Source organism: Pseudophryne corroboree, chromosome 5 (genome assembly GCF_028390025.1).
Source record: "Pseudophryne corroboree isolate aPseCor3 chromosome 5, aPseCor3.hap2, whole genome shotgun sequence".
Lineage (NCBI taxonomy): Eukaryota > Metazoa > Chordata > Amphibia > Anura > Myobatrachidae > Pseudophryne > Pseudophryne corroboree.
In genome coordinates this window covers 130,608,398-130,680,486 of record NC_086448.1, presented here as the reverse complement: position 1 = coordinate 130,680,486, position 72,089 = coordinate 130,608,398, and the positions used below count along the sequence as shown (strand labels likewise).

Sequence of the window (72,089 nt, the reverse complement as noted above, 5' to 3'; positions counted from 1 at the left end):
ATCTCTTGAAGTTCCGGGTACCAAGTCCTTCTTGGCCAATCTGGAGCCATGAGTATAGTTATTACTCCTCTACGTCTTATAATTCTCAGTACCTTAGGTATGAGAAGCAGAGGAGGGAACACATACACCGACTGGTACACCCACGGTGTTACCAGAACGTCCACAGCTATTGCCTGAGGGTCTCTTGACCTGGCGCAATACCTGTCCCGTTTTTTGTTCAGACGGGACGCCATCATGTCCACCTTTGGTATTTCCCAACGGTTCACAATCATGTGGAAAAACTTCCCGATGAAGTTTCCACTCTCCCGGGTGGAGGTCGTGCCTGCTGAGGAAGTCTGCTTCCCAGTTTCCACTCCCGGAATGAAACACTGCTGACAGTGCTATCACATGATTTTCCGCCCAGCGAAAAGTCCTTGCAGTTTTTGCCATTGCCCTCCTGCTTCTTGTGCCGCCCTGTCTGTTTACGTGGGCGACTGCCGTGATGTTTTTCCCACTGGATCAATACCGGCTGACCTTGAAGCAGAGGTCTTGCTAAGCTTAGAGCATTATAAATTTACCCTTAGCTCCAGTATATTTATGTGGAGAAAAGTCTCCAGACTTGATCACACTCCCTGGAAATTTTTTCCTTGTGTGACTGCTCCCCAGCCTCTCGGGCTGGCCTCCGTGGTCACCAGCATCCAATCCTGAATGCCGAATCTGCGGCCCTCTAGAAGATGAGCACTCTGTAACCACCACAGGAGAGACACCCTTGTCCTTGGATATAGGGTTATCCGCTGATGCATCTGAAGATGCGATCCGGACCATTTGTCCAGCAGATCCCACTGAAAAGTTCTTGCGTGAAATCTGCCGAATGGAATTGCTTCGTAGGAAGCCACCATTTTTACCAGGACCCTTGTGCAATGATGCACTGACACTTTTCCTGGTTTTAGGAGGTTCTTGACTAGCTCGGATAACTCCCTGGCTTTCTCTTCCGGGAGAAACACCTTTTTCTGGACTGTGTCCAGAATCATCCCTAGGCACAGCAGACGTGTCGTCAGGATCAGCTGCGATTTTGGAATATTTAGAATCCATCCGTGCTGTTGTAGCAGTATCCGAGATAGTGCTACTCCGACCTCCAACTGTTCCCTGGACTTTGCCCTTATCAGGAGATCGTCCAAGTAAGGGGTAATTAAGACGCCTTTTCTTCGAAGAAGAATCATCATTTCGGCCATTACCTTGGTAAAGACCCGGGGTGCCGTGGACAATCCAAACGGCAGCGTCTGAAACTGACAGTGACAGTTCTATACCACGAACCTGAGGTACCCTTAGTGAGAAGGGCAAATTTGGGACATGGAGGTAAGCATCCCTGATGTCCCGGGACACTATATAGTCCCCTTCTTCCTGGTTCGTTATCACTGCTCTGAGTGACTCCATCTTGATTTGAACCTTTGTAAGTGTTCAAATTTTTTTTTTTTTTTTTTTAGATTTAGAATAGGTCTCACCTAGCCTTCTGGCTTCAGTACCACAATATAGTGTGGAATAATACCCCTTTCCTTGTTGTAGGAGGGGTAATTTGATTATCACCTGCTGGGAATACAGCTTGTGAATTTTTTCCCATACTGCCTCCTTGTCGGAAGGATATAAAGCAGACTTCAGGAGCCTGCGAGGGGGAAACGTTTCGACATTCCAATCTGTACCCCTGGGATACTACTTGTAGGATCCAGGGGTCCTGTACGGTCCCAGCGTCATGCTGAGAGCTTGGCAGAAGCGGTGGAAGGCTTCTGTTCCTGGGAATGGGCTGCCTGCTGCAGTCTTCTTCCCTTTCCTCTATCCCTGGGCAAATATGACTCTTATAGGGACGAAAGGACTGAGGCTGAAAAGACGGTGTCTTTTTCTGCAGAGATGTGACTTAGGGTAAAAACGGTGGATTTTCCAGCAGTTGCCGTGGCCACCAGGTCCGATGGACCGACCCCAAATAACTCCTCTTCCTTTATACGGAAATACACCTTTGTGCCGTTTGGAATCTGCATCACCTGACCACTGTCGTGTCCATAAACATCTTCTGGCAGATATGGACATCGCACTTACTCTTGATGCCAGAGTGCAAATATCCCTCTGTGCATCTCGCATATATAGAAATGCATCCTTTAAATGCTCTATAGTCAATAAAATACTGTCCCTGTCAAGGGTATCAATATTTTTAGTCAGGGAATCCGACCAAGCCACCCCAGCTCTGCACATCCAGGCTGAGGCGATCGCTGGTCGCAGTATAACACCAGTATGTGTGTATATACTTTTATATGATATTTTCCAGCCTTCAGCTGGCTCCTTGAGGACGGCCCTATCTATAGACGGTACCGCCACTTGTTTTGATAAGCGTGTGAGCGCCTTATCCACCCTAAGGGGTGTTTCCCAACGCGCCCTAACTTCTGGCGGGAAAGGGTATACCGCCAATAATTTTCTATCGGGGGGAACCCACGCATCATCACACACTTCATTTAATTTATCTGATTCAGGAAAAACTACAGGTAGTTTTTTCACATCCCACATAATACCCTCTTTTGTGGTACTTGTAGTATCAGAAATATGTAACACCTCCTTCATTGCCCTTAACGTGTGGCCCTAATAAGGAATACGTTTGTTTATTCACCGTCGACACTGGATTCAGTGTCCGTGTCTGTGTCTGTGTCGACCGACTAAGGTAAACGGGCGTTTTAAAACCCCTGACGGTGTTTTTGAGACGTCTGGACCGGTACTAATTGTTTGTCGGCCGTCTCATGTCGTCAACCGACCTTGCAGCGTGTTGACATTATCACGTAATTCCCTAAATAAGCCATCCATTCCGGTGTCGACTCCCTAGAGAGTGACATCACCATTACAGGCAATTGCTCCGCCTCCTCACCAACATCGTCCTCATACATGTCGACACACACGTACCGACACACAGCACACACACAGGGAATGCTCTGATAGAGGACAGGACCCACTAGCCCTTTGGAGAGACAGAGGGAGAGTTTGCCAGCACACACCAAAAAACGCTATAATTATATAGGGACAACCTTATATAAGTGTTTTCCCTTATAGCATCTTTTTATATATTTCTAACGCCAAATTAGTGCCCCCCCCTCTCTGTTTTAACCCTGTTTCTGTAGTGCAGTGCAGGGGAGAGCCTGGGAGCCTTCCCTCCAGCCTTTCTGTGAGGGAAAATGGCGCTGTGTGCTGAGGAGATAGGCCCCGCCCCTTTTTCGGCGGGCTCGTCTCCCGCTCTTCAACGGATTCTGGCAGGGGTTAAATATCTCCATATAGCCCCCGGAGGCTATATGTGAGGTATTTTTTGCCAAAAAATAGGTTTACATTGCCTCCCAAGGCGCCCCCCTCCCAGCGCCCTGCACCCTCAGTGACTGCCGTGTGAAGTGTGCTGAGAGCAATGGCGCACAGCTGCAGTGCTGTGCGCTACCTTAAGAAGACTGAGGAGTCTTCTGCCGCCGATTCTGGACCTTCTTCTCTTTTCAGCATCTGCAAGGGGGCCGGCGGCGAGGCTCCGGTGACCATCCAGGCTGTACCTGTGATCGTCCCTCTGGAGCTAATGTCCAGTAGCCAAAGAAGCCAATCCATCCTGCACGCAGGTGAGTTCACTTCTTCTCCCCTAAGTCCCTCGTTGCAGTGATCCTGTTGCCAGCAGGACTCACTGTAAAATAAAAAACCTAAGCTAAACTTTTCTAAGCAGCTCTTTAGGAGAGCCACCTAGATTGCACCCTTCTCGGCCGGGCACAAAAATCTAACTGAGGCTTGGAGGAGGGTCATAGGGGGAGGAGCCAGTGCACACCACCTGATCCTAAAGCTTTACTTTTTGTGCCCTGTCTCCTGCGGAGCCGCTATTCCCCATGGTCCTTTCAGGAACCCCAGCATCCACTAGGACGATAGAGAAAAGTGGATTTTCCGGCAGTTGCCGTAGCCACCAGATCCGATAGACCGACGCCAAATAATTCCTCCCCTTTATACGGCAATACTTCCATATGTCGTTTGGAATCCGCATCACCTGACCACTGTCGCGTCCATAAACTCCTTCTGGCAGATATGGACATCGCATTTACTCTCGATGCCAGAGTGCAAATATCTCTCTGCGCATCTCGCATATAAAGGAAAGCATCCTTTAATTGCTCTATAGTCAATAAAATACTGTCCCTATCCAGGGTATCAATATTTTCAGTCAGGGAATCCAACCAGACGACCCCAGCACTGCACATCCAGGCTGAGGCGATGGCTGGTCGCAGTATAATACCAGTATGTGTGTATATACTTTTTAAGGTAGTTTCCAGCCTCCTATCTGCTGGATCCTTGAGGGCGGCCGTATCAGGAGACGGTAACGCCACTTGTTTTGATAAGCGTGTGAGCGCCTTATCCACCCTAGGGGGTGTTTCCCAGCGCGCCCTAACCTCTGGCGGGAAAGGGTATAATGCTAATAACTTTTTTGAAATTAGCATTTTTCTATCTGGGTTAACCCACGCTTCATCACATACATCATTTAATTCCTCTGATTCAGGAAAAACTACAGGTAGTTTTTTCACCCCCCACATAATACCCCTTTTTGTGGTACTTGTAGTATCAGAGATATGCAAAGCCTCCTTCATTGCCGTGATCATATAACGTGTGGCCCTACTTGAAAATACGTTTGTTTCATCACCGTCGACACTAGATTCAGTGTCTGTGTCTGGGTCTGTGTCGACCGACTGAGGTAAAGGGCGCTTTACAGCCCCTGACGGTGTCTGAGACGCCTGGGCAGGTACTAGCTGGTTTGCCGGCCATCTCATGTCGTCAACTGATTTTTGTAATGTGCTGACATTATCACGTAATTCCATAAACAAAGCCATCCATTCCGGTGTCGACTCCCTGGGGGGTGACATCACCATTATCGGCAATTGCTCTGCCTCCACGCCAACATCGTCCTCATACATGTCGACACACACGTACCGACACACAGCAGACACACAGGGAATGCTCTTATCGAAGACAGGACCCCACTAGCCCTTTGGGGAGACAGAGGGAGAGTTTGCCAGCACACACCCAAGCGCTATAATATATATGGGAACAACCCTATATAAGTGTTGTTCCTTATAGCCGCTTAAATATTTAAAAATATCGCCAAAATATGCCCCCCCCTCTCTGTTTTACCCTGTTTCTGTAGTGCAGTGCAGGGGAGAGTCCTGGGAGCCTTCCTCACAGCGGAGCTGAGCAGGAAAATGGCGCTGTGTGCTGAGGAGAATAAGCCCCGCCCCCTATTCCGGCGGGCTTTTCTCCCGGAGTTTTATACATTTGGCATGGGTTAAATACATACATATAGCCTCAATGGCTATATGTGATGTATTCTTTTGCCATAAAAGGTATTATATATTGCTGCCCAGGGCGCCCCCAGCAGCGCCCTGCACCCTCCGTGACCGTCTGGTGTGAAGTGTGTGACAACAATGGCGCACAGCTGCAGTGCTGTGCGCTACCTTCATGAAGACTGAAGAGCCTTCTGCCGCCTGTTTCCGGACCTTCAATCTTCAGCATCTGTAAGGGGGGTCGGCGGCGCGGCTCCGGGACGAACCCCAGGGTGAGACCTGTGTTCCGACTCCCTCTGGAGCTAATGGTGTCCAGTAGCCTAAGAATCCAATCCATCCTGCACGCAGGTGAGTTGAAATTCTCTCCCCTAAGTCCCTCGATGCAGTGAGCCTGTTGCCAGCAGGACTCACTGAAAATAAAAAACCTAAAAAACTTTTTCTAAGCAGCTCTTTAGGAGAGCCACCTAGATTGCACCCTGCTCGGACGGGCACAAAAACCTAACTGAGGCTTGGAGGAGGGTCATAGGGGGAGGAGCCAGTACACACCACCTGATCCTAAAGCTTTATTTTTGTGCCCTGTCTCCTGCGGAGCCGCTATTCCCCATGGTCCTGACGGAGTCCCCAGCATCCACTTAGGACGTTAGAGAAATATGTTTAGACCTGTCCAGTGCTATATGTCTTATCACCTCTATCGGGGTCTGTAGATCCACTGGGCTATCTCTTCTTGTTGGTTCCTCAATGGAAGTTGGAAACAGGGAAAGCAGGTCCTTCTGTTGATCTTTTGGAAGAGCTAATACTAATTGTCCATGTTTCTTATAATCCTCAGCTATTTGCTTTAGCACAGTTTCTAATCTCTGTATACCTACATCTATCTTCACTTCCCCTGGAACTCTCTCTTTCAGTGGTAGAACATTCTTATCTCCTTTCATTCCATAATCCATGTTAGCGACCAAAGTATGAGCAAGGTTGTCACTAACACCTCCCTCACTATCCTTTAGGTGGGGATCAAGTCTGACTTTCTTGTCCTTTGATTTTTTCTTTCTCTTCTCCAACTCTACAGGGACATCTAATATTTTTTCATTTTTCACACCTAGGTTATTTACAAAAGTTCCCACAAACTTGCATGTCACCTCTTCCTTTAAGCCTGGTCCCTTATGGTACTCTTGTTTGTCCATACTTTTACATTCTCTATTGGCTTCAACTCTCCCAACTGATACAGCAATGGCTTTATGTCCAATCTTCTCCCTGTTCCTTTGCTTCTTTCCCATATTTGTATTTTATTTTTAGGGATGTGAGGACTTTATCAATAATAATTAATGGCAGCTGACACCTGTGGTGTAACAGGGCCTGAGTGTAACTTCTATCTCACGCGGTGCCTCCAAATGTAACCCTACCCTCAATACCTTGAACGAGAGCTGTCTATGTATTCTATTAAGGGATGGTTACCTAATAGCTGTGCCTCCACTCAAGCTATGTGTAGTATTTAACTACCGTTAAGGCTTGCTTGAGTAAGCCTGATCTCTATCCTTAGGGGATGATTCCCTTATATCATAGATATATTATCTAATATACCTGTCTCTTTCTTCCAGGATCTTCAGATCAACTTCCAGACGGACCAGACACACATGGCAAGTATAACACTTTAATGACCAGTACCAAATGGATTAAGTATACATTAACATTTCATCAATTACACATTCCCCTTTAAGTCATTAATCCATGCTAACCCCCGGTCAATTAGGCCTATACACAGTACCTGCATGCAATACAACAAATCCTTTTTCTTTTCAACACACCCTTAGGTGTTAGAGTGACCCGGGTACTCTTAATATGATAGTGCACTATAAGGGCCCATAAACTTCCTAAAAATAACAGCAGTTAATACAGAATGTCTGACACTATGTTTTAGTATCAACTATCAGTTCTCCCTTCAGTTAAAGAGAAAGATGTTTGGCTCAGTCTACTTATGGTAGCGATTACTTTCTCCTATAAGGTTACTTATAGTTCCTCCTTGGCAGATAACAGAAAGTATCTATTTAGCTCATAGATAGTAACATCAACAGTTGATTACCAAGGAATCTGTATCCTTTCCTCAGTAAAAATGTTACTGTAGTTGTTCAGTATTAAATTAAACTCCTAAGAAGCTGGTATGATAAACATTTGTTATGCTGCGTCCTTGTGTCCATTTGAAGTAGCTGATGCTTTCTATATTTCAGAGCATATATAGCTTTTCGATTCCTGTATGCCTCAAATTATTGTTGTCTCTTAGGATGAGTCTATATTAAATATATCTGCAAGAGATGGTTTCTCTTATCATAGTCACAGCGAGCTCAAATCCTTTAACTTTAAAACTAATAGTCTCTTACGTGTCAGTCCTTCTTACGGGTTCACGAATATACATATAATACAGTTGTATTAAAGTGCCACAAGCTAGTCCTTGAATCGGGATGATAGTCTAATCCTTTGTGGCTAAGAGGCTTTAACATCCATCCAATGTCACTGTAGTATGGCTACCTTTAATGTCCTTGACACTAATTCTGCTAATTCAGGGGCATAAATACACACATTAGGTGGCAGCTTTAGGGTGTTACTTTCTATTTAGTGCTGCGGAACAATGTCTCTGGCTCTCCTTTGACTGATGTGATGCTGATATATGGGGGAGTTTTAAAACTATTTATGAAGCGTTAAACAGTTCAAGTTTCACTCCACTCCTCCTGTTACATATATATACCCAGTGCTTTCTACCTTCTCCTTAGCACTATGATTAAGCCATACATGGAACTGTAATTATAGGTCACTCTGACTACTGTGACCCATTACTATCCTCCTGCTTAATAGCCATTATTGCGGCCTAGCCCTGGAGTCCTTAGTCCCAATATGAAATTGACTATGTACAATAGTCACCTATGGCTTGCTGTGCTTAGTGTAGGTGTAATATAAATGGCTGGATTATACACTCACACTTCTACGATCTAGTGATGCTGCAGCAGGATGCTCCCCCGACTCCTCCCTTACACTTACAGCCACACAGAATGGAGCCTCTGCTGCTGGTCCTGGCTTCTTTGTTGTGGCTGTCAGAGTCTGTGCCGGTAATAGGAGGAACCCTCTCTGTCTCCCTGTCATAGGTGCGCCCTTCCAATACTGCTGGGTGAGTTGACTAGCCCTGATGCTGGGTTCTATGAACAGTGCTGAGTCTCAATGCTGCTGTCACCACCTTTACAGTAAGGAAGCCCTGTTCTGGCTACACACACTAAGCCCCCTCCGGCCGCCGCAATGTATACCGCTCAGCTCTAATGCGGGCGACGGCCGGAGCAGCAAAAAACTATGTCGTCTCACCAAGGGATATGCAGTCTCTCCCTCAGCTACACTCACAGCACCTCTCCACCCCTCTCTAGTAGTCACATGACCCACTCTGAGGTGATGCCCCGCCCACTGGCAATCACCCCACTAGGTGATTGACAGTTAGGAGCACAAGGACATTAACCCTTTAGATACACTGTGAAACCATAAAATAAGCCTTCATTGTATTCACCACTACATTTACATCAATGTACATACAATTACATATATGTGAACTGTATTATTTACCTCAAAACATGCATACAGTATTACAACATCCATTAACTTTTATATGAATAATATATATGCTTATACTCCATTTTAGTCACCATATTATAACTACCTCAGTATAAGTGTTGTTTAAACCCTAAATCAGGGTTACAATATTGAAAAGCTCTTGTGCATTAGAGGAATCTGAAGGCCCTGCCTATTCAAGTGGTCGTGCTAACAGGGCCAGATTAACAATGGGGCGGATGGAGCTACAGCCTCCACATAAAAATAGGCCCATCATCATGGCAGCATGATGAGGACAGCCACCAGCTGGCCACTCAGTCAGCCATAAATCATAAGTATTATAATTGCATTTCTATTTTCCACACAAAATTATGCATTTTTTGTACTTTTATATATTAAGGGAGACATTGGGGCTTATAGTTTACTGGGTTTACATGCCCACATGGCACTGGCCTCACCTGCTCCACTTCTCATAATAGGCCCTTAAACATTTTCAGCCCCAGGTCCATGAGGCTCTTAATCTGGCCCTGGTGCTAAGCAACCCTGTAGGTCATGAAGTTAATACGTGTGAGCTATAGATAAGTGAGGGACTATACAGATTTCCAACACAATGCCTATCTCAAGAAAGGTAACCCTTAGTTAAAAGAGGCGCTAAAGGTTTGACAGTAAAGCTTGGAGACACTGGCTAGATATTAGCCAGATCTGTCATTTCTAGCTGAAACAGAATGACAAATCTGTTATATCACGCAGCATGTACTGTATGCCCAATTTGTGGGTGCCCAGTCGCTAGCACCATTGCCAGGTTTGACTTGCTGCTCATCAAACCTGGCATTAACCCTAGTAACCACAGCATATGCAATGAAGCAGTGGTAGGTCACTCCGACCTTCGTTATATCCCTCAATGTGTGCCCAAGATCCAATACGTCAGCCCACCATATAGGCTGGATCCACATTGTCCCAGTGTGTACCCAGCTTTAGAAAGTCACTGCAAAGCCAAACTGCTAAAAACAATTGGGAGAGCCATTTGAAGACCGGTGGAGAAGTTGTCCATAGCAACCAGATTCAGTCTATCATTTTATAGTGCAAGAGTAGGCAACCTGTGGCACTATACATCCCAGCAGGCCCGGTCAGTTCTGCTGCTAGTGAAACTGTGGAAGGGGATGTGGGAAAGTGTCGTTCCACAGTAGCTGGCATGAACAGGTTGTCTACCCCTGCACTAGGTTGCCTAGTATCTGGTGCTATGGGTAACTTAATCAGCCTCAAGAAAGTTTGATACATCTCCCTCCTAAGTTGCCTTATGGGAGGATAGGGACTCTTGCAACAAACCTTGCTAGATATAAATGCAGGCTTAGGAACATTGTGCTCCAACCCAATTTTAATAAATAGCTGCAAAACAGATAGAGGTGAACATTCAGAGTTGATCGCTCGCTAGCAGTTTTTAGCAGCCCTGCAAACGTATTGCCGCCGCCCACTGGGAAGTGTATTTTCGCTTTGCAGAAGTGCGAACACTTGTGCAGCGGAGCACCTGCAAAATCTTTTTGTGCAAAACAAGACCAGCCCTGTAGTTACTCTTCGTGTGCGTTGATTCTAACGACGGAGGGACGGGTTTTGACATCACACACCCTCCCAGCGAACGCTCAGCCACGCCTGCGTTTTTCAAAACACTCCTTGAAAACGGCCAGTTGTCACCCAGAAATCCCCACTTCATGTCAATCTTCCTGGGTTCGGCCGTGCGACAGGAATGTTCGTTAGATTCTGTGCAAACCCACGATGCTCATTGTACCTGTACAACGCGCCTGCGCATTGCGGTGCATGCGCAGAAATGCCAATTTTTAGCCTGATCGCTGCGATGAGAACAATGGCAAATAGCGGTCAACTCGGAATGACCCCCAGAGCCTCTAAAGTTGGGTGCACACTAAACGAAGTGTCTCAAGCCAATAGAGCAATGTAATTTAGCAACGGATGACCGCTGGGCAAGTGTGACAGTGTGTACACACCGATGTTCAAGATTTGTTAAGATATGGGTCGGAATGATATCTTAGTGTACCCAGCTTTAAGGCAGGGGTTCAAACCTAAAAAGAACAAGGAAGAAGTTGTCCATAGCAACCAGCTTCTAGCATCTGTTAGATAGAATTTACTTGATAAGTGATAACTAAATGTTGATTGATTGGTTGCTACAGGCAACCTCTCCTTGGTCTCTTTAGGTTTGATGCATATGCCCCCTATATAATGCTCCACTGACAGCTTTGTCAAATTGGGGAGGGGTGGAAAAACCTACACTGTCCATCCAATAAGTCTCTTTACAGATCACAGCAATTATATTTGTGCAATAGTGTTCAGGATCACAGCTGCATTTGCACTTATTGTATGTAATACATGACCTGCCGTGTCAGACGCTGGAGGAAATTTGCACATATTATGCAGCCCGCTGGTATCATGGATGCAGAATATCCTTAAATGCACCCAATTTTTAATACAGTGAATTGGTAGAGTTGGAAACTGGGCATGGTTTTTTGTTTGTGATTATGTAATACCCTGCTGCAGGTTTGGACTGGCCCACAGGGGTACAGGGGAAACCACCGGTGGGCCCCCCTGTCTGGGGCCCCACCTCCTGCTCAAAGGATCAGGTTCCAAAAGGTGCACTTGGATTATACATATGTTTCCTTATACTGGACTGTGGTGTATTTTCTACAGTGCATTGCTGTTATTAATCTGGTACATTATCATGCATGAGATGAATTTACTGTATATATTTATGAAGCGGCCTAGACGTTGCACTCTCTAATGGTTAGTCAAACCAATGAGGTGGCAGGCTACACCCCTAAACATGGGCCCCTACCACTGCATTCCCCCCGGTGGGCCCTACATGCCCCAGTCCGACACTGCCCTGCTGCAGGAACCCGTGCAGGACTTCTACGGGGCCGCCACAACCCTTGTTTCGAAATTCTTCATTGCTTTGTGGTTCATTCTGCGAGGCAGCTTGTCGTGCGAACCCAGTCACTCCGGGAAACAGACATCACACGCAGGTACCCAAGCCACCCGTAGCTCTTATCTGCCCCAGTGTGGCTGGTAAATGCTTAGGATGGAAAACCAGCCCGGGACATTTATGGAAGCAGCCCTAATTGGGCTGCGGATTGATAAGGGGGTGGAGACTGTTAAGGGGGATGGGATCCCTCCTCCTATGGCCCGATTGTATGCAATTCCAGCCTTTCTTGCTGCAGACAAGGGGAGGAATGGGAGCACAGGCAGCACAAGAGGTATAACACCTTGTAGCCATGGCAGCATCACTGGATGGCTGAGTTGCTGTACTACAGAGATGGAATAACAGAATGAATGGGGACAATGCAGTGTACTGATTGCAGTGGACTGCCTGTCATGTGGCGAGTGGGGCCACATGACACAAAACAGGCCCCGCAGACACGTTGGCTTACCAGGAATATTCCTGCTGAGCCCTATGCAGTGGCGGATCTTGCCACGGGCAAACAGGACTTTTGCCCGGGGTGCCGCCTTCCGGAGGGCGCTGGCGCCATCCGGAGGGCGCCGCACTGTGGCAAGATCCGCCACTGCTGCCCGCTGTGTCCCTGTCCGCCTCCGCTGCCGTCCCCGTCCGCCTCCTGAAGGGAACTAGACGCTATGCGTCTAGTTTCCCTTCCTGGAGAGTAACTTTGCTGAGCGGTGCGCGATGACTTCATCGCGCACCGCACAGCAAAGGTCCTCTCTACGAAGGGAACTAGACTCATAGCGTCTAGTTTCCCTTCGTGGAGAGGACCTTTTGCTGTGCGGTGCGCGATGACGTCATCGCGCACCGCTCAGCATTCAAGCGGCGCTTTTAATATACAGGGGGCTTAATTGACCACGCCCCCTGTATTAGGCCACGCCCCATTTCCTGCCCGGGGCGCAGAGCGCCCTTGAACCGGCCCTGGCCCTATGTCCAACCCACCCCTGGGCGGATGTCTTAAGCCTGGAGAAGTGATAAGTGCAAGATGATAAAAGCACCAGCCAATCAGCTCCAATATGTAAATTAACAGTTATGAGCTGATTGGCTGGTGCGTTATCACCTCACACTTATCATTTCTCCTTGCTTAATACATCTGCCTGTGAGATTTGAGCTAGGGAGTCACACAGTAACTGACTCTTGCTGTATAAAACAGAGCCCCGCACAGTACCAGGGAGACCTTAAACCATCGGTGGCCAACTCGCGTCTCTCAAGCCGCATGCGGCTCGGCCGGCTCCTGGCCACCGCTGCTTGGCACAATACAGTTGTCTCCGGCGGCAGTGTCACTCTTCAATTCAGCGCCGGTCTGTGAGGCAATCAGAGCTCAAGGCTGCCGGACCGCGAGCTTTGATTGACTCACGGACCGGCGTCTAACTGAAGAGACACCGCCGGAGAGGCGCACGCCGTGCTCTCTTCCCTCACAGACAGCAGCAGCGTGGTGAGCAACACGGGGGAAGGGGGGGGGGGGGGTCATGTATATCTGGCACTGGGGGCATTGCTGGCACTGTGGGGAGATATATATCTGGCACTGGGGGGACAAGTATATCTGACACTAGGGGCAGAGCTGGCACTGTGTGAGGACATGTATATCTGGCACTGGGGGCATCTGTGTACTTGGCACTGTGTGGGGACATGTGTACCTGGCACTGTGGGGACACCCATTTATTGGCATTTTTATATTATGTGGCACTGTACTGGGGCATTATATGTATGTGGCACTGTACATGACTAAAAACGTAGTTATGACACAAGGTCATACTCCTACAAACGTCATACCGAAAGGTGTGTGCACAAAATGGGGTGTGGCTTTGTGAAAACTAGGCCACGTCCCATTTTTGCGCATGATACTGGCTCTTGCCCTTGACTACAGATCTTTTCTGTCTCTTCGCCTCTGAGTGGTTGGCCATCCCTGCCTTAAACCATGGTAGTGGTCTCATTTGCAGTGTCCCTGGAGTCTTGGAAGAAATCTAATTTGTTCAGAACTACTCATAGAACCAAGTGACAGAGAAAGTTGCCTAGAACACGGAGCCACAGAGAAGCCTTAAATCTATAGAAATCCCTCCAGCAGCCAGTCGTAGGAGAAGACTTAAGGCGGTTACACACTGATAGATATATCTGCAGATCAATTGATAACACACTGCCCGATCCATCGGGGACTGATGTCATGAACTGGGCAGGTGTGTACACACACCCACCCAGTTCAGCTGTCAATCACTGCCGGCCACCGCAGCACGTGTATGGGCGGCTGGCTGGTCGCCCGTACACACACAGCAATGCGCCAATATATCGGTAGATATATACTGGCCGTCGGCTGTGCTGCGGGCCGACGCGATATGTCTAAACTACGGAGATCACAGACATACACTGGCCGACGGACCCGTTATATATCGGCCGTTCAATAGAACGGCTGATATATCGGCCAGTGTGTACCCACCTTTAGCCAACTAGAGCTTGTTGCTTTATTGACTGTAGTGAGGCGCTTTTAAAATGCATTTAACAGGGACTGTCCTACTGTCAGCCTGCTTTCACAGCAGAAACTGAAAACTGAGAGGGCTTCTGCTATGTTAACACACTTGCATGATTGTGACCACTAACTAATCAAATAGCATCTTATCCTACTTGCTCTTGAGTTGCTTGCATGCTGCACCACTGAGAGTGAACTGTGCTATTATAATTTACTGCTTGAACTTCTTCCTTTTTCCTCTGCTGATACCAAAAGGAACTTCTTCATGCTTATTTAATGAACTGAGACTGCTAACCCTGCTTGCTACCCCTACCCTGCAGTTGTACTGTGAATGCTAGACAGGATATATAAAAGGGAGTAGGACTTCTCCTTTGAGCAGCAGACACTAAATTTAAGGGTTTACACATTTCTAGGTTGAAACTTAAGGACTGAGCTCTAGACTGTTACGCCGCCATCTGATGGACAGTTTATGCAGCACATTACTGTTTAGAAAGATTTGTGGCAGACTTGCCATGGTTAAATCTTGCTGCGAGGTACATTGGTTTCCACAGGGAAATAACGGGGTGTCGAGATGGATCTTGATCCAGGCACCAACAGGCAAATGCTTTAGACTGTCCCAGGATGCATTGGGGCCTCCTCTATAACCCCACCTCCAGGCACTGTAAGCTCAGTTTTGTTAACCAGTCTAATGCAGGAGCAGGTAAAAGAAGGTAGATGTCACATAGAACCACGTTCTAACGACAGGAGAAGGGACTAGCGGCTAATGCCGTACAAAAAAACCCATAGAAGCTACGTGCGTCAGGGTGGGCGCCCTGTGGAACCAATGTACCTTGCAGAAAGATTTAACCATGGTAAGTCTACCATAAATCTCCTTTTCTGCAGCGGGGTACATTGGTTTCCACTAGAGATGAGCGGGTTCGGTTCCTCTGAATCCGAACCCGCCCGAACTTCAGGTTTTTTACACGGGTCCGAGCAGGCTCGGATCTTCCCGCCTTGCTCGGCTAACCCGAGCGCGCCCGAACGTCATCATCACGCTGTCGGATTCTCGCGAGGCTCGGATTCTATCGCGAGACTCGGATTCTATATAAGGAGCCGCGCGTCGCCGCCATTTTCACACGTGCATTGAGAGTCATAGGGAGAGGACGTGGCTGGCGTCCTCTCCGTTTAGAGAAGAGAGAGACACAGTATTTTCGGGGAGCATTATTAGGAGGAGTACTACTGTATACTACTATACTACTTGCTGAAGTGATATTTATAGATTAGATAGTGTGACTGTAAGTGTATTATCTGACTTGTGGGGGAGACACTGACAGTGGGGAGCAGTTAGAGTCTGAGAGCAGGACTCAGGAGTACATATAACGTACAGTGCACACTTTTGCTGCCAGAATCAGTGCCACACTGCCATTGTTGTGACCACACTGACCACCAGTATAATAATATATTTTGTGATTGTCTGCTTAGGCCTCGGAGTACTAGTTGCTAGTTGCAACGTGACCTGTCCTGAAGTGACCACCAGTTTAATAATCAATCACCACCAGTTTAATATATATATATATATATATATATATATATATATATAATTGTATATAATATATATATATATATATATATATATAATATTGTATACCACCTACCCGTGGTTTTTTTTTTTTCATTCTTCTTTATACATACTACTATAGTAGCTTACTGTAGCAGTCTGCGGTGCTGTGCTGACCTGACAGTGTCCAGCAGGTCCGTCATCAGTCATTACATAATAAATATATATAGTACCTGTCCGGCTGCAGTACTAGTGATATTATATTGATTTCATCTCATTATCAATAATTTATCATCCAGTCTAGACTCTATATTAGCAGCAGACACAGTACGTTAGTCCACGGCTGTAGCTACCTCTGTGTCGGCACTCGGCAGTCCATCCATAATTGTATACCACCTACCCGTGGTTTTTTTTTTTCTTTCTTCTTTGTACATACTACTATAGAGTATAGTAGCTTACTGTAGCAGTCTGCGGTGCTGCTGAGCTGACAGTGTCCAGCAGGTCCGTCATCAGTCATCATTACCTAATAAATATATTATCTACCTGTCCGGCTGCAGTACTAGTGATATTATATATACATACATATATATATTGATTTCATCTCATTATCAATCATCCAGTCTATATTAGCAGCAGACACAGTACGTTAGTCCACGGCTGTAGCTAGCTCTGTGTCGGCACTCAGCAGTCCATCCATAATTGTATACCACCTACCCGTGTTTTTTTTTTTTTCGTTCTTCTTTGTACATACTACTATAGTATAGTAGCTTACTGTAGCAGTCTGCGGTGCTGCTGAGCTGACAGTGTCCAGCAGGTCCGTCATCAGTCATCATTACCTAATAAATATATTATCTACCTGTCCGGCTGCAGTACTAGTGATATTATATATACATACATATATATATTGATTTCATCTCATTATCAATCATCCAGTCTATATTAGCAGCAGACACAGTACGTTAGTCCACGGCTGTAGCTACCTCTGTGTCGGCACTCGGCAGTCCATCCATAATTGTATACCACCTACCCGTGGTTTTTTTTTTTCTTTCTTCTTTGTACATACTACTATAGAGTATAGTAGCTTACTGTAGCAGTCTGCGGTGCTGCTGAGCTGACAGTGTCCAGCAGGTCCGTCATCAGTCATCATTACCTAATAAATATATTATCTACCTGTCCGGCTGCAGTACTAGTGATATTATATATACATACATATATATATTGATTTCATCTCATTATCAATCATCCAGTCTATATTAGCAGCAGACACAGTACGTTAGTCCACGGCTGTAGCTACCTCTGTGTCGGCACTCAGCAGTCCATCCATAATTGTATACCACCTACCCGTGGTTTTTTTTTTTTCGTTCTTCTTTGTACATACTACTATAGTATAGTAGCTTACTGTAGCAGTCTGCGGTGCTGCTGAGCTGACAGTGTCCAGCAGGTCCGTCATCAGTCATCATTACCTAATAAATATATTATCTACCTGTCCGGCTGCAGTACTAGTGATATTATATATACATACATATATATATTGATTTCATCTCATTATCAATCATCCAGTCTATATTAGCAGCAGACACAGTACGTTAGTCCACGGCTGTAGCTACCTCTGTGTCGGCACTCAGCAGTCCATCCATAATTGTATACCACCTACCCGTGTTTTTTTTTTTTTTTTCTTCTTTGTACATACTACTATAGTATAGTAGCTTACTGTAGCAGTCTGCGGTGCTGCTGAGCTGACAGTGTCCAGCAGGTCCGTCATCAGTCATCATTACCTAATAAATATATTATCTACCTGTCCGGCTGCAGTACTAGTGATATTATATATACATACATATATATATTGATTTCATCTCATTATCAATCATCCAGTCTATATTAGCAGCAGACACAGTACGTTAGTCCACGGCTGTAGCTACCTCTGTGTCGGCAGTGGGCACTCGGCAGTCCATCCATAATTGTATACCACCTACCCGTGGTTTTTTTTTTTTCTTTCTTCTTTGTACATACTACTATAGTATAGTAGCTTACTGTAGCAGTCTGCGGTGCTGCTGAGCTGACAGTGTCCAGCAGGTCCGTCATCAGTCATCATTACCTAATAAATATATTATCTACCTGTCCGGCTACAGTACTAGTGATATTATATATACATACATATATATATTGATTTCATCTCATTATCAATCATCCAGTCTATATTAGCAGCAGACACAGTACGTTAGTCCACGGCTGTAGCTACCTCTGTGTCGGCACTCGGCAGTCCATCCATAAGTATACTAGTATCCATCCATCTCCATTGTTTACCTGAGGTGCCTTTTAGTTGTGCCTATTAAAATATGGAGAACAAAAATGTTGAGGTTCCAAAATTAGGGAAAGATCAAGATCCACTTCCACCTCGTGCTGAAGCTGCTGCCACTAGTCATGGCCGAGACGATGAAATGCCAGCAACGTCGTCTGCCAAGGCCGATGCCCAATGTCATAGTACAGAGCATGTCAAATCCAAAACACCAAATATCAGTAAAAAAAGGACTCCAAAACCTAAAATAAAATTGTCGGAGGAGAAGCGTAAACTTGCCAATATGCCATTTACCACACGGAGTGGCAAGGAACGGCTGAGGCCCTGGCCTATGTTCATGGCTAGTGGTTCAGCTTCACATGAGGATGGAAGCACTCAGCCTCTCGCTAGAAAACTGAAAAGACTCAAGCTGGCAAAAGCACCGCAAAGAACTGTGCGTTCTTCGAAATCCCAAATCCACAAGGAGAGTCCAATTGTGTCGGTTGCAATGCCTGACCTTCCCAACACTGGACGTGAAGAGCATGCGCCTTCCACCATTTGCACGCCCCCTGCAAGTGCTGGAAGGAGCACCCGCAGTCCAGTTCCTGATAGTCAGATTGAAGATGTCAGTGTTGAAGTACACCAGGATGAGGAGGATATGGGTGTTGCTGGCGCTGGGGAGGAAATTGACCAGGAGGATTCTGATGGTGAGGTGGTTTGTTTAAGTCAGGCACCCGGGGAGACACCTGTTGTCCGTGGGAGGAATATGGCCACTGACATGCCTGGTGAAAATACCCAAAAAATCAGCTCTTCGGTGTGGAAGTATTTCAACAGAAATGCGGACAACAGGTGTCAAGCCGTGTGTTGCCTTTGTCAAGCTGTAATAAGTAGGGGTAAGGACGTTAACCACCTCGGAACATCCTCCCTTATACGTCACCTGCAGCGCATTCATAATAAGTCAGTGTCAAGTTCAAAAACTTTGGGTGACAGCGGAAGCAGTCCACTGACCAGTAAATCCCTTCCTCTTGTAATCAAGCTCATGCAAACCACCCCACCAACTCCCTCAGTGTCAATTTCCTCCTTCCCCAGGAATGCCAATAGTCCTGCAGGCCATGTCACTGGCAATTCTGACGATTCCTCTCCTGCCTGGGATTCCTCCGATGCATCCTTGCGTGTAACGCCTACTGCTGCTGGCGCTGCTGTTGTTGCTGCTGGGAGTCGATGGTCATCCCAGAGGGGAAGTCGTAAGACCACTTTTACTACTTCCACCAAGCAATTGACTGTCCAACAGTCCTTTGCGAGGAAGATGAAATATCACAGCAGTCATCCTACTGCAAAGCGGATAACTGAGGCCTTGGCATCCTGGGTGGTGAGAAACGTGGTTCCGGTATCCATCATTACTGCAGAGCCAACTAGAGACTTGTTGGAGGTACTGTGTCCCCGGTACCAAATACCATCTAGGTTCCATTTCTCTAGGCAGGCGATACCGAAAATGTACACAGACCTCAGAAAAAGAGTCACCAGTGTCCTAAAAAATGCAGCTGTACCCAATGTCCACTTAACCACGGACATGTGGACAAGTGGAGCAGGGCAGGGTCAGGACTATATGACTGTGACAGCCCACTGGGTAGATGTATGGACTCCCACCGCAAGAACAGCAGCGGCGGCACCAGTAGCAGCATCTCGCAAACGCCAACTCTTTCCTAGGCAGGCTACGCTTTGTATCACCGGTTTCCAGAATACGCACACAGCTGAAAACCTCTTACGGCAACTGAGGAAGATCATCGCGGAATGGCTTACCCCAATTGGACTCTCCTGTGGATTTGTGGCATCGGACAACGCCAGCAATATTGTGTGTGCATTAAATATGGGCAAATTCCAGCACGTCCCATGTTTTGCACATACCTTGAATTTGGTGGTGCAGAATTATTTAAAAAACGACAGGGGCGTGCAAGAGATGCTGTCGGTGGCCAGAAGAATTGCGGGACACTTTCGGCGTACAGGCACCACGTACAGAAGACTGGAGCACCACCAAAAACTACTGAACCTGCCCTGCCATCATCTGAAGCAAGAAGTGGTAACGAGGTGGAATTCAACCCTCTATATGCTTCAGAGGTTGGAGGAGCAGCAAAAGGCCATTCAAGCCTATACAATTGAGCACGATATAGGAGGTGGAATGCACCTGTCTCAAGCGCAGTGGAGAATGATTTCAACGTTGTGCAAGGTTCTGATGCCCTTTGAACTTGCCACACGTGAAGTCAGTTCAGACACTGCCAGCCTGAGTCAGGTCATTCCCCTCATCAGGCTTTTGCAGAAGAAGCTGGAGACATTGAAGGAGGAGCTAACACGGAGCGATTCCGCTAGGCATGTGGGACTTGTGGATGGAGCCCTTAATTCGCTTAACAAGGATTCACGGGTGGTCAATCTGTTGAAATCAGAGCACTACATTTTGGCCACCGTGCTCGATCCTAGATTTAAAGCCTACCTTGGATCTCTCTTTCCGGCAGACACAAGTCTGCTGGGGTTGAAAGACCTGCTGGTGAGAAAATTGTCAAGTCAAGCGGAACGCGACCTGTCAACATCTCCTCCTTCACATTCTCCCGCAACTGGGGGTGCGAGGAAAAGGCTCAGAATTCCGAGCCCACCCGCTGGCGGTGATGCAGGGCAGTCTGGAGCGACTGCTGATGCTGACATCTGGTCCGGACTGAAGGACCTGACAACGATTACGGACATGTCGTCTACTGTCACTGCATATGATTCTCTCAACATTGAAAGAATGGTGGAGGATTATATGAGTGACCGCATCCAAGTAGGCACGTCACACAGTCCGTACTTATACTGGCAGGAAAAAGAGGCAATTTGGAGGCCCTTGCACAAACTGGCTTTATTCTACCTAAGTTGCCCTCCCACAAGTGTGTACTCAGAAAGAGTGTTTAGTGTCGCCGCTCACCTTGTCAGCAATCGGCGTACAAGGTTACATCCAGAAAATGTGGAGAAGATGATGTTCATTAAAATGAATTATAATCAATTCCTCCGTGGAGACATTGACCAGCAGCAATTGCCTCCACAAAGTACACAGGGAGCTGAGATGGTGGATTCCAGTGGGGACGAATTGATAATCTGTGAGGAGGGGGATGTACACGGTGATATATCGGAGGATGATGATGAGGTGGACATCTTGCCTCTGTAGAGCCAGTTTGTGCAAGGAGAGATTAATTGCTTCTTTTTTGGTGGGGGTCCAAACCAACCCGTCATTTCAGTCACAGTCGTGTGGCAGACCCTGTCACTGAAATGATGGGTTGGTTAAAGTGTGCATGTCCTGTTTATACAACATAAGGGTGGGTGGGAGGGCCCAAGGACAATTCCATCTTGCACCTCTTTTTTCTTTAATTTTTCTTTGCGTCATGTGCTGTTTGGGGAGGGTTTTTTGGAACGGACATCCTGCGTGACACTGCAGTGCCACTCCTAGATGGGCCCGGTGTTTGTGTCGGCCACTAGGGTCGCTTATCTTACTCACACAGCTACCTCATTGCGCCTCTTTTTTTCTTTGCGTCATGTGCTGTTTGGGGAGGGTTTTTTGGAAGGGACATCCTGCGTGACACTGCAGTGCCACTCCTAGATGGGCCCGGTGTTTGTGTCGGCCACTAGGGTCGCTTATCTTACTCACACAGCTACCTCATTGCACCTCTTTTTTTCTTTGCGTCATGTGCTGTTTGGGGAGGGTTTTTTGGAAGGGACATCCTGCGTGACACTGCAGTGACACTCCTAGATGGGCCCGGTGTTTGTGTCGGCCACTAGGGTCGCTTATCTTACTCACACAGCTACCTCATTGCGCCTCTTTTTTTCTTTGCGTCATGTGCTATTTGGGGAGGGTTTTTTGGAAGGGACATCCTGCGTGACACTGCAGTGACACTCCTAGATGGGCCCGGTGTTTGTGTCGGCCACTAGGGTCGCTTATCTTACTCACACAGCTACCTCATTGCGCCTCTTTTTTTCTTTGCGTCATGTGCTGTTTGGGGAGGGTTTTTTGGAAGGGACATCCTGCGTGACACTGCAGTGACACTCCTAGATGGGCCCGGTGTTTGTGTCGGCCACTAGGGTCGCTTATCTTACTCACACAGCTACCTCATTGCGCCTCTTTTTTTCTTTGCGTCATGTGCTGTTTGGGGAGGGTTTTTTGGAAGGGACATCCTGCGTGACACTGCAGTGACACTCCTAGATGGGCCCGGTGTTTGTGTCGGCCACTAGGGTCGCTTATCTTACTCACACAGCTACCTCATTGCGCCTCTTTTTTTCTTTGCGTCATGTGCTGTTTGGGGAGGGTTTTTTGGAAGGGACATCCTGCGTGACACTGCAGTGACACTCCTAGATGGGCCCGGTGTTTGTGTCGGCCACTAGGGTCGCTTATCTTACTCACACAGCTACCTCATTGCGCCTCTTTTTTTCTTTGCGTCATGTGCTGTTTGGGGAGGGTTTTTTGGAAGGGACATCCTGCGTGACACTGCAGTGCCACTCCTAGATGGGCCCGGTGTTTGTGTCGGCCACTAGGGTCGCTTATCTTACTCACACAGCTACCTCATTGCACCTCTTTTTTTCTTTGCGTCATGTGCTGTTTGGGGAGGGTTTTTTGGAAGGGACATCCTGCGTGACACTGCAGTGACACTCCTAGATGGGCCCGGTGTTTGTGTCGGCCACTAGGGTCGCTTATCTTACTCACACAGCTACCTCATTGCGCCTCTTTTTTTCTTTGCGTCATGTGCTGTTTGGGGAGGGTTTTTTGGAAGGGACATCCTGCGTGACACTGCAGTGACACTCCTAGATGGGCCCGGTGTTTGTGTCGGCCACTAGGGTCGCTTATCTTACTCACACAGCTACCTCATTGCGCCTCTTTTTTTCTTTGCGTCATGTGCTGTTTGGGGAGGGTTTTTTGGAAGGGACATCCTGCGTGACACTGCAGTGACACTCCTAGATGGGCCCGGTGTTTGTGTCGGCCACTAGGGTCGCTTATCTTACTCACACAGCTACCTCATTGCGCCTCTTTTTTTCTTTGCGTCATGTGCTGTTTGGGGAGGGTTTTTTGGAAGGGACATCCTGCGTGACACTGCAGTGACACTCCTAGATGGGCCCGGTGTTTGTGTCGGCCACTAGGGTCGCTTATCTTACTCACACAGCTACCTCATTGCGCCTCTTTTTTTCTTTGCGTCATGTGCTGTTTGGGGAGGGTTTTTTGGAAGGGACATCCTGCGTGACACTGCAGTGACACTCCTAGATGGGCCCGGTGTTTGTGTCGGCCACTAGGGTCGCTTATCTTACTCACACAGCTACCTCATTGCGCCTCTTTTTTTCTTTGCGTCATGTGCTGTTTGGGGAAGGTTTTTTGGAAGGGACATCCTGCGTGACACTGCAGTGACACTCCTAGATGGGCCCGGTGTTTGTGTCGGCCACTAGGGTCGCTTATCTTACTCACACAGCTACCTCATTGCGCCTCTTTTTTTCTTTGCGTCATGTGCTGTTTGGGGAGGGTTTTTTGGAAGGGACATCCTGCGTGACACTGCAGTGACACTCCTAGATGGGCCCGGTGTTTGTGTCGGCCACTAGGGTCGCTTAGCTTAGTCATCCAGCGACCTAGGTGCAAATTTTAGGACTAAAAATAATATTGTGAGGTGTGAGGTATTCAGAATAGACTGAAAATGAGTGTAAATTATGGTTTTTGAGGTTAATAATACTTTGGGATCAAAATGACCCCCAAATTCTATGATTTAAGCTGTTTTTTTAGTGTTTTTTGAAAAAAAACACCCGAATCCAAAACACACCCGAATCCGACAAAAAAAAAATTCGGTGAGGTTTTGCCAAAACGCGGTCGAACCCAAAACACGGCCGCGGAACCGAACCCAAAACCAAAACACAAAACCCGAAAAATTTCCGGCACTCATCTCTAGTTTCCACAGGGAAACATCGGGGATGTCCTAAAGCAGTTGCTTATGGGAGGGGATGGGCCGTAGAGAAACCCGGCGTCCGAAGGAAGCATCCTGGGAGGTGGAAGTATCGAAGGCATAGAACCTAATGAAATGTGTTCACTGAAGACCACGTAGCTGCCTTGCACAATTGTTCAGCGGACGCACCTTGGCGGCCCGCCCAAGAAGGTCCAACAGACTAAGTAGAATAGGCTTTGAAAGCAGCAGGAGCTGGAGGTCCAGCCTGCGTATAGGCTAGTGCAATTACCATTCTAATCCATCTGGCCAAGGTTTGCTTATTCGCAGGCCAGCCACATTTGTGAAAACCAAACAGTACAAAAAGGGCATCTGACCTCCTGACAGAGGCAGTCCTTTCCACATAAATACAGAGAGCCCTTCCCACATCCAAAGACCGCTCTTTGGAGGATAAATCAGAAGAGATAAAGGCCAGAACCACAATCTGTTGGTTAAAGGTGGAAAGATGACACCACCTTAGGCAAATAACCAGGGCGAGTTCTCAGAACCGCTCGGTCACGGTGAAATATCAGAAAGGGTGGATGACAGGACAGAGCGCCTAGGTTTGACACCATCCTAGCAGAAGCAATAGCCAGTAGGAACAAGACCTTGAGCGCGAGACATTTAAAGGTCCACTGACTCAAGGTTCAAATGGAGACTCTTGCAGGGCATTCAGGCCAACAGATTGGCTCCATGGAGCCACAGGAGGCTGAATCCGTAAAACACCCTGAGTGAAGTATGAAAGTCAGGAATAGACGCAATTTTTCTGAAACCACACCGACAAAGCAGAGCCTTGCGGGAGGCCAGACAAAGACCTAAATCCAGGCCTTGTTGTAGAAAAGCCAGAAGTCTAGAAGTACTGAATTTGTGAGCATCGTATTTCTTAGCAGCACACCAGGTGAAGTAAGAATTTCAGAACCTGTAATAGCTCCGCGCAGATGCCAGTTTGCAGGCCTTCAGCATAGGTTTGGATAACCGCCTCAGAATCCTTTGGCCCTTCGGAGTGAAGCTTCAAGAGCCACACCATCAAAGCCAGTCTGACCAGGTCTAGGTAGACACAAGGGCCCTGAACAAGGAGGTCTGGGAGTTGAGGAAGTAGAAGAGGACGCTCTATCGATAAACCCTGCAGGTCTGAGAACCAATGCAGTCTGGGTCATGCTGTAGCGACTAGACCGTTTTCCTCCTTGTTTGAACTTCCGTAGTACCCTGGGCAGGAGCGACACTGGAGGGAATACGTAGGGCAGCCAAAAGGTCCATGGAATTGCCAGTGCCTTCATGAACGATGCTTGAGGATCCCTGGTTCTTAATCCGAAGACCGGAACTTTGTGATTGTGTCGAGATGCCATCAGGTCTACATCTGCTAGGCCCCAATTCTCCACTAGCGTTGAAAGACTTCCTGATGAAGACTCCACTCTCCGGTGTGCACATCCTGACTGAGGAAATCCGCTTCCCAGTTGAGGACTCCTGGAATGAATACTGCCGATATTGCTGGCAGATGGCGTTCCACCAAAGAATTTGACACTTCCATCATTGCCATGCGGCTTCGAGTGCCACCTTGATGGTTTATGTACGCCACTGCGGTGGCACTGTCTGACAGAACAGGCCTGTTCTGTATCAGAGACAGGGTGAAAGACAAAGCATTGAACACCTCCCGCAATTCCAGAATGTTTATCGGGAGGAGTGATTCCTCCATGGTCAGACCCTGGAAAGAGTGTTGCTCCAAAACCATGCCCCAACCCTTCAGACTGGCGTAGTCAGTAGGACCCAGAAGGGACAGCCCCTGCTTAACTGCTGTTCCCGTAGCCACCAGGTCAGTGGCAGACGAACCTCTGGAGTCAAGGAGATCATGTGAGACCTGATCCAATGATGTAGGCCGTCCCACGTGGAAAGTATTAACCTCTGCAGAGGGTGGGAATGAAATAGAGCTTACTCCACCAAGTTGAAAGCAGACACCATGTGGCCTAGTACCTGGTCCTGTCCTTAAGTTTCAGAACCTTCTGTGGAGACAGAAACAGCAGTGTCCAGTAGTGCCCCCAGTTGCACCATGCTCCGAGCAGGGACCAGCGAGGACTTCTTCCAGTTGTTGAGCCACCAGTGGCTTGTAGGAAGTTTACAGTCAGTTGTAGTTGACTGAGGAGGACATCTTGGGAATTTGCCAGAATCAGCAAGTCATCTAGACACGGCAGGATCCCGACTCTCTGGTGACGGAGATGAACAGTCATCACGGCCATAACCTTGGTGAATATCCGAGGGGCCGTGGCCAGTCCAAACGGCAGAGCCTGGAATGGATAGTGAAAGTTGCCAATAGCAAACCGCAGATATTGCTGATGCGATATGGCAATAGGTGTATCCCAGGATACCATATAGCCTCCAGGTTCCATGGCCAGTACGGGTGGTCTTCAGTATGCTGGCTGCCGGCATACCGGCACTTATTCTCCCTCGTGGGGGTCCACGACCCACCTGGAGGGAGAATAAAATAGTGTGGCACGCGTAGGGGCTCATTTGCGCTCGCCACACTGTCGGTAAGCCGGCGGTCGGGCTCCCGGCGCCGGTATGCTGGGTGCCGGAAGCCCGACCGCCGGCATATTGTAGTGAACCCGGCCAGTACAATTGAGCACAGTGTTTCTATATGGAACTTGGACACTCAAACTTGTTCAGTGATTTGAGGTTGAGTATAGGCTGGAAAGACCCATTGGGTTTCGGGAATACAAACAGGGTCGAGTAGTATCCTCTGCCTCTCTGGGACAGAGGTACCAGCAACACCACTCCTGTATCCAGGAGGGAACGCACAACCAGGTGTAGAGCTTGCACCTTCAACGGATCCAAAGGGATAACAGTTGTACAGAACTGGTGAGGGGGACGTCTCTTGAAAGACAATGCATAACCGTGAGAGACAACTTTTCACACCCATGCATCTGAAGTAGTCTTTAACCAGACTGATACCTTTGACAAAGTCACATGATTTGTGACGAAACGCGTCAGTACCCCGCCTCTTTGCACACCTTGATCGTTTTATCCATAAGGTAGCAAGCTGCTTACTGAGCCACAGACATCCCGGCTACTTATCGGCCTCATATCTCAGCTCAAGCTATCTACTGAGCCACAGACATTCCGGCTCCACACCGGCCTTACATCTCGGCTCAATATACGGCCGCCAGTCATTCTTCTCAGCACATCGTGGAGACTGTTCCTGACAGGCAGTGAGTTACCCGCAGAGTTCTCTGGCTTTCTGGCCCCATACATGGCTGCCGACATCTTTCTTCAGAACGCGTCTGAAACTGCACCTTACCGTTGGTTGTCTGGTTACCACACATTCATCTCCTTGCCGCGCAGACGGACACTGGGCATTGCAGGACCGCAATACCGAGGACGCTCGGTACAGACCAGCCCTAGGAGAGGTAATCCAATCCATATTTATTCAGCCACCCACCTGCCTGTGAAATGCTCTACAACATTATCAGCCACATATTGATTGGCTGTATATTTGGAACTGTGGACATCTGTTATAAATTAACCCTCGACTGTGGTTTCCATTTTCATTAATCAGACTGAGATCTGCAGCTCACATATCTTATGATCAAGGTGTTAATACATTTAAACTTTGCTTATATGTTTTTATTGAATTTTATATCTAGACTATAATTGTCTTAATTAATGTTATTAATATAAAACTTTCCTTTATTATACGTCAGCTCTTATTAATTATTCCCCATTAAGTATTGCCAATTGTTCTTCCACTTCTTGCACAGCCGTTCCTTCTTTTCTTTAACCAGACTGGGCCTGCCTCCCACCCTGGGGTCCCACATGGGCAGGCCCGCCCCATCATGCAGCAGGCTTGTCGTGTTTAGAAGCAGGCTGACTAGCAGCCCAGGATTGTTTTGCCTTAGGGTTAGTGGTTTTGGGAGCATGAGACTGTCTGTTAAGCCCGACCCTTTGCTTTCCTTTGAGATCAAAGAGCGAAAAGTGGTACCTTTTGCCTTCTGTGCAGAAGAATTAGTATTTAGGAGAAAAGCAGTCTTAGCAGGCGCTAAGTCAGTCACAATTTTGAGATATTCCCTAAATAGGATGTCCCCATTAAAAAGGAGTACCTCCAAAGTCTTTTTGGAGTCCAGGTCCACCTTCCATGACCTCAACCAAAGAATACAGCAAGCCAGGATGCACATGGTCGATGCCTTAGCCGCCAACACACCTGCCTCAGAGGACACCTCCTGAATGTAATACAGTAGGTGGCTGTGGTAATACGAGACAAGTATTGTCTGGCCATGTCCCGATATATCCTGAGGCAGCTCTTCCTCCAATTCCTTTTGCAGCCAAGGAGGCTGCTATAGTGGGTCTATGTACAGCACCTTGTAAGGGAGTAAATAGACTTCAGGCATCCCTCCACACGCTTATCTGTCAGCTCCTTCAGTGTAGTGACAGGCAGAGTAGATGACACGAGGTGGGTGACATTGGAATCCACCAGCGGCGAATTTTCCCACTTGTTACATAACTGAGGTGAGAGGATAGTGAGCTACCATCCTTTTAGATGGTGGGAATTTTTCCTGGAGAAACCCAGGGTTCCTGACGCATGTCCACCAAATGGTGAGAATGCAGTAATGTTTTAGTTACCATCTGACGTTAAAAACAGTGTAGTGGAATCTTCAGTGATCTGTAGGATCTGCTTAGTAGCAACCACTAAGCCAGGGACATCAACCCGAGTAGTAGATTCATCAGAATAAACAGTCAGTGTCTGATGGGGCAGTATACTCCCCATCCTCATCAGAAGAATCTTCTGAAAGATTAGTGGATTGTGAGGAGGAAGTAGTCTGCTTAGATGACCCCGTGACACAAGTGGCTTGGGGCAGTTTTATTTCTAACCAAGGATTGATTCAATTGCTGCAACTGGGTAGACAAGTTATCCGCCCAAGGTGGATTTACCATAGGGACAATGTGGCTGCAATAGCACAGGAGGTCCTATAGGGGGCATAAGGTGTGTCATAAGCAGTTGAGCACACAGTTGAGACCACCCAGGGTGGCTCTTGATTGGTTACAGGAGCTGCAGACTGACTGGGAGATGTATGGCACATTACACAGATCCTACAAGACTTTCATATATACATATTCTCTATATCTAATAGCCAGACGCACCTAGTCCCTTAGCGTACAGAACACAGTGATAGCTAAAGCTGGGATACACTGAAAGTGAAATCCACACAGCAGATACAGGCACAGTCCATGACAATGCAGATAATTATTTGAAGAAAATAAAACTGCACTGGACTAGGGGATAGATATATATATTTATACTAGGTGATTCATCGCGCCCTACGGGCGCTCTTCACAACGTCGTAATGGGCTACGCCCCCTTAACCCTTGCACACCCTTGTGGCATGCAATATTTTTATTATATGGAGTATTACATCCAATCATAATTGTGAGTAGTTAAATATAGCACGGACAAAGGGCGTGCAATGGTTAAGGGGTCGAAGCCCCTTGCAACGGCGAGAACAGCGCACACAGGGCCTGATGAATCACATAGTAGGTGCTTTGGTTGGGGGAGTGACAGGTGCGGGGAAGATGTGGATGGTACCCTGGGGTGACGCGGGAGGGGCTGGTGTGGTGGTGGTGCCACAGGTGGGAGAGGGTGCGTGGGTGCCACAGGTGGTGGTCCGGAGCCACTGTGGGTGGGGGAGGAGCAGTTGCGGGAGTGTCTCGGGTGGGGGAGGGGCAGATGCGGTGGTGTGGCGGGTGCGGGGTTGTTGCAGGTGGGGGAGGGGGCCCGGAACTACCGCGGGTGCTGGAGGGGGGTGTGGGGGTGCCACGGATGGGGTCCGGAGGTACTGTGAGTGGGGAAGGGGTGAGTAATGCTTACCCTGCTTCTCCTCCTGGGTCACTGGTGCTAACAATAGAGACTGGCTGGCAGAACTGAGTAACTGGTTGAATCAATGTAAAAGGTGAGTGCTGTGCAGTGTCAGTGACACTGCACACAGGTCTGGCACTAGCCACTCAGCAAAGGGATGCAGTGCAGGGAGGCACCAGGAAGGAGAGACGTTCTCCCTGCTCTGCATCCCTGTGCTGAGCTTCTGCTGCTATCCCTGCTGCTGCCGCACATGCAGCGGCACCGGAAGCACAAAACCTTTTCTCCCCCTCGGCGCCGCCAGCACAAAACCTTCTCTCCCCCCTCCCCTCCACTGTGTAACATCCAGTGGCCACGAGGGAGCCAAAGTGGGCAGAGCTAGATGGGAGTAAGGGGCGGAGCTACACAGGACCATGCTGCAGCAGGAGGATGAGCTGCTACAGCTACGGCCAGCCAGACTTCATTAGTTAAGTGTCTGGAAAGAGTGTGTGTAAGCGTCACTGGTCCAGGGGGCGGTGAGTGTGTGTAAGCGTCACTGGTCCAGGGGGCGGTGAGTGTGTGTAAGCGTCACTGGTCCAGGGGGCGGTGAGTGTGTGTAAGCGTCACTGGTCCAGGGGGCGGTGAGTGTGTGTAAGCGTCACTGGTCCAGGGGGCGGTACACGTGTGTAAGCGTCACTGGTCCAGGGGGCGGTACACGTGTGTAAGCGTCACTGGTCCAGGGGGCGGTACACGTGTGTAAGCGTCACTGGTCCAGGGGGCGGTACACGTGTGTAAGCGTCACTGGTCCAGGGGGCGGTACACGTGTGTAAGCGTCACTGGTCCAGGGGGCGGTACACGTGTGTAAGCGTCACTGGTCCAGGGGGCGGTACACGTGTGTAAGCGTCACTGGTCCAGGGGGCGGTACACGTGTGTAAGCGTCACTGGTCCAGGGGGCGGTACACGTGTGTAAGCGTCACTGGTCCAGGGGGCGGTACACGTGTGTAAGCGTCACTGGTCCAGGGGGCGGTACACGTGTGTAAGCGTCACTGGTCCAGGGGGCGGTACACGTGTGTAAGCGTCACTGGTCCAGGGGGCGGTACACGTGTGTAAGCGTCACTGGTCCAGGGGGCGGTACACGTGTGTAAGCGTCACTGGTCCAGGGGGCGGTACACGTGTGTAAGCGTCACTGGGCGGTACGTGTGTAAGCGTCACTGGGCGGTACACGTGTGTAAGCGTCACTGGTCCAGGGGGCGGTACACGTGTGTAAGCGTCACTGGTCCAGGGGGCGTTACATGTGTAAGCGTCACTGGTACAGGGGGCATTACTTGTGTAAGCGTAACTGGTACAGGGGGGCATGACATGTGTAAGAATCACTGGTTCAGGGGGCATTACATGTGTAAGAGTCTCTACTACAGGGGTCATTATGTGCACTATGCGTTTGTAAAGTATGCAAGGGTGTAAATTTATAGTTTGCAGGGGGGCGCCGAACACTCTAGCAACAGCCCTGACTGCACTGTCAGCTTTTACATTGATTCAGCATCCATACATAACCCTCTGCGATATCACCTCTCTATCCACTACATTACCCATCTCAGGGCTTCCTGGCCGGTAGGCCAGGGGCTGTGTTGCGGAGCCAGGGCCTCTGGGGATCTAGGTGCGGCTGTGGTGGGAAGGCACTTTTTTGACATCACACGCAGAGCAGGCTCCAGGGCTCAGAGAGTATGCAGCGCAGGGAGGCCTATGAAAGCATTCCACTGCGCCGCTTTCATACACATCTATGCTGGTGGCCACAGAAGCTTTTGTTCCACCTGCGGCATGGCTAGGGAGTGGGGATTGTTGATACCGGAGGGGGCAGGTGGACTGGCAGCAAGACATTGGTGGTCATTTCGAGTTAATCGCTCGCTAGCAATTTTTAGCAGCTGTGCAAACGCTATGCCGCCACCCACTGGGAGTGTATTTTAGCTTAACAGAAGTGCAAACAAAGGGATCAGAGAGCAGGTACAAAAATATTTTTTTGCAGTTTCAGAGTAGCTTCAGACCTACTCAGCACTTGCGATCACTTCAGACCATTCAGTTCCTGATTGGACGTCATGAACACGCCCTGCGTTTGGCCAGCCACGCCTGCATTTTTCCGAACACTCCCTGAAAATGGTCAGTTGACTCCCAGAAATGCCCTCTTCCTGTCAATCACTCTGCAGCTGCCTGTGTGACTGAAAAGCATCGCTAGACCCTGTGTAAAACTACATCATTCGTTGTAATAGTACACCGCACGAGCGCATTGCACTGCATACACAGAAGTGCAGAGTTTTTGCCCGATTGCTGCACAGCAAACAAATGCAGCTAGCGACCAACTTGGAATGACCCCCATAGGACGCTGCAGTAAAAGCATTGTTTTATCACCCATGTACAGCGCAGAGACTTGCTGCAGATGCAGTGGCATACCCTCCAGCTGCACCTTTTTGCAGAGGCGTAACTAGGGCTTTCAGCACCCAGGGCAAGATGGAAAATGGCACACACCCCCCAAAAACCATAGTGTGCGCACCAAAGGCGCGCACAGTGAAAAAATGGGCATGGTCACGCTCCAGAAGGGGTGTGGCCACTGAAAATGCCCCACAGTGCCAGATACATTGCCCCACAGTGCCTCCCTGTCCCTCAGTGGCGGTGGTTGTTCAAAGTGGAGTGCTGCAAATACTGAGCAGCAGGCAGGTGGGCAGGTGTGGATGTGGGTCGGCAAGAAAAGCTGTGTAGGAAGGAACTGGAAGATATGTATGCAGGCTGGTGATACGTGGCAGCTGTGAGCTATGATATCACACCGCCGCCTCTTCAAGGCATAGGTCACGGCCAGAGCACAACTGACCCTCTAAGAGCCTGGGTCAACAGTTCACTCTGAAGGTGCATGAAGCTGCTCTGCAGCACACCTTGCAACTGGTCTCATCACACTGGTTGAAAAAGCCTGATTTAACCAGTTAAAATGTACAGCAGTGATTTATTACTGTCCCAGACCACCCAGAAAAAAAAATTAAAAATATCAAATAACCGTTCAAATGGTGGGAATGTGGGTGGGGAGGGGGTTGTCTCCAGATCCTTCTGCCTGTAGAAGAGATGTGGAGGAAGCAGACATCAGGGAAACTGATACAGCTGCCATCAGCACCAACACTGCACCACACTCACCACAACAGTGTTAAACTTCAAGTATTTAAAAAGTTATTTGTAAGAAAGCACAATAGTTGGCAAGGCAGCGAGAAAAATAAACCACATACTTGATTTCAGCCTAGTATCCAGTTAAATTAGTCCAAACCATGTTTACTCCAATCAGGGTCCCTTATTATGTAGCCCTCCAGCTGTCGTGGAAGTACACATCCCAGTGTGTGCTGTAATGTTTTGCAGTTTGAGAAAGCTAACTGGCAAGGCATGCTAGGATTTGTAGTTCAAGAGCTGGAAGGCTACATGTTGAACACTACTGGTTTAAAAGAAAGCTATGCTACGATGGGTGACTTAAGCATACTGTACCTCATCTTGCAGGCACAAATAAGGACACTTGCAGGTGCCTGAAACTAGGGACAGGACCTCATGGTGTGCACAGCACGTCCAATTATTTTATGGGCCTGCGGGGCATGTCCAGCACTTTGAGCTGCAAGACATTCCTTCTCCTGTGAATAGATGCCAAGATTTGGAGAGTTGGGAGGTATGGTTTAAGGAAGGCATTTGGTGCATTACATAGTATAATCACTGCCATGTGTGACCATATGCTATTGTGGGGTTTGCATTTGGTACATGAATACTGGCATCCCGACTGCCAGGATTCCATACCTTAACGCAGGCATTCCCAACCACGGTCCTCAAGGCACACCAACAGTGCAGGTTTTAGTGATATCCAGGTTGCAGCACAGATGATTAAATCAAAATAACTAAGCTACTAATTAAGTCACCTGTGCTGAAGCCTGGATATCACTAAAACCTGCACTGTTAGTGTGCCTTGAGGACCGTGGTTGGGAATGCCTGCCTTAACCCTTTGTGGCCCATCTCTTCTGCTGGCTGTGTGTAGGTGAAGCTCACTAGCTGTAAACTTAGGGGTCTATTTACTAAGCCCTGTATGGAGATGAAGTAAAAAAAAAAAAAGTAGGCTCCTAACTACCATGTCACAGGCTGTTTGAGGGAAAAAAATAAAATAAGTCAGCTAGGAGCAGATTGTCTGGTACTTTATCTCCGTCCACTTTTTCAGTCCAAGTCTTAGTAAATAGACCCCTTAAGTTACAGGGAGGCAGACGGCCAAGATGCATTCTGTCGAGAACTACCAATGTGTGATCCGAGGTATTAGTCCTCGACCAGCATTATGTTATCTGAGTGAGGTCACTGTACATTAAACGTCAACTGCATTTTAACACTAGTTACAGTTCAGAACACAGGATTCTAGGGCAAACATTTTCTTTATTAGATAAGGTGCAGTTGCTAAAGCACAGCAGTTAGGCTCCACACTAGTCACCCAGGACTGCATGACATACATTAAGTTGCAGTTATAGCAAGTCATTTAGACTCTACTTACAAAACAGTCAAAGGTTGATGAGTTAAGTCAATGCACAGATACACTGGTATAGCTGGCAAAGAATTCAGTTTACTAGTGGTTTGTACCATCATAAGCTACTGCAAACAGTAACTGGAAAGTTACATATCAAAACACAGGATTGTGCATCTCTAATGGTGGGGCAAGTTACATTGGTACCTCCAAGCTAATAATTGCACGAGCCCCATTTCAATTAGTATTCACTTTAGAACCACTGGCCATCCCACATAACAGTACCGTTTAGCCTCAGTGTAATATACAGTATCAAGCCAGTGACAGTAGGTAGATCCCTTCCCCAGTATGTACTCTACAGCCACCCCCAGACCCTTCAAGCTGCTACCAGTCTCCTAGATTTGAAATGCAAACCTTTTTACTGGAACTCTGGTCTTACAGGTCAATGAGAAGCTTTAGATATTAAATCACTTTCATACAGATCCCAGCTAGTAGAATGCCGGGATAGTCAGTCTAACATAGGTAGGCACAGAGTTATATTATTCCAGCCTTGCTCTTTAGAAGAGGTTCATGCTCATGGTTTCCTTGAAAGAGAACGTTTTTGATCTGGCTGAAGTACACTTTTATCCCTTGTCCACCACTTTGGTCTGCAGCATTCTCAATGGGTCTGTATGGCTTGTATTTCCTGGGGAAAAAAGTATCAGACGTGACTGGGCAGGAGGGTATAAACCACACACACTTAAGACTGCATTTAGAACATGTTGATGCTCATTGCGCACCAGTGAAAGCAGTCACACCACCCCCCCTTCCAAATATAAATTGGATTTGGAGAGTTCACTCACTTGTAAAGAAGGACACCAGTCACTGCAACAATAACTGCAGCAAGGGCAATCAACCCCAGATGAACCAGCACTGCCTTCACATATGTGGTAGTTCCAGCCTCTACAGAAGTAAGGAGGAAAAATATTTTTTTTTTTTTTGAAGTATAAAAATTATTCTAACACCAAGGTCTTCAAATGAAGAGAACAAACAAGTTTAGGCATAAACCCCAGTACTAGAGACAAAACCACCTGTGCTGTAGTGAGTGGAAAAGGAATTCTATATTGCACATATACACCCCTCCATCTGGAAGAATAACGGCATCATTTCATTTTAATAAGGAACTTTTTGGATAAGAGCTGTACTTTCAGAATGGATACAAAGGTGACCCAGCAAGAGATTTTTCACCTGTGCATGGTTAGATTGTGAAAACATGAACCGTTTGATAACCCCATTTCTCAGTTAACACCCTCGATTTGTACTTTAACAAATTAAAATTCTCCTTTTGACCACATTATAGCATCCATGTGTATAAGGGGGAACCCCAGATAACAGAAAAGCACCAGTCCTGCAATGTCAGCACCTGTTCTTGCTTTACTCAGTTCTGTTACTGAAAGTATTGTGTGTCTGATGCTCAGAATATTAAAGCTCACTGTAGAGGATTTGTATTTTCAAGTTTGGTTGTATACACATTGTAGACTTTACTCACCTCCCTCTATAGAGACCAGTGTACTAGCAAGAGCCAGACTTGCATCATCACTCAGTGTAATATTCACACAGTAGGATCCTGGCTCTACAAAGGCTCTGCGTAGGGTCACCAAGCATTGGTCAGAAGCTGGAACTTCTTCACAGATCATGTCCTGAGGAACCGTGCACGTAGAATCTGACACAATTGTGCAGGCATCTGTAGGCAGGCTGGAAGGAAAGCTGGATATTAATTTGGTTTTTCCAGACTTATAAAGTCTGTCTCACATCAAACCAACACTCACCTTCCTTGGCAAGACACTATGAAGTCCATCAGAGAGTTTACAGTCTGAGCGGTAGACACTTTGACACTTGTCATTTCAACAATGCTCACCTGCAGGATGCCATCTAGGAGTAAGAAGGGAAGTCTAAGCTTGGGCTCTTATTGGAGCCAGCGAGAGCCAGTGGCTTGTTACAACCTACCTACAACTGTAATTTTGGTGTTGTAGTGACCATATCTGTAGATAAAGCAGCCAGGAACAGGAGTAGAATGTATTGTGGTTGTATGAGCAGTGGTAACATTAGGTCTTTCAGTGGTTAGTGGGGCAGTTTCAGCTTCAAATGATGGCAAATCTGTTGAATTATCTGTAAATCAGAGAAACATTAATACTCTGGTAGTAGAGGGTATGTGTTTAGTGACATTACAACTTACCAGTTGTATTTGCAGTGGTGAAAGAATTGGTGGTTGTTGGTAGATACGTTGTAGGAACTGGAGTAGGAGTAACAGGCTGACAGGGTCCAGGAATGGCTGCTTTGATGGTCAGGTTCAGACTAAAGTTCCCATGTGTGGTGTATGTGTGACTAGACAGCGGGTTATTGGAAACAGAGGAGCCATTCCCATCACCATAGTCCCAGTCAAAGGACACTACAGCCTTCTTGAGGTAATTGCTTGGATCATGGATTTTGATGTCAAATTTAATTGGAGAATCCTTAATGTAGATGTTGTCTGAGGAATTCTTATCATTCGTTTGGGAGATGTTAACATAGAATGGAATTTGATCTGGAATATGCAAACACACAAAAATCAACCTTTCCATTTGTTAAGAATTAGCCATTATGCAGAGCCGTAGTCAAGCATGTTGCAGCTTTGTCAATACACCGGTTCAGGATAACAATCAAGATGCTCAAGGACCATTAAACTAGTCAGCAGACCCTACATTAGGACCTTAAAGACATTGACTACAGCCAAGTATCAATGCTTAGTAGATATTGGCTGGAAGGTGCTCAAGCATCAGATTGCTTCTTTGTAAGCAACACCAAGTATATACCCATACAGACTTACCCGTTACAATGTATATACCACTTGCTTTGGTAACAGGATAATGTCTTTGATGTCCTCTTCTGAAGACTGACACTTCAATCATCTGTGTGCCAGCTGTGATGTTTGTAGTGTTCAATGACAGAAGGGCAGAAGATCTCCCAATTTGGGTATAGTACTGACCTGGGTGTAGAAATGGTATGTCAAATAAGGTCTCACATAACTGCTACCACTCTGAAGTATTTAAACACCCTTTGCATAGTTAAGGTTTTATACTCTTGCTTTAGTCCTCCTATGAAGGGAGGATCATATAACAGATCTTACATATTTTTATATTATACCCATAATACAACCCATCTATCCATTGGATTCAAATGCAAACCAAGCTACTGACATTTCACTTTTGCCAAATTTATTTCCATTTTACCAAGTGTTGATTCTACCAAGTCAAGTTTCATAGCTAAAGTGGGTCTTCGACAGCAATGGACTAAGATTTACCTTGTGTCTTCCCATACATCTATGAAGTCCAAAAATAAGCGACCATTTTATTTATTTTAAACCACTCCCCTGACAAGATCCCCTTGTGAACCAACATAGTCTTTTAGTGCCCACATAGACAGGTAGAGGCGATAGACTTTATACCCACCCATTGTTGAGAAGACGTAAATGAAGTTATTCCACCTCCAGTCACGGCGATGTGGGAGTGGTCTTCCATCTGGATACTTGTTGACAAAACTGCAGTTTCCTTCATCACAGAAGTCTACCCACTTGGTCCAGTTATAAACATACTGGTCTTGATAACTGGAGGAAGCTAAAAGGTAGACATGTTAGAGCCGCACACATGGGCCTTCTGGCACTCCATTCTACAGGTGTAGAAGTACATTTACCATTTCCACATCCTCTTTCATAGATAATATCCCCATCTTCATTTTCTTTTTGACACCTGGGAAACTTCAGAGTAACAGCAAATGTAACATTCGACCCTATCAGCACAGGGCTGTCACTGGTCAGGATTGCCAACACTTTGCCACCTAAATAAAAAAAACACAATAGAGGTCTAGTTACAAAAGCAGTTTTCTGCAGTGATTCTTTGGTAGTGTTAAGTCCAGTACAGCAAAATTATAAGGGCATTTGTGTCCTTTAGTTCAAAACATTCTCTTGGATGCAAATACAGATACTGATTGCTGATCATGGAACAAACTAATACCTAGTTGGTATTAGTACATTGTCAAAACCAACCAAAACCCCAGCACAGAAGTCCGATACAAAGGGGTACCCAAGCTCAATTGCTTTAGCAACAGTGAATTTTGCCTATGTGGAATTCTCTGAACAGCCTGTAGAAAAGTAAGCTTAGGAGACCTGGCAGATGCAGTGTATAGTCTTAGCTAGTCAGCCAGTTTTACAGAAACCTGCTGGCTACCAGCACCAGAAAGAATTTCCCATTTGCTTTCATTAAAAACAATGAAATAGCCATGGTAATATTTGGGCAATGTGGCATTTAGTAAACCATACTACAGGTTGAGTCTCTTATCCAAAATGCTTGGGACCAGAAGTATTTTGGATATCGGATTTTTCCGTATTTTGGATTAATTGCATACCATAATGAGATATCATGGCGATGGGACCCAAGTCTAAGCACAGAATGCATTTATGTTACATATACACCTTATACACACAGCCTGAAGGTAATTTTAGCCAATTTTTTATAACTTTGTGCATTAAACAAAGTGTGTCTACATTCACACAATTCATTTATGTTTCATATACACCTTATACACACTGCCTGAAGGTCATTTAATACAATATTATTAATAACTTTGTGTATTAAACAAAGTTTGTGTACATTGAGCCATCAAAAAAACAAAGGTTTCACTATCTCACTCTACCTCAAAAAAGTCCGTATTTCAGAATATTCCGAATTTCGGAATATTTGGATATGGGATACTCAACCTGTATTACATTTCTAGCAGTTATTTGTAGAGCTGAAGGTCTAGATGTGATAAGTTTACATACTAATTGGCACTTCTAAAGATGTAAACCAAAGTTATTACCTCTCCAGCAGTTCTCCCATCTGACATCATTAGTCTTCCAGGCAGGATAGAGCTTCTCATCCCACGGACTGCTGTCAGGAAACCAGCCATGTATCTGGTTATGGTGGCCTTCCTTGCCTGATCTCCTTCCAAATTCCATCACATCCTGAAATCCTGTTAGGGTGCATATCTAGCATTAGTACAGTATGATGGTCCAACCTTGTTATTTGAAGTTTAATATTTCTCCTCACCCAAAATGTGGACAACCTGCCTTTAAATGATGTCCCTCTCCAGATAGCTAGTATATCGGCTTGTACAAATCCTTCCTGGGCAAGACTAAGTTTGCACAACACACAATGGAAGAATGGTGTATAGGATTTAACTTTCCAACAGCTGCAGGTGGTCATACAAAAACTATTCTGAGTCTACAGGTTTTCTATAGAATGGAAAGATGAATGCTTCAAATTCTTCCTATTCTTACATGTAGTAACAGTCATTCTCCAAAAGGATGTCTTTAGTAAAGTCTTAACCATTAACTCGGGTCAGCTGATTAGCAGCAAGAGTCATTTTTAAATGCACAGAACATGGCAGCAGCTTTCTAGCTCCAAAAACTAGTGATTGCAAAATCCATACACCTTTTTCAAGCATCCCTATCACAATCCAATTCTCCCCACTTCTAGGTTTATAATACAGCCAAGTAGGCATGGTTTTACTAGAATAGGTGTTTGGAGATTTACCCGAGTTTTGCATTCTTGCCTTTCAATAACTTAAGTGTAAAAAATATACCAATTCCTTATGACTGTCCACACCACTTCCCTTCCTTACTACAGAAGGAAGCACTTTGCATCTTTACAAGGGAAAGCCAGAGTTACTTTCAGCTCACACATCAGAACCAGGATGCAGTCATGATGTAGACAGTAGACATTGTGGAAAGATCAATGTTAAACATGTCAGTATCTCCAGAATGTTGACCTGTTAAGCATTCTGCATGGTCCAGAAACAGAGGGTTGGGCTACATGAGGGGAGAGTTAGTCACCAACCACCAGTTAGTACTGTTGTACCAGCTGGACTTGGGAGACACAGCTGGAGCCACTGGACCAGGCAAGTCACTACTGAGCCCCCAGAGATGTTTTGTCAACATTCTAAACATATCAACATTTCATGATGAGTTTGGACATGATGAATAATGAATTTAGTTGATTTGGACATGTCAACATCCTCAGGTCATTATGGAGGTTGACAAAATACACCTCACTTTACAAGAGCAGTCAGTTGGACTTGTTGCACCAACACCCTAGATGGGAAATTAGTTTTAATTAAGTTACCACGAGGATATTACATGTTAAAGGGGGTTTAGTATGTTTGACTGCTGAACAGGATGCCAGTGCTGGCATCCCAATCATTGAAATGCCAATAGGGGTGGAGGCAGTGGCGTCACAAGGCTGGTGTACGATGCCAGGAAGGGGTGACAGCACACTGTGGGCTCCTCCACAGTGACAAGAGCCAGGTGCTGCAGTGTGAAAGTCTGCTACAGCACCTGGCTCCTGTCAGAAGAGGAGCTGACAGCGCTGCAGACAGTCTCCAGGGGCAGCACAGCATCTCTGGAGATGCTGGACACACCCCTGGAGTGACAGCCCTGCGAGGCCATGCCACCTTTGTTAGTGACCATGCCCCCTGGCACACTGATATGAAGGGTGCGCACCGGGTGTCACCACACCCAGTGATGCCTCTGGGTGGAGGCAAGTACGTTACCCCCTAACCCTCCCTGGTGGTGCCTAAACCTACCCCCCACCTTCCTGTAGACTATTGCGCCCCCCTTTATTCCTAAACCTAACCTCCCCCAGTGGTGGCTAACCCTAGCCCCCCGGTGGCACCTAAACCTAACCTCCCCGCTATACTTAATTGGGATCCTGCAGCTGGCATCTTAACGACATCCCTGTTAAAGCTATTTGTTCTTAAATTGGATGCATTTGACTTAAGTCATACAAGACTAAAAGCCAGATACAAAAAAAAATAAAAAAATACCCAGCTATTTTAACTGGATTTGTTATCCTTCATATATCTGTAGTAACAGCACCCAAGCAGCCATAATGGAAATGGTTACCAGCTTAACCCTTAGAGTTGGTAAGAAAATAGTGTCCGTTAAAAAAAAACCCATCAACTTTTGAAGGAAATGGTTTTAGCACATTATGCTGTACAGTATACACATGCGAATGTTGTGCCACTAATTATCCAATTAATGCAGAAACTAGATATAAAACCCATTGTTACATACGCAACCCTCTTCAGCATCTACTCAGCTGACCACTACTAAAGCTAATTGCAATGTGACAGTACAGCCTAAGGATTTAATTGATTTTTCTTGGAACTAGACTACTGAATAAAACCATTCCACACCAGATCCTAGAACAGCCATGGTATGTTGGGCAAGGTCCTGGAATGGTCAATAGCAGTGGCCATTTAAATGGATTCATCCACTACTGACCCACTCAAGAATGGATTCAAGTGTAAAACACTTACCCAAAGGAAGTGTTACAAAAATTAACATATCAGTGACCAACTCAGGACATTGCTATTAAGGAGTCTAAACTTGGACAATTAGCTGCAGTGGTACTTGTAGATGTCCATTTTACTCACTGTATGGATGCTTCCATTAATGCTCCAGAATCTTGGGGTAAGACTATTAACATACAGGGGAGATTCATTAAGCCTCTATGAGTTAACCATAGCATCCAGTTAATTTCTGATCTCAGACTGCTAGGTTCTTCCTCACATTACCTCTTGAAGCTTGATACATCTCCACAAACATAGTTTTACTACTGTAACTTAAAAAGTTTGGGAGTTCATTTCTGGGTATATTTAACAGTTATAAAAAAAAAAAAAATATATATATATTCAGTTGCAGTACAGCACAAATTTCAAATAGGGGAGCCACAACAACTGCCACCCAAAAGATTGCCAACTGGGACTCCCTGGCAGTTTGTTTGGCTCCACTATTTAAATTTTGGGCTGTGCCATCATTGGAAAATATATTTCTCTTTTGAACTAGAGATAATTATGTTTATTGATACTGTAAAGACATTAGATAAACTTGTGGAAGTAATTAAGATTTGTCAAGACAAATAAATACTTTGTGAGATAAAATAGATCAGTTTTGTGGATTGTAATGCGATTATGGTCAAAAGCAGGAATGGATACATTTTAAACAGCTTACTCATTGGCATAGTGCATGTTATTTTAGGTTTGTAAGCTGGGTACACACTGGAGCGATGTTCCAAAATTCAGTTTTGGCTTACATTGCAGGATTGTGTGCTCCCGTGAACACTTGCGACAGTCACTAGCATCCTTGTTTATGCTAAAAGGACAGAACATGATCGTTCCAACCTTCATTAACATCGCTGCAGTGTGTACAGGCAATCTGGGTTGATTAATTCAGATTTCAGAACAAATTCCCATTGGGGACTCATTTCAGCTCGCAGGTTCCCGATGTGTGAGCTAAAGTGTGCGATAAGTTGGCACTTTGGGGCTCCCAAACTCCTGTTTTGGCACCAAAGCAGTTTAGCTACTTTGCGTGTCTAAACCCAATACTAATGGGTGTGCACATAGCATGCACACCCAAGGAGGGGGTAGGGAGGGAAGGGAACATTGAATTGATCCAGTGGACTCCCAATACATTTGGGCTCCCACTAAACTGAATTCCACCTGTAGATAAGTTGTCCCTAGAGACCAGTTTCTAGCTATAATTTATTGTACATTCCATGAAATAGCAAGGACTTGGCTGGTTGCTATAAGCAACCACTGCACTTTCCCTCCAAAGATCAGATATCTTCCCAATGTTTGGCAGGCAATTTGAGACCACCCTACTGCTTTGCATGAAGATTCTATATAGGTGCAGATACATCCAGGTTATGGGGGGGGGGGGGGGCGGCAATTCAGTTACTGCTGAATGAATACGCCCTACACATTACAGCAGCAGGATCTCACTTAAGTGTTCACTACTCCATAGGGTAGAAAGCACTTTTAGGCAAGAAGGGGGGGGGGGGCAAATCAGCTGCTGTCAGCATTTTAACACCGTGGCAACAGCAATTTGTGTAGAATTCAATTCCCCCTTAGTCTTGTCAGTTGTGGATTTTATGTTTATATAAAATATGTGGGGGAGGGAACCATCTTCATAAGGCATTTGTGCTTCCAAGCAGGAATTAGCCAGTATTCTGAGCAGAGATACAGAACAGGGTAAACAGACTAAGAACACATAGTGGTACCACATAAAAGGATAATAGGCTGAGCTAGTGGACCCAATAGAAGGTGGATTTTGAAAGGGAAGGTATGGGGGTATTAGAGGTAAATTACCAGCCAATCTGCTCCTAACTGCCATGTTACAGGCTGTATTTGAGAAGTGACAGGAGCCAATTGGCTGGTACTTTATCACCACGGCTTAGTAAATAGACCCATTAATCTCACCAAGTCTTGTCCCTAATATTAGAACCTTTAGCAGAGGTTGGGGTTGATAAGTTAGTTGCCAATCCAAGAGTTATTGCATCAATTATTCAGCCATGATCTTGTGGAAGAGTCCCCTAGGCTGCTCTGGCAAACCCATACTGATACATTGTTTCCAACAGAGTACCCATAAGAACTACCAAACACTTTGGGGAATGTTCTTGGAGGAGAAGTAGAATTTCCAAGTTAGAGTAGCTGACCATAAATTACACAGTAGCACAAAAAAAAAAAAAAAAAACCACAGTGTTACATTTGGATTGTGGAGACCTGCCTTGTAAATCTTATTAAGGAAGTCTTTTGCATGGAGCATGAACTTGAGCAATGCTTGAACTTGAGCAATGCTGTAAAGTCTCCAATTAATCAAATGCACTACATCAAGGTCAAGATATGAAGCTCATTGATGCTTTACCAGCAAGTCCTGAAAAGAGGCTTGTACCCTTATTGCACCCATCACTGTACTGTTCTGCAAGGTTCCCAGCACCACATAACATTTTGGGGTCTATTTACCAAGCCTTGGATGGAGATAAAGGGGACAAAGATAAAGTAATCTCCTCCTAACTCATTTTTCAAACATGGCAGTTGGAAGTTGATCGGCTGGTAATTTATCTCCATCCACTTTCTCTGTCCAAGGCTTCGTAAATAGGCCCCTCTGTTATCAAGAGATTCCCCTTTGGTACAGTGGAATACTATTTTGTACCCTTCGTTAATGATCTTGGTAACATCACTGATACTATGGCTCATCTTCTTGCTACCAATAAAGTCAGGCTGTCTGAATGGCATATGAACTACATCCCATCTGAATGTTGTCACACCACCCTTATGAAAATGCATGTTCGGCAGATAACCCCACAACCCCCAATTAGATGAAGGTTCTGTGTTTTTTTTTTTTTTTTAAATGCCACCCATAGGGCTCTGGCAGCTACTGCTAGACACTTCTGTATGAGGAACTGCCATCCAGAGAAGCAGCATCAAAACACCGATATTTTTGTAACCATGGTCTGCTTTAATCTTGTATCCTTACAAGTATTTAACAGTGTTTGAGACCGAAGCCATAGTCACACTGGGTGGTCTAGTAGTATCTGTCCATATAGCAGACCTCCATTTTCTAGTGTCAAACTTGTCTTTGTTGACAGGCCAGATAAAGCGGCATCAGTTAGGGGCACTCCAGGCCCTTTAGAATGTTTTCCACCCTGAAAGTTGAGTTTCTTAAAGTTAAACTGCCATTTATCCACATTATATATTAATGCATCTGTTAAAGACTGCATGATTTTTTCTCTTTGAGGATGGCTAAAAAGTACATCAGCTATCCCAATTTATTATTACACTACTTAAAAGGTTAACAGTATATACTGTAGGGGTACATGTACTAAGCAGTGGAATTTCAGAACCCTCAATTCTTGCAGATGTTGCCTTCCAGATTTAGATGGGCAAAAATGATTAGTGCAAAACAAGCCTGAGTTGCCTTTACAATTGACTGCCCAAAAAAAAAAAAAAAAAAAAATTATTATATTATATATATATATATATATATATATATATATATATATATAAATTTGCTTAATCACTTAGTGGTATATTTAGTATTTACTGTTCTCTCAGATTGACAGCCAATTAAATTTAGTAGGAGGAGAACCCAATTCAATAGCACCTGGGAAACCTAGCTTTCATTTAGCCATACCACATCTCATAACAATTTCCTAAATATGTTAAGATAACAGCATAAGAGTTTAATGGGCCCTACACACTAGCCAATTACTCTGAAAGATCGGAAACAATGTAGTTCATTAATGAACGAGATTATTCATATCTTTCAGTGTGTATGCACCAACGATGAACGATTTGCAGCCCCACCAATATGGACAGCATCGTCCATATTAGCATGCAGGGCTACGGGGCTGGGTGAAGAAACTTCTCTGCCTGTCACGGCATCCGTCGGCCAGTGCGTAGGAGCTATAGATCAGGGAAATTCCACCAACAATTCTGAAGCCAGCCACATAAGGTCTTGGGTTAATGGTTAGATTATGTTGCTATTTAGGAGTGAACCAATGGAATCATTTCAAAGCTAGCTGTGAAGCCCCTCACCGCATACATAAGGGTCATTATCATGGCTGTCATTAGCCATTAAACTTATACGATTAACTTGAGTGGTTTCCACCAACAACCAGATATTGCTGCGTTTATGTTCGCACTAGAGAAGTTACAGAAATTTATCGCTGTGGGCACCAAAACCCCATCTACAGTAACACAATAGTTACATGTTCCATTGATAAAGTATTTATCAAGATCACATGCAGATACCACAGGATTTCAGATGGACATCTGCTCAATTAGCAAGTTCCATTAACCAATGACTTTTGCAACATTAAAAATACATTAAGTAATAAAGTGTAACCGGTATCCGGACTCCAGGTCGACAGCACAAAGGTCGACACCTTAGGTAGACGCCGATTGGTCGACACCTAAGGTCGACATGGACAAAAGGTCGACATGGACAAAAGGTCGACATGGACAAAAGGTCGACATGGACAAAAGGTCGACATGGACAAAAGGTCGACATGGACAAAAGGTCGACATGAGTTGCACGATTTTTTCCTTTTTTTTGAACCTTTTCATACTTACAATCCACGTGGACTACGATTGGAACGGTAAAGCGTGCCAAGCGGTAGCGGAGCGAAGGCACCATGCCCGAAGCATGGCGAGCGGTGCACTAATTGAGGTTCCCAGTCACTCTACGAAGAAAACGACACAAAAAAACCATAAAAAAAACTCATGTTGACCTTTTGTCCATGTCGACCAATTGGCGTCGACCTTTGTGCTGTCGACCCTCAGTCCCAGACCCAGTGTAACCATCCTTAAGTTACACTTGCTAAAGAGTATTGTTAAGGAGTCGGGAGAATGGCCATACTGGTTCAAGCTGATAAAAAGAAGTGTAACTCACACTACACATCAGTGGCACGCAGAAGACAACTGAATGCCCTGCCAACCTTTGAAATGGATGGGCTACAGCTAGGGTTGCCACCTCATCCCTTTAATTCTGGGCACATTAATTACACTGTGGCAGATTAAAACCAGGTGAAATTACATCTTGAAGTCAGCCAACCACAGAACCAGTAATTAATACGTGTCCAGAATTAAGGGATGAGGCAACAACCTGACAGCAGCCAGAGCCGGCCCTAGGCATAGGAAAACTAGGCAAATGCCTAGGGCATTTGGCATGCCATGGGGCACAAGCAGCTTCTGCTGATTAAAAGGGTTCACTACGATATGCCGGCGGTCGGGCTCCCGGCGACCAGCATACCGGCGCCGGGAGCCCGACCGCCGGCTTACTGACACTGTGGCGAGCGCAAATGAGCCCCTTGCGGGCTCGCTGCGCTCGCCACGGGGGCGCACCACACTATTTTATTCTCCCTCCAGGGGGGTCATGGACCCCCACGAGGGAGAATAAGTGTCGGTATGCCGGCTGTCGGGATCCCAGCGCCGGTATACTGTGCGCCAGGATCCCGTCAGTCGGCATACTGAAGACCACCCGATTAAAATTTTATGCAGCATGCCTATATTATGTGTGTGACTATCTGCACACGAAATGCTACATTACAGTGTATTCCTGGAAATCACTGAAATGCAGCATTTCATGTGCAGATACAGTCACAAAGAATATAGGCATGCCGCATGTCATTTTAATCAGAAGCTGCTTGTGCATCCTAGCCACATAGCAATGCAAAAAAGGTGCCCGATGTTAGCGCTACCAGCTGACTCACGCAAGAAATCTCCTACTACATGGCATATTGAGGCAAGATGTACTGTATGTGGACACATCTGTATCCAAGCAGAGGCAGAGGGCTGTGTTAGTGGCCATGTGAGTGCTGTGTGTGGGTGGATTGGTTGTGCAGTAGTGTTCGGAATATGTGTAAGGGGCATTGTGTGTCATGTGTATAAATGCATTAATGTGCGGCATATTTGTAAGGGACATTATGCGTGTCATTGTGTACAAGGGAATTAATTATGTGCAGCATGTGTATGGGACATTATGTGTATAAGGGCATTAATAAAGGTTGGCATAATGTGCAAGGCGCATTGTTTATAAGGACATTTATTATGCGTGTCATTGTGTAATGGGCATTACTGTGTGGTATTATGCATAAAAATGCATTATTCACGTGCCATTATGTGTATAAGGTGCTCTATGTGGCATAACATATAGAAAGGGTACTAATGTGTGGTAATGTGACTAAAGAGCAATATGGTATGATGTAATGTGAATAAGGGGCACTACTGTGAGGAGTAACATATATAAGGTAAAGTGGTACTACTGTGTGATGTAGCCTGAATAAGGGACACCATCACATGATAAAATGTGAATAAAGTTGCACTACTGTGCGTTGTAATTTGAATTGGTGGTACTGTTGTGTGGCCGTGCCCCTTCCCTTCCAGAGCTGTGCGCCAAATGCACACACTGTTCCCATTTAAAACATAGGGGGACCAAAATGAGGACTGCTGTGGGTGAGGGGTGATGGTCCTGGAAGAGAGGTGCAGGGTCAGAGGTGGAACTAGTGGTAGTGCTAGGAGGCACCAGCCAAAATCTTGCCTAGGGCATCATACTGGTTAGGGCCAGCTGATAGCAGCAGAACCACATACCACACCTGTCATCTACAGCACATGTAGCCATGTCCCAAAGCCATCTGAGCATTAAACCTGGGACACTGGTTTCTACACTGAACTGCTTCATCATTCTATCACAGCTATGGTTATGCTGAAATGTGGTAAAGCATTTTCAAGGCTTTTTTAGGCCAATAATTACACCATTTAAATCAAGTGATTGTATCAGCATAATTGTGCTCACCAACATGAACAGTCTTATTCCACAGCAATACATTATGCAAAGCAATTTAAGTACAAGGCAAATACCGCTGCCACAGTAATCACTAATAATCCCATCGATCATGATGGGACTTGTAGTTCAACAGCTGTAGAAGTAGAGGCTGCCTACCATCAGCTCTGATTTCAGAAAGCATTAAGACCATAACATAACAGACCATTGGTAACCCTAGGCCAAAACAAGGAAATAAGAGTTTGCACAGCAAGAATAAAGCAACCACAACAGAAGTATAACCCACACATGCTAAACAGCCACACTCACGTTTTCCTGCCTGGATGCCAGATATCAGGCAGAGACTGATAACCACCAACCCTCCCAGCACTGCAACCTGCATCCTCAGCCCTGACAAGTAAGTGAGCAACAGGGGGCTCAGCACCAGCATTTAAACTGGGCTCACAGCTGCAAGTAATGGAAATCAGCCCCGATGATCCCTCCTCCTGTTCTGAAAAGCCTGCAGGCCCATCATGTGATGGATCTAAGGAAGGATGCCTGACTTGATGCACAGGACCCAGCCTCCTGCTCATGTGCTTATGAGTCACTCAGATGAATCTCAAACTTTGACTGAGTTTCTAAAGTGTCAGGACTCAGCAGTGAAGAAAACTGTCTTCTTTATATACAGTAACAATTCACTTTTCAAATGTATGTTTGCATTAAAACTTGTATTACACTTAAAATATCTACACTCCGATGTTCAATAATCTCAACAGGTCATGTTTTCAGGATTCCCGTAAGCATACGCTGGGTCAGTAATAATTTGTTTTAACAGAGAGAATCCTTGCAGAGATGACCTGTTGGTGTAATTGAGGTAACCCGGATAAAGGGTCACACAAAAACAAAGCCTAAATCAAAGGTTTCTTTATATGAAAACTATCATTTAACCTAATAAATGTGATTTACATACTGTAAGGCTGAATGTCGTGGGTTCATCTATAATGGATGTGGGGTGCACACAGGCCCCTGCAGTAAGGGGGGCTCACACTGCACACCCTGCACTCATACATTTAACTTAACTCTCCAGGGTCCAGCATCGGTGCCGCAGAAATTACAAGGAAAAGAGCGCAGCCGCCATCTTTACAAAGGTCTGCGCAAGCGTATTACAGAAATCACCAGTATTATGGCGCAGTGCCAGAGTCTACTCGGCAACTGCACCAGTGAGAGCAGGGGCTTGCACAGAGACTGCAGATGGGCCCCTTCTCTCTTACGTCACCCCTGGCAAGAGGCAGAACTCTGGGAGGCAACGGAGTCATCTGCCGCCGGGCTCCTGCTCTGAAGGGGGGCACCTCTCCTCCCATTCTGTGACACCATTGAATTAAGTTAATTGATAGCTGTCGCTGTCTTTTCAGTGGCCGACTTCCTCACTGGTCCCTGCACCGTACATGTCACACCCTTTTTATTATACTGTAGATACACATTTTACAAGTATCACACCCAGGATTAGAAACCACAACCTATTACACTGGAAGCAGACATCTTACTGATGAAGCTATTTGCTCCTGTATAGGAAATATGAGAATTTTAACTATATGAAGATACTTCTCTGACAATTACACGTAACTTCATATAGTTAGAATTCTCATGCTTACTCTACAGGAGCAAATAACTCCATCAGTAAAGTGTCTGCTGTCAGTGTAACAGGTCATGGGTTCTAATCCTAGGTATGACTGCTAAGAAATGTGTGATTTAAAATAAAATACAATTAAATGTATAAATACAGTATATACATTTTTTTCAGGACATTCCATACACACACACACACACACACACACACACACACACACACACACACACACACTTATCTTAATATAGGAAATAGGGGGGCACCAATATTTATCTTGCCTCCGGGCAACTGTGACGAACTTACGCCACTGCCCCTGGCTGATGCGAAGTTTGAACACAATAGCAATTACACTTCTGTTTGTCTACATGCAAAGCTGCATATATTGCGAATTGCGTACAAGTCTGTGCCACTAGCATGTACCTCACACATACTGTACGTCATATAACACTTATTTTGTCAGTGAAATATGTATATGTCACTAGCTATGAATAAAATGACTTATTATTGTTTGTTTATATACTGTAGCACTCACCATATTATGATACTTTGCTGTAAAGAGTATTTGGGATCACACACATCTGTCCCTGTCTCCACTGGAGTTTACCAGAGGTAAAAATAAGAGACAGTAAAGGATTCCACTATTTAGCAGAACAAAGTCAGTGTGTATATATACAATGTAGCCATAATTACCGGTCCATAACTAGGAGAGTGAGAGTGGTGCCACCGCACAGGGTGCAGGTTCCTGGGGGCGGCATGATCACTGCCCCACTGCACCTGCATTTGGCTTACAGCAGGCATGTCCAAACTGCGGCCCTCCAGCTGTTGAGAAACTACACATCCCAGCATAACCTGACACAGCTTTAGCATTCTCTGACAGCAAAACTGTCAGGGCATGCTGGGATATGTAGTTTCACAACAGCTGGAGGGCCGCAGTTTGGACATGCCTGGCTTACAGGATGCCTGGAGTGGCGCCCTGTTGTGAAGATGTGTCTGGCAAGGGACACATTGGCTGGTGGTGCTGGGACTCGGTATCGGATCCCAGCACCGGTTGATGAAGTGCTGCGGTGTTTCAAATTTGTTGTAGCCAATTAGAGCTTGATATACTGTAGCTCCACCTCCTTGCTTCAGCTTTTATTAGCTGTCGAGAGTAGTGTCAGGTTAGTTCAACAGTGGAGGGGGAGCAGTAAAGATGAAGAAGCAAAATGGCAGAAGGAAGATCACAGGTGCCAGAAAACAGGAGAGACAGCAGATAGAAGACTCATGGATGCCTAAATCCAGACTGCAAGGGGGCCTCTTGTGTAAGACTATATACTGGCTGAGTACTACATCCTTGGGCATAGATAGTTCGAGCATTAGGCCCAAGGGCTCAGTTAATTCGGGCACTTGGCCTGTGGGCAAATATAGGTGGATGCTAGGCTTGTGGCCAAGTATAGTAGGCTTGTTCGCATACTTGCTTGTGAGCAGCGGGTATGCCTTGCCGGCCCCCATGCCAAGCGACACCTGTTCCCACCAAGAACTGTAGTTCCCGCCAAAAGGGCATAAAAGCCTTAACAAACACCTAGGTCTGGAAACAAATAGAAGTTACTGTATTGCATGTGTGCCTGGTTGGCGAGAGTGTGGCGCACTTCAGGCCCTTGATATAATATGCCAAGCGATTTGAGTCCTTTGACCAAATAATGGCTAAAGAAAAATACATTTAAAATTGGAATGACCAAGTCAAAGTCCTGACCTTAATCCAATCGAAATGTTGTGGAAGGACATGAAACGAGCAGTTCATGAGAGGAAACCCATCAACATAACAAACTTGAAGCTGTTTTGTACGGAGGAATGGGGTAAAATTCCTCAAAGTCGATGTTCAGGACTAATCAACAACGTTTGATTTGGTTCTCTTTATCTACTTTAGGACTTGTGTGAAAATCTGAGGTATTTTTAGGCCAAATTTCAGTAGAAATATAGAAAATTCTGAATGGTTCACAAACTTTCAAGCACCACTGTATATTTGAAATCATCGATGGTCTATGACTGATGGTAACTACTTTTACCATCGATGGGGAAGAACCAGATGGTTTCCCGCCATTGATGATAAAGAGCTATCAAATATTTTTTTTCTCTCCAGGATGTCAGGGACAAGGAGCATAGCTCTGCCTCCAACACCCACAAAGCCATGCCCCCAGTCTTGATTAGCCCTCGACTCTCTCAATATTAAAGGGTCACCATCGATGGACAAAACCATTGATGGTTCCCATACAGATGGTTTCCCACCATTGAGGTTATCCATCAATACTACCATCAATGGTAACCATCGATGGATAACTCACCGATGGCCATCCCTAGTCAGGACTTTGACTTGGTCATTCCAAAAGTAAAATTAATCTTCTTTAACCATTCTTTAATCAAATTACTTGTGTGCTTTGGGTCGTCTTGCTGCATGACCCATGTTCTTTAAAGATGCAGCTCTTGGACAAATGTCCTGACATTGGCCCTAATTCAGTAATCAATGCATTTACGCAGATCGGTCAATTATCAGCAGCATTTGCATTGCGCGTGCATCTCAGTGCGATCGCATCGAGTCATGATACGATCGCACTGTCATTGCCAGGGGTGGCTATCGGGAGGGAGGGGCGGGGTGGATACACAGTGTTTGCGGGTAGTGGTCCGGACAATGCAAGTGGCGGGAACGTGACATCACATGTGGCTGCTGTGGAGGAAAACATGGCGCCGGTGTCTGCAACTGAAGCTGAATGAGGGCCATTTTCCTTTAGAATTTTCTGGTATAATTCAGAATTCATTAGCCCATCAATGATGGCAAGTCATCCTGGGCTAGATGCAGCAAACAGGCCCGAACCATGAAACCACCACCACCATGTTTCACAGATGAGTCTTTAATCCAGTGTTCTCCTTTCTCCAAACATACTGCTTCTCATTTATAGTTATACCAAAAAGCTCTATTTTGGACACCACTGTCCAGAAAACTTTGGGGGTAATTCAGATCTAATCACTGCTGTGCGTTTTCGCACAACGGGCGAACAGGTCCGACTGCAGATGCATCAGAGCCGCACTGCGCCGGCACGTCGCACTTCTGCAACAGGGATCGGCGCGCTGCAATGAGATTGTACGAAGGATCCATTCGCACGGGCGTTCGCAAGGAGATTGACAGGAAGAGGCCGTTTGTGGGTGGCAACTGACCGTTTTCAGGGAGTGTCTGGAAAAACGCAGGCATGTCCAAGCGTTTCAAGGGAGGGTGTCTGACATCAATTCCGGTCCCGAACAGGCTGATTTGATCGCAGCGGCTGAGTAAGTCCTGGGTTGCGCAGTGACTGCACAAAATCAGTTTGTGCAGCTCTGCTACACATGCGTTTGCACACTTGCACAGCGAAAATACACTCCCCCTGTAGGCAGCAACTATCTGATTACAGGATAGCAAAAATCACTGCCTAGCGATCAGATCTGAATTACCCCCAATGTTCGAAAAGCCTTCTGTCTTGTCCAGGTGATCTTTAACGAACTGCAGACGGGCAGCAATGTTCTTTACGGAGATCAGCGTCTTTCTCCTTGCAATCCTGCCATGCACACCACTGTTCAGTGCGGGACTGGCTCCAGGCTTATTACCAGCACCCTGAATGAGAGTTTTTGAAGCAACCCCCCACCCCACCCCCAATGCACGCGCTGAAAATGCACGTGCTCCTGGGAAAGTGGATGTAGCCTTGCAATATTTTTTGTCAAAAACAAATGTATATATTATCACAGCCAGTGACGTGCGGTGGGGTGAGACAGGTGAGGCAGAGCCTTTCCTGTCATACTAACGTTTGTGCCAGAGTTTTGACTGTATAAAGTATATGAAAAATACAAAAAATATGTTTGAAATATCTTCTTTGCATTATTCTAATAATTTTTATAGCCAAAACTCTGGAGTAAAAAGTCTATGGCAGCTGAGGCACTGCCTCCCCTACCTATCTTGTCCATACAACCCTGATCACAACTCACCAAATTTCCAGGAGTTTATTCTGCTGCACCTGTGTATAATGCCCAGATGTACATTTTGGCTTCTATGTTGCATGTAAATCTGACTCTGGTGCTAGCCAGTGCCTCCTGAGCTATTTAGCTCACCGCACGTCCCTGATCACAGCCCCCTCTACACACACACAACTAGCAGCCTTATACATACTGCCAGCAGTAGTGCTACTTACACATAATGGCCACAATAAAAGATGCTTACACATACTGCCCCCAGTAATGCCCCTTACGCATAATACCCCCAGTGTAGTGCCAGATACACAAAATGCCCCAGGTAGTGCCAGTTACACATTATGCCCCTAGTATAGTGCCAGATACACAAAATGCCCCTGGTAGTGGCAGTTACACATAATGCCTCCAGTATAGTGCAAGTTACACATAATGCCCCCAGTATAGTGCCACTCATTGTTAGCTCCAGAGGTGAGACCACAGTGCAGTCCAAATTTCAAATATGGGAGCCACCCCTACTGCCACCAACTATCATCCTAACTGACTCACTGGCAGTTGGTGTGGCTCCCCTGTTTGAACTTTGGACTGCACTGCAGCCCCACCTCTGGAGCTGCCACTGGTGTCAATTACACATAATGGCCCCAGTATAGTGCCAGTGACACATAATGCCCCCAGTATAGTGCCAGATACACATAATGCCCCATAATAGTGCCAGATACAATAAATGCCTCCAGTATCATGGCAGTTACACATAATACCCCCAGTATAGTGCTAGTTACACATAATGCCCCCAGTATAGTCTCAGATACAGATAATGCCCCCAGTATGGTGCCCAATTAACATAATTACTTTGCCAACAGACATCCTTACTGCTGACATGTATTACATAGAGTCACCAGTGAGGTGCTACGATAACTTAACCTTCCACCTCCCTCTGTCCTGGCTGTACCATAGCCTAGTTCTAATGTGATACAGTTGAGCTTTTGTTGCTTAGTAAGTGCCCCGTAATGCTTTGATGCCCTTGTTGACTACGCTGGCAGCATTATTTACATAAGACGAACGATTTCTCCATGGTCAGCTTTATAATACATTTTAGAAAAGCGGTAATAACCAATTTTTGGGGCAAAAATGCTAATAAAAAGTAGATATTACTGCTTAATGCATGTACTGTACCCCAATGTCTATTGTATGTTTTACACTTGGACAGCCATCGCACAAACATAATTTGCAAAGGCATCAGATTAAAAAGTTCATTTAAAGTTATCTTTAGAAATAAAGATTTATGAAGTGACTTGGCTAGTTTAAATCTAATGGCATAAGTTACCACTATCATGTGAATTAAAAGATTATCCACAGGCTGCTTTAGAACGGTGCCAACCCTGTCAAAATTGCCCCTAAAAAAACGGTGACATTTCAGCTTGGATGTAGCATTTTTGAACAAAGGCAAACTCTGACAGAGCAGTATTCATTTTATTCACAAGAATAACTGCCCAATTTAGGAACTGTTTTTGAAAACATTAATTACACTATACCTCCAATGTTAAAAACACTTTGAATCCATGGGATCATACTTATTTTGTATATATTTTAAAAATAAATTCAGATCATAGAAGTTATGGTTATTTTAATCTAAAGAATGATTCATTGCAAAAGGAAAAAAAATCTCAAATTTACAGATGCATAGAAGGTGAATATAATCTAATGGTATTGCTTAGTAAGACTGTAGCCAGGCATGTGTAGGAAAATCTACTGTTACAACAGGTTTAGTTTCCTACCTGATTAAAAGATTTTTGGTCCAATTACCAAGAATTGCTTCTTTGTACTCGTCACATCCACATCCTCATGTCTGAGGGAAGGGGAGGAGAGGAGAGCACAGTGTGTCCTTCCCCTCAAGTCCGGTCTCTGGCAGCCATTTGAAATATGGTGCCGGCTTGTGAGCCAATCAAAGCTTGCGGTTTGGCAGGCAGCCAATCAGGAGCCACCGCTGCGAGCCCGCAAGCTCTGATGGCCAATGGCTTCGTAGCCAGGAGCCCTGCGCAGCCGCTACTGTTGAACATGCCTGAAGCGGACCCTGGTTCAGTGTCCTCCTGATGGTGGAACATTAACATTAGCTAATGTGAGAAAGGCCTTCAGCTGCTCAGAGGTTACCTTGGGTTCCTTTGTGACCTTGCAAACTATTAGACACCTTACTCTTGGCGTGTTCTTTGTTGGTTGACCATTCCTGGGGAGGGTAATGATGGTCTGGAATTCCCTCCATTTGTACACAATCTGTCTGATGAGAAAAATATATTTATAATTGCTCTAATTGGATCACTATTGGGCCGGCATTACTTTAGTATGTAGATAGTCATAATATGTGTAAGCTGTTTAAAGTTCCGTTATTAGATCTCTGTAATATAGCTGTTTAAGTGTGTAGTAACAGTCACATAAACGGATACAATGTTTCACACCACTGGAGATTTTGTTTATATATTTTGTAACAATTGTAAGCCCGCAGGTATTAAGTATCTATTGGATTTGAATAGTATATACTTTTGGCTGGATAATTTAGACCCCGGACCCGAGCGTCCTCGAGTGTTTATACTAACGGGGTGATAGCTCCTGCTAAGAACTGATGTTCCGGCCATTGATAAGCAGCACAATGGATATATATGCAGGTGGTTCACGCCGCTAAGTGCTCACTTCCAGAAGCACCTCAGCATGTGCGGTGGTATGGATATCTGGGTTGTGGCCCTTTGATGTGCTGCACGGATGCAGACATAGATTGAAGAGTTCTCCTGTTGCTTGAGGCTAAGTACAATGATCCGTGATAGAGACGGGAGGAGATCGTGGCGGGGTCCCTAGACTGAGATAGTCAGTAGCTCCGTGATGTGTAGTTCCCGAAGTGCCGGCCGCATGAGAGGGGAGGGCTCCTGACGCATTTCGTCACAACCTCATGTGACTTTTTCAAAGGAGACACAGGAATATCATGTTTCATGAGCTACCAACTGTGCTTTCTGACCAGAGGAGAGATAGGAGGGTGGAGAGAGCTGTAAGTGACACAGGGATCCCAGCTTCTCCTCCTCCCTACCTGGGTGTCTGAGTCCTGTGTAAACTTTCATGCAACTAAACCATTTGGGTCTAGAGATAGAGACACACACAGAGAGTTCTCCTGAGTCCTGTCCCAGTTTGTAAGTAGTACAGAGGCTGATGCTATTCTTGCATGTGACAAGATAAATTATTTTATTTTTCTATGTGTATTTTAAGGTTGTTTAAGTTGTCTTTGTTCCACTACAAGAAAATTTTATAAAATTGTTGTCTTTCAATTAGGTGGAGCTACTGTATAAACAGTGCCCAGGCATTATTAAACTATTAGTTTAAAACTAATATACACCATTGGTTTAAATTTAATATACACAATCTATACCTCCCACCATGACCCATTCCAGGATGGACACAATGCTCTTAATTTATGATTGCAAACACCTGTATTGAAACTAGAGATGAGCGGGTTCGGTTCGTCGAGATCCGAACCCCCCCCCCCCCGAACTTCACGTGGTTTACACGGGTCCGAGGCAGCCTCGGTTCTTCCCACCTTACACGCAAAACCCGAACGGGGGAAAACGTCATCATCTCGCTGTCGGATTCTTGCAAGATTCGGATTCTTTATAAAGAGCCGCGCTTCGCCGCCATTTTCACTCGTGCATTTTCGATTGAGCGGAGAGGACATGGCTACGTTCTCTGCCTGAAAAGCTCAATATCTGTGCTCAGTGTGTTGCATTGTGGTGACCACCAGTATATAGTAGTACAGTACAGTAGGCCATTGCTGTATCTTGCAGCTCCGAGTCAGACTCAGTTCTAGTATCCTGATCAGTGCTCAATATCTGCTGCATTGTTGTGACCAGTATATAGTAGTACAGTGGTGCATTGTGGTGACCACCAGTATATAGTAGTACAGTACAGTACAGTACAGTAGGCCATTGCTGTATCTTGCAGCTCAGTGTCAGACTCAGTTCTAGTATCCTGATCAGTGCTCAATATCTGCTGCATTGTTGTGACCAGTATATAGTAGCACAGTGCTGCATTGTGGTGACCACCAGTATACAGTAGTACAGTACAGTAGGCCATAGCGTTATCTTGCTGCACCGTGTCACTTCTAGAATCCTGATCAGTGCTTAATATCTGTGCTCAGTGTCAGTGCTGCATTGTGGTGACCAGTATATTACTGTACAATAGTCCAGTGCTGTTCTCGCTGCTCGGTGTCAGTTCTCCGTAGTATCATCAGTGATCAGTATAGTCAGTTCTCAGTATAATCAGTGTGCTGTTAGACGTGCGCACGTTTTCCGCCATTAGGTCATTGGGATTTAGACAATTGATGAAGTTATTGTGTCCCTGGTACAATCTCCCATCTAGATTCCAGTTCACTAGGCAGGCGATAGCGAGATTTTACCAATTAATATCGATGAGTTATAATTATTAATTACAGTGATCTTGCCAAATAATTACAGTGATTTTGTCATTTTCTTCCAGTGATTTGGACCAATAATACCATTGATTAGAATGAATAATTCCTGAGATTTCGTCATTTTCTCCCAGTGATTTGGACCAATAATACCATTGATTAGAACGAATAATTCCTGTGATTTTGTCATTTTCTTCCAGTGATTTGGACCAATAATACCATTGATTAGAACGAATAATTCCTGTGATTTTGTCATTTTCTTCCAGTGATTTGGACCAATAATACCATTGATTAGAACAAATAATTCCTGTGATATTGTGGTGTTTGTGTCGCTTAGCTTAGCCATCCAGCGACCACAGTGCCTCTTTTTCTCTTTTCTTTGCATCATGTGCTGTTTGGGGACTATTTTTTAAGGGCCTTCCTGTCTGACACTGCAGTGCCACTCCTAGATGGGCCAGGTGTTTGTGCCGGCCACTTGGGTCGCTTAGCTTAGTCATCCAGCGACCTCGGTGCAAATTTTAGGACTAAAAATTATATTGTGAGGTGTTCAGAATAGACTGGAAATGAGTGGAAATTATGGTTATTGAGGTTAATAATACTATGGGATCAAAATTACCCCCAAATTCTATGATTTAAGCTGTTTTTGAGGGGTTTTTGAAAAAAAAAAAACACCCGAATCCGACTAAAATTGTTAAGGGAGATTTTGCCAAAATGCGTCTGAATCCAAAACACGGCCGCGGAACCGAATCCAAAACCAAAACACAAAACCCGAAAAATTTCCGGTGCACATCACTAATTGAAACACCTTTCTTATCATTTAAATTTCTCATACGTCCTAGAGGATGCAGGGGACTCCAAAAGGACCATGGGGTATAGACGGATCCGCAGGAGCTTGGGCACACTATAAAGACTTAAACTGGGTGTGAACCGGCTCCTCCCTCTATGCCCCTCTTCCAGACCTCAGTTAGACTTTGTGCCCAGGAGTGATGGGACACACACTAGGGGAGCTCTCCTGAGTTTCTCTAAAAGACTTTATGTTAGGTTTTTTATTTTCAGGGGGACCTGCTGGCTACAGGCTCCCTGCATCGTGGGACTGAGGGGAGAGAAGCAGACCTACTTCTTCTTAGTTAAGGGCTCTGCTTCTCGGCTACTGGACACCATTAGCTCCAGAGGGTTCGATCACTTGGTGCGCCTAGCTGCTTGTTCCCGGAGCCACGCCATCACCCCCCTCACAGAAGCCAGAAGAAAGAAGCCGGGTGAGTATGTGAAGAACAGAAGACTTCAGTGACGGCAGAAGACTTCAGTAACGGAGGTACAGCGGTCGCGCTGCGCTCCGTGCTCCCACACACCAATGGCACTCACAGGGTGCAGGGCGCTGGGGGGGGGGGGGGGGGAGCGTCCTGGGCAGCAGGTTGCTGATTTCTTCTTGAGGCTGGCATAAAAGCATTTCGGTGCCTGGGCACCGTGTATCATACCCCCGCCGGCATATAACTGCGCGCTGCATGCCATTTCTTCCCCGCCGCCGGCTCCCACGGGTGCAGGGCGCAGGGGGGGAGCGCCCTGGGCAGACATTTTATAGTTATCTCTGTGTCACTCTGGCGGTGCCGGGGCTCCGTGTCCCATACGCCCGCCAGCATGTTGTAATGCACTACGCGCCATTTCTTCCCCGCCGCCGTCTCTCACGGGTGCAGGGCGCTGGGGGGGGGAGCGCCCTGGGCAGCATTTTACAGGTGCTTGTGTATGGTTAAGCTGGCGGTGCCGGGGCTCCGTGTCCCGGACCCCCGCCAGCGTGTTGTTGTGCATGGCGTGCCATTTCCCCGCCTCCGCCGGCTCCATGGGTGCAGGGCGCTGGGGGGAGCACCCTGGGCAGCATTTCTGGAATCATCCCGGGTGGGGGAACATACCCGGACACCGGGTGTCTTCATCCCGCCAGGGCACCGCAGTGTGCGCGCTGCGCTCCATCGCTTTCACACACCAACGATTTCCGTGGGTGCGGGGTGCGGGGGGCGCCCTGGGCTGCGTTTTGTTCATATAGGGGTATATACAGGGGGTTAATCCCTGTAAATATGCCCCCAGCTCCATTTTCAGGTTATGTATGTATATATGTTTGAGCGGGCTTAAACGCCGGGAAGGAGCTTAGCCCTCATAGAGTCAGCGCCATTTTCCTCAGATCCCCGCCGGGGGGTGGGGGCACAGTGTTTTTAATGCTATATGGTTGTCATATGGCATTATGTTTGATAATGGACGCATAATCACTCTTATATTACATAAATTCACTGTTTCCCTGTTTGTACCCACTATTGGTTAGTCGACATATGTCGGCAGGTGTGAGGGCTCTGTCATAAGCTACTGTGGGGATAACTGTCGGCGCATGGTGGTACTTGATTCGAAAAATTAAGTATTAGCAAATGGGTGTTTGTGCGCTTAAACAGTAAACACGATAGGGGAGATACAGTTGTTTATGGATGCCCGGTCGGCATCAACGGTTTTTCCTGCGTAAAGAATTATCAGGCTGTCATTGCCTTGTACCTGTATATATATGTATATTTATAGGTATATGTGGGGGGAGTGTTATCAAAATTGTATTTGTATGCTTCCCTCAGACCCCTCGGGGTTCCGTGGTTATTAGTATTTTTTGCCCACTTACTATTCCTTGCTGTCGACATTTACTAAGTTTCTGTCGACCATAACGTTCCTGGTAGATCCACATCGGGGCATGTCAGTACATGGTCATACACAGGCGCAACACATTACTGTCACTAGAGACCTGACAGGTCGGGACAATCCTCTTGCGTATAGGTTATATCTATATGTATATATATGTAGATATAGGTTATATATGCATGGTTAGGATATATGTGTTTTATTGTGTATTACATGATGTATATCCATGAATGCTGAAATAATGGTATTCTTATCATGTGCTGATCGCTCTGTTGATTAAGCTCTAGATTGGCCGGGAAGAATTGGTTTCGATCCTCTCAAGGAGTCTAAATATTCTTCTCTTAACAACGCGGAGAGAAAGTCAGGACAGTCAACTCCTGGTCGATGCAGAGCCCGGTCGCAAAGGATCATACACAGGCAGCTAAGTGAAATTTTATTTCTATACTTTGACCTTATTTGCACTGTTGCACTTGAGGGAGCAGGACCGTCTTTTCGTATGGGCTCAATGGGCTCTTGACCAAGGGCCCCAGGAGTAAGGGGCCTAGGCTGATAGCTGAGGGTCCCCTCTTTCCAGGGGTACCAGATTTTTTAAAATCGGCCCTGGGGAACCGGAGATATCCGACTTCAAAGCAGTGGTCCCCATCCAAGCCTGTTAATTGCTCTTCCCAGCCAGATATCTCAGATTCTGTCTGATTTAGAGTTTTTCTGATGGTATACACCAAAATCTGGGATTCTTCCATTTCAGTGGACACTGGCAGCTTGTCTCTACTATGCCCAGAACCAGAGATATCAGCCTTCAAGCAGCTGGTCCCTGCTCCAGCTCCACACGTTTCATGTGCAGTTTTATATTTTTGTCGGTGGATTGCTCTGGCCCCTGAAGTCTGACCCCCAAGTCCCCAGTACCTCCTGAAAGGTGGGACTCCCTAGGTTTTTTTATCCCATTAAAGCTAAGAAATCTATTTCCAGGAACTGGAGATATCTGCAGTAAAGCAAGCTGCCCTGACCCCCGGAAAATTATGAATATAAACCCCTCCCCTGTGTATTTAACACCCCCTACCACCCTGGAAGTCATGTACCAGAGCCCCTTCATTCAGCACAATGTCCCTTTCTACAGTTTAGTGTTCTCCTTCCCGCCCCATTTGTGCAGTAAAGGAGTAATTAGCAAAAATTATTTCTCCAGGTCCTACATGCCGAGCGAAAGATAGAACCCCCCTATCCCCCACGGGACATCAAAGCTGCCGCTGATAGCACCCCCACCCCTACCGCTGATGGATGGGTATGGGCCCCAGTGCATTGCTGTGCCCAGGGGCCTACACTGCTGTTAAGACGGCTCTGTGAGGGAGTGTGGTGTTCGGGTAGGCATCCGACAAAATTACCCTACCCAGAGTGGGTAGGTTTGCCTATGTTTATTCTACCATATAACATTACAGCAGGCTGCCACGTGACAGCAGGAGGTGTGACCGGAAAAATGGGGAGGATGTCTCCGGGAGATGCTGGTGTGAGGTATACAGCTGTTTGGTGTGGCCTATGGTCAGTCAATCTCGGCGGATACCACTGGTAAGTCTAACTTCGTGAGTTAGCCTCCTTCGCAACGGTTGGTGACGCATTCTTTTGTGGGATGCAGTCGTTTTAACCGGTTCGATACCGTTCTTTTTTTCCTTTTCTGTGCAGACAGTGGAAGGTGAAAAGGTAAGTGTTCTGCAGCCTTATTAGGTTAGCAGAAGTGGATGTCGTTTTCTGTTCCCACTACATCCACCACTTGTCGCTGAGTCTATCGGGCTGGTCCTCACTCCGGTGAGCTCTCGTCTACTAATTTTCAGTTAGTCCAGGAATAGACTAGGACCTGCGAGTTATTTATAGAATCCAAAGGGGAACATTCTGAATTACGGTTGTTTCCCCTTACTGTTTTTTCTAATAGATCTTGCCGTACCCCTCTGGAAGGGGAGGTAGTACGCGACGCCATACAGAGGTGCGTCAGGTTCAGGACATTGTCTGATTGTCCCTGTATAAAGGTGCAAATCGTTGTTTCTCTCTGACTGTTCTTCGGCACAGGGATTGACTGTTGTTCCCAACGACGCAAAGGTCGAGAGTGGGTTTCGGAGTGGATACTGACCGGTTAAGGTTCGGTGTTTTTCCTGTGGAAAGAGGTCTGAGGATCCAGAGTTGGATCGGCTTTGAGGTGACACCTCTTCAATATGTTCTATTAATAAAACAGATGGGTGCGGCCTAAGAGGCCTTTTTCGGTGAGCAGGTCTAATACCAGAGTGGTGTTCAAGGGACCAGTTGGAAGTGTGTTCCGGGTCTCACATGCGCATGCACCGGAATATAATCCTAACGGCCGGGACATCGCTCCTGTAGTGTCGGCTCGGTTCTCTCCTTCTAGAGGAATGAAGGTTCGGGATCCAGGTTTAGATCCTGGTGTCTGTGCATACAGATCTCCGAAGCTAGGGAGCAGTCCTTTGCAAGGGACGTATTTCCAGAGGATAAGGTCAAGTTGGGAAGCATGTCTGTTATAAGCTTTCTTGAATTAAGAGCTATTTTCGACGTACGTATTTTTCGTGTTCTGCCCGTGTTAGTTCTGCCAGACGACTTGTCAGCAGGGGCATAAGTAAGACGCTATGGTGGAACGAGGAGCAAAGCTGCAATGGGGAAGTTGCACAGTTTGCAGTTGAGTGGGAAGTCTGGTAAACGCTATGTTAGCAGTCTTCGTTCCGGAGGTAAATGGCGGTGAAATAGATTTCTTCTGCTGACGCGATACCCAGCCGGAAAAAATTCAAGTTTTCCCAGACGTGCCAGGTATTTGAGGAGTGTCGCAATTGGACATGTTGGCGTCTCGCCTCAACGGGAGGCCTCAGGGAGATTGTTCTAGGTCAAGGGACACTCAAGATATAGCAGTGGCCATCCTCGTGACACCGTGGGTGTTTTTAGTCGGTCTATGTGGCCTCTCCGCTTTCACTTTTCGGACGATGGTAAGCGTAAGAGAATCAAAGGTTCCGGTGATCCTCTTGAATCCGGTCTAGCCAGCGAGGGTTGGTTATCCAGTTTTTCAGGGTTCACTGGCCTCTTCTTTTACGTGAGGTTATGTTACAACAAGATCAGGGCGTGTATCATGACTTACCGCGGCTGCGTCTGACGGCAGGGCGATTGAATGCCATATCCTAAGCCGAACGGGTGTTCCCAGTGACGTCGTTTCTTCAATTCTTCAGGCTAGGAGAGAACTAACGGTAAAGCGTTACCACCGTAGTGGGAGTAGTTATGTGCCTTGGTGTGTATCCAGGAAGGCTCCTATGACAGACTTTCAGCTAGGTCGTGCTTATCCATACTTTACTAGCCGGTGTGGGTGCAAGCCTAATAAGTTTCTTTACAAGATTTCTCTCTTGGAAAGTGGTCATGCTATTGGCTTTGACGTCAGCAAGGCGGGTGTCGGAAAGTGGTGGTTGTGTCTCACAAGTGCCTTGTTTGATCTTTCAGGTGGATAGAGTGGAATTGAGTACTCGGTTGGTAGTTCTACCAAGAGCAGTTTCTGGTTTTCGCAGAAATCGGCCTATTTTGATGCCGGTGGTTAATTAGGCATTAGCTGCTTCAAATTCCCTCGATCTAGCCAGGGATTTGAGTATGTAGGTCGCCAATTTTGGCTCGGTTTGGAGAAACAGAGGCTCTGTTTGTCTGGTATGTTCTCAACATGGTTTGGGAGACTGCGTTCTGCAGTCTGTTACACGCTGAATCTGTGATGAAGTTTGGCATGTTCGTTCTACGGCTGGATTGCCGTTACCGAAGCCGGTGGAAGCCCATTCTAATGGAAAGATGGGCTCTTCTTGGGCGGATGCCCGAGAAGTCTCGGCGGTTCAACTTTGCCGAGCGGATTCTGGGTCGGGAACAAACGATTTTGCTATGCTCTACAAGTTTGATGCCCTGTTTTTTGGGGACCTTTGTTTGCTCATTCGGTACTGCAGAGTCGTCCGCACTCTCCCGCCCGTTTTGGAGCTTTGGTATAAACCCCATGGTCCTTTTGGAGTCCCCAGCATCCTCTAGGACGTATGAGAAAATAGGATTTTGGTACCTACCGGTAAATCCTTTTCTCTTAGTCCATAGAGGATGCTGGGCGCCCGTCCCAGTGCGTACTGTGTCTGCAGTTATTGTTTTTTATTACACCCTGGTGGTGTCTTTTCTGTCAGGCGGTTGCTACCGTTGTTCATGCCATGGCATGCGGGGTCTTATTTTTGCTTATGTGGACACGGTTTGTGTTACATATTCTCTTATATGCTTATGTGTTATGGTTTGTGTTACATATCTGGCTGTGTGTTGTTCATGCCGTTGGCTGGTATTATACTGAATGCCACGCTCTACGGTGTGTTTGAGGTGCGAGCTGGTATGACACTCACCGTGTTTTTAACAATAAATTCTTTCCTCGAAATGTCCATCTCTCCTGGGCACAGTTTTCTAACTGAGTTCTGGAGGAGGGGCATAGAGGGAGGAGCCGGTTCACACCCAGTTTAAGTCTTTATAGTGTGCCCAAGCTCCTGCGGATCCATCTATACCCCATGGTCCTTTTGGAGTCCCCGGCATCCTCTACGGACTAAGAGAAAGGGATTTACCGGTAGGTACCAAAATCCTATTATTTCAACACAGGTGACGCCAATCATATATTAAGTGGGAAGTCCAGGTATAGAGTATTTTGTCCCTGCTGAAATGGGACATATTGGGAGGTATGCACAATCTAATATACATTCCCCACCTTCCATCGGGGCCCCCCTGTCTTAAGTGCCCTGGGCACCCCAAAGGCTTAATCCGGCCCTGCCCCCTGGGACTGCCTGTCTGTGATTAGCAGGGAATGCTTCCAATGGAAAGTCACTACCACTTCTAGGCAGTCTCAGCAGGTGGCAGATTTTGCTGGGAGGGGGCTGCAGTCCCTTGATAAAATCAGCTACTGTTAGGAACCCACCTGATGAGGTCACATGGCTGAGGCAGATGGGCCCATATTTTTGGCCAAAAATTATGCTAAGAATATCAGTTTTACTAAATGTTAAATTGCAGAGATATTATCATAGTTATGATTGTCAGTGTTCTTAGTGTGAACCTGCATTTTCTCCCTTTTTCTGTGTGGCACTACAAATCTCAGCATGGTAGCACCTCTTATTATGTTTAGAATTAGGCTGTGTAGTCCCCCCTTCCCATACAATCATAGTGCAGCATTCCCTACCTGCCCTCAGCCTGCAGCCAGACAGCAAATGGTTGTCAGCTTGCTGATTGGTGGATGGCTGCAGCTAGCCATCAACCTCATGAGTCTGCCCTAAGTCACCCCAACCTGCAGCTCTGTTGACAGAGATACTGACCCTGGTGAACCATCGCTGCCTATTTCCCATGCCCCACACTTGGAGAAGTAGGAGGTAGAAAATTTGCTGCACTGTGATGAGATTGTAGGGGGAGGAGCATCTGTCCTACTCCTCCGTGTGTGTGTGTGTGTACGTGTGTACGTGTGTGTGTGTGTGTGTGTGTGTGTGTGTGTGTGTGAGTGGTGTGTGTGTTGTGTTAGCTGGAGGGATACGTGGGGTGCAGATGTCACATGGAAGAACTGGAGACTGGAGTAACATGTGGGGGAAACTGGAGTTACATGGGGGAGCTGGAGTGACAATCAGACATTCTGGCCTATAATCACATGAGGCAGGTCAATAACTATTTATTATGTACTGTCTCTGGCTTTCTTGGGCGTGGACTTTTAGCGATTAAGGAGTGCCAAAATGAGACGCCCCTGCTTTCAGCTGAATGTATAATAATAGTGAAAACACGATATGCCCTATCAGTCTGCACATCTGCATACCATACTGTCCTTGTCAGTAAAGAGATGAAAGCCCAAGGGGGAAATTCCCGTCATGTGAATATTTAATCAAGACAGTAACTTGTATAACAAATCAAGTTAAAACTGGCTTTTAGTTTGAGAAAACAAATAACAACATATGCTGCAGGCAATCACTATTGAGTATTAAGTGAGCTCTCCGCACAGTGGTGTCTATTAAATATACTCTATAAAGTAATGTGTTGACATTCAGATTACAGACAACAGCAAGAACAAAGGGCATCAGTGGCAGACTTTACCTATGGGCTGCAGGACTGCAGCCTCCCCAGGTAAAATCTACCACCCTGACCAGTGTCTGGTATGGGTCGTTGGGTAGACACAAGTTAGGTCGACAGTCATTAGGTCGACCATGGAAGATCAACATGCATTGGGTCGACAGTGACAATATGTCGACATGGTCATTAGGTCAACATGTACTAGTGTGACACTCTGTAATGGACCCCTGTTATATGGACGTTTGGGGGTCATATATACTTGCATACACCATCAAACATATGCTGAGAAAACAACCTGGGTGAGACATCTAAACTTTCCCTAAAAGGAACCCTCACTTCTCACTAGCCGGCACAGTGCTGCTGAAAGGGTTAACAGCTTCCCCTTGGTTAGGTTGCTAGGCAACGCCAGCAACCAAAGGATAGCAACTTGTGGAGCACTAGGACCCAGGTGCAGACCTGCAGAGCAGGAGGAATCGAAGCTGCTGATTGGGTGGTGCAGAGCGGGAAGAGTAGGAGGTGGGGTTACCTCCTGAGGGGATTGCTGAGGAGTCTCCTGAGGTGACAGGGAGAGAGAGGCATGAGGGAGCCCTGAACCGCCGCCTGCTGTCACGACCGAGGCCGGTGAGAGCTGCAACTCTGCTGAGAGGACCGCCAGTGGGTTGTCACCGTGACATACTGTAATGGAGGAGGGACCGGTGAGCCCTAATAAGGTATTCTGGTTGCATGTCTGTAACAGCCCCATCAGGATAATTGCAGTGACTGCCAACATACATCAGTAATAGCCTCACACAGAATTAAATGTAAACCGACTTCTATATGCAGCTCCTCCTATTAAACGCAGCTTAGTGAGCATTCTACACTAAGGAGGTCATTCCGAGTTGTTCGCTCGCAAGGCGATTTTAGCAGAGTTGCTCACGCTAAGCCGCCGCCTACTGGGAGTGAATCTTAGCATCTTAAAATTGCGAACGAAGTAATCGCAATATTGCGATTACACACCTCGTAGCAGTTTCTGAGTAGCTTCAGACTTACTCGGCATCTGCGATCAGTTCAGTGCTTGTCGTCCCTGGTTTGACGTCACAAACACACCCAGCGTTCGCCCAGACACTCCTCCGTTTCTCCGGCCACTCCTGCGTTTTTTCCGGAAACGGTAGCGTTTTTTCCCACACGCCCATAAAACGGCCTGTTTCCGCCCAGTAACACCCATTTCCTGTCAATCACATTACGATCGCCAGAACGATGAAAAAGCCGTGAGTAAAATTACTAAGTGCATAGCAAATTTACTTGGCGCAGTCGCAGTGCGGACATTGCGCATGCGCATTAAGCGGAAAATCGCTGCGATGCGAAGATTTTTACAGAGCGAACAACTCGGAATGAGGGCCTAAAGCCCTGAATTATACCCAGCATAATACAGAGACATTCAGCCCTGAGTTATACCCTGCATAATACAGAGACATTCAGCTAATAAATGAGGGCTGGATTGATGGAAGTAACTGCAATCTATTGATGCTCCAGAGTAGGGAGGCCAAACCCGGGATCGGGATCGGCGGGATCACGGGATTTGTGCCCAAAAATGCCTGGATTTGAATCCCGGGATTGGAGCCTCCAATCCCGGGATTCAAGAGATTACAGTGCGCATGTGCGGGAGGGTTGGAAGCGGCGCGGGAGGGCGGGTGGGTGTAAGTAATAACACTTACTATTAGGCGAGCGGCCGTGGCAGACATGGACACGCTGAACGCGGCAGCATTTCAAATGAAGCACCGGCCGCCAGCCAATCAGAGCTGGTGGACCGGTAGCCAATCAGGGAAGCTGCGGCAGCAGCGGCAGCCAATCAGGAGCGACTGCTGCGGCAGCTTCCCTGATTGGCTGCTGGTCCGCCGGCTCTTGTTGGCTGGCGGCCGGCGCTTCATTTGAAATGCCGCCGTGTTCAGTGTGTCCATGGCTGCCGCGGCCGCCCGCCTAATAGTAAGTGTTGTTACTTACACCCACCCTCCCTCCCGCGCCGCTACCAACCCTCCCGTGCTGCTACCTACACCCTCCCTCTCGCACCACTACCTACACCCACCCTCCCGCACTGCTACCTACCCCCGTCGGTGTGAGCAGGCACTGACAGGCGGGTGCTACTCCGGACTCCCCCCCCCCCCCCCCTCCACAGCATTATAGTGTTCTCTCACCTCCCCTGTCCTGGATATAGACTGCTTACCTGGGCCGCCCAGGTGAGCAGTCTATATCTAGGACAGGGGAGGTGAGAGAACACTATAATGCTGTGGAGGGGGGGAAGTCCAGAGCGGCACCCGCCTTTCAGTGTCTGCGCACGCCTATGCCTACCCCCTCCCTACCTCCCGCACCGCTACCTACATCCTCCAGCGCTGCTCCCTACAACTTTCACTGGTCCCTACTGCAATCCCGGGATCCCGGGAATCCCGGAATTGACCGTTTTTCAATCCCGAATCCCGGGAATTTAAAAAACTGCCCGGGATTGGCCTCCTTACTTACTTTCTAATAGATAGTAATGAGAAATTGATACTAGACTCTGAATTACTCACCAGCCTTTAACCCACTACGTGTATATTAGTTTTCTCAGGCATGGAAATAAATCTGCTGCAGCTGAGGTTGCACAAGTAAACTACAGCATTCACACATGCTGGAAGGAACAGTGATTAACAGTGTTAGTCAGTGAACTCTAGCTACATGGCTCTAATATTCAACTCTCTTTAAGCATCAAACAGGATTATGGGGGTCATTCTGAGTTGATCGCTCACTAGCTAGTTTTAGCAGCCGTGCAAACGCTATGCCGCCGCCCACTGGGGAGTGTATATTAGCTTTGCAGAAGTGTGACCGCTTGTGCAGCCGAGCTGTGCAAAAAAAGTTTGTGCAGTTTCAGAGTAGCTCTGAACTTACTCAGCGCTTGCGATCACTTCAGCCTATTCGTGTCCAGATTTGACGTCATACACCCGCCCAGCGAACGCCCAGCCACGCCTGCGTTTTTTCAAACACGCCTGCGTTTTTCCAAACACTCCCTGAAAATGGTTAGTCGACACCCAGAAATGCCCCCTTCCTGTCAATCTTCTAGCGGGCGTCAATGCGACTGAAAACTTCGCTACAACCTGTGCACAACCACAATGGGCTTTGTACCCGTACGATGCGCATGTGCATTGAGGCCCATACACATGCGCAAAAATGCAGATTTTTTTGCCTGATCGCTGCGCTGCGAGCAACGGCAGCTAGCGATCAACTCGGAATGACCCCCTATAATACTATTGGATTATAAAATACCGTTATAAATTTGTCTTAATTCTCATCTTCGCTGAGGAGTTTACTGCATGTTTAGTGAGAGGCAGCAAGTGACTCAAAACAGTGGAATGTAATCTCTCAGGACGTGATATTGCCCCATTTGTCTCAGAGACATATCATATTTATCTAATGGCATGTACATACGGTGAGATTTTTTCTTACAATTTTGACTATATAGTCCAAATCGTACGAAAAGTTAGTGCAGATCGCAAGGTGAAAGTCACCTTGCGATCCCGATTCGATGCCGATGCGCGGCCCCGTGCGGTTGGCATTGCAAGAAGAGATAGATTGTGCAGGCAAGTCAATTTTGACTATCTCTATAGAAGAGATAGTCAAAATTGACACTTAGCCAAAATCGCACAGTCAGTATCGCAAGCACATACTGAGTGTGCTTGCGATACTGACTATACGCCGACCTAGCCCCTGTCGCATAGTGAGAATCTCATCGTGTGTGTGGGCCATAAGAGAGACTCAACAAATTTCACTGGTACCAGTAGGACAGGATTCTTCATATATGCACCAAAGAGGTAGAGAGCGAGGAAAGAGTACTCAGATAGACTGCAATAGTAGCGTTGTAGTGTGACTTTGAAAGGTGATATTACTATTACTCTAGTTCAGTTTAATATTATCAGTGTTTATTGCATAGTGAACAGTGCATAGTGTGAATCTTAAAGAAATAGTACTAACCCATTATACCTAGGTTCATTCGGTTAAAGTGAAGAAGAAACACAGTGACAACGTGTTCCAGTAAAATAAAATATGTTCTTTTTATTGTGTTGAATGTACAAGTTGCACTGTATTTCAGTATTGTCATTTCATTTGAATATCTTGTGATTGTGAGTTTTTCTACTCATTGACTCCTTAAGAAAGGGATAAAAGTTAATAAAATTAGTTGTGTAAGAAAGTAAATAAGTACTTAACTGGGAAACGCAGAGTTATATCTATTTTAACTTACTACTGTCCTGATTATTACATTGTTACACTAGGTTGACAGGTCAAAAGGTTGACATGGTTTTTTAAACTTTTTTTGGCGTCGTTTTCTTAGTAAAGTGAGGGGGAACCCCAATTAGTGCACCGTGTTCGCTCGCCATGCTTCGGACAAGGTGCCTCGCTCCACTACCGCTTCGGTCGGCACAGGTTAACATTCCAATCGTAGTCCATGTGGATCGTTAAGTATGAAAAAATTTTAAAAAAAATTTAAAAAGTGAAAAACGTATGTCGACCTATTGACAATGTCGACCTAATGCATGTCAACCTTCAGTGGTCGACCTAATGACTGTCGACCTAAGCTGTGTCGACCTAACGACCGTATCCCATCAGTGTCAGTGAAGCCAGACGCAGTCCGTCACTGCACTGCCTTCACTGTGACTCGCAGTGACTTCCTATTGGAAGTCCTACCTGTCAGTCACAGACACAAAAGGCAGTCCCATTGGGAGGT

The 72,089-nt window shown here is 46.4% G+C and overlaps 1 protein-coding gene across 1 annotated transcript; it reads right to left on the bottom strand.

Annotated features, from left to right (window-relative positions):
* Positions 1-34,336: 34,336 nt before the first annotated feature.
* Positions 34,337-49,033, bottom strand: LOC134927365 (protein QNR-71-like). The gene is made up of 11 exons (XM_063921719.1): positions 48,927-49,033; positions 39,314-39,466; positions 38,150-38,293; positions 37,909-38,073; positions 37,287-37,445; positions 36,657-37,004; positions 36,428-36,589; positions 36,250-36,352; positions 35,970-36,175; positions 35,284-35,383; positions 34,337-35,126 (listed from the first exon to the last, which is right to left on the bottom strand). Exons 1-11 carry the CDS (start codon positions 48,997-48,999, stop codon positions 34,976-34,978), a joined length of 1,764 nt encoding a protein of 587 aa, XP_063777789.1. The 5' UTR covers positions 49,000-49,033; the 3' UTR covers positions 34,337-34,975.
* Positions 49,034-72,089: the final 23,056 nt, after the last annotated feature.

Coding starts and splice junctions, on each gene's coding strand:
- LOC134927365 (XM_063921719.1), bottom strand. CDS start 48,999: ATGCAGGTTGCAGTGCTGGGAGGGTTGGTGGTTATCAGTCTCTGCCTG. Junction 38,294..39,313: donor ATGGGAGAACTGCTGGAGAG/GTAATAACTTTG, acceptor TTTTTTATTTAG/GTGGCAAAGTGTTGGCAATC. Junction 37,005..37,286: donor TGGTATATACATTGTAACGG/GTAAGTCTGTAT, acceptor TGCATATTCCAG/ATCAAATTCCATTCTATGTT.